The sequence below is a fragment of the Carcharhinus amblyrhynchos genome, chromosome 11 (genome assembly GCF_965287045.1).
Source record: "Carcharhinus amblyrhynchos chromosome 11, sCarAmb.v2.hapA, whole genome shotgun sequence".
NCBI classification, from domain to species: domain Eukaryota; kingdom Metazoa; phylum Chordata; class Chondrichthyes; order Carcharhiniformes; family Carcharhinidae; genus Carcharhinus; species Carcharhinus amblyrhynchos.
In genome coordinates this window covers 3,116,146-3,182,707 of record NC_137334.1, presented here as the reverse complement: position 1 = coordinate 3,182,707, position 66,562 = coordinate 3,116,146, and the positions used below count along the sequence as shown (strand labels likewise).

General features: G+C 43.2%; 6 protein-coding genes across 10 annotated transcripts; all 6 read right to left on the bottom strand.

Moving 5' to 3' along the window:
• Window positions 1-7,200: 7,200 nt before the first annotated feature.
• LOC145349845 (gamma-crystallin S-1-like) lies at window positions 7,201-8,926 on the bottom strand. 2 transcript variants are annotated; one of them, XM_080198434.1, is made up of 3 exons: window positions 8,918-8,926; window positions 8,573-8,819; window positions 7,201-7,469 (listed from the first exon to the last, which is right to left on the bottom strand). In XM_080198434.1, exons 1-3 carry the CDS (start codon window positions 8,924-8,926, stop codon window positions 7,201-7,203), a joined length of 525 nt encoding a protein of 174 aa, XP_080054560.1. The 2 variants fall into 2 exon arrangements, with proteins under 2 accessions (XP_080054560.1, XP_080054559.1); XM_080198433.1 differs by having other exon boundaries at window positions 7,201-7,476; window positions 8,577-8,819.
• A 5,898-nt stretch (window positions 8,927-14,824) lies between these two features.
• Window positions 14,825-17,539, bottom strand: LOC145349844 (gamma-crystallin S-1-like). Of its 2 annotated transcripts, none has more exons than XM_080198432.1 (3): window positions 17,531-17,539; window positions 17,199-17,445; window positions 14,825-15,093 (listed from the first exon to the last, which is right to left on the bottom strand). In XM_080198432.1, the coding sequence occupies exons 1-3, from the start codon at window positions 17,537-17,539 to the stop codon at window positions 14,825-14,827; spliced, it is 525 nt and encodes a 174-aa protein (XP_080054558.1). The 2 variants fall into 2 exon arrangements, with proteins under 2 accessions (XP_080054558.1, XP_080054556.1); XM_080198430.1 differs by having other exon boundaries at window positions 14,825-15,100; window positions 17,203-17,445.
• Window positions 17,540-26,988: 9,449 nt separating this feature from the next.
• Window positions 26,989-29,141, bottom strand: LOC145349847 (gamma-crystallin S-1-like). 2 transcript variants are annotated; one of them, XM_080198438.1, is made up of 3 exons: window positions 29,133-29,141; window positions 28,803-29,049; window positions 26,989-27,257 (listed from the first exon to the last, which is right to left on the bottom strand). In XM_080198438.1, exons 1-3 carry the CDS (start codon window positions 29,139-29,141, stop codon window positions 26,989-26,991), a joined length of 525 nt encoding a protein of 174 aa, XP_080054564.1. The 2 variants fall into 2 exon arrangements, with proteins under 2 accessions (XP_080054564.1, XP_080054563.1); XM_080198437.1 differs by having other exon boundaries at window positions 26,989-27,264; window positions 28,807-29,049.
• A 6,590-nt stretch (window positions 29,142-35,731) lies between these two features.
• On the bottom strand, window positions 35,732-37,999 carry LOC145349852 (gamma-crystallin M2-like). The gene is made up of 2 exons (XM_080198443.1): window positions 37,880-37,999; window positions 35,732-36,007 (listed from the first exon to the last, which is right to left on the bottom strand). The coding sequence occupies exons 1-2, from the start codon at window positions 37,997-37,999 to the stop codon at window positions 35,732-35,734; spliced, it is 396 nt and encodes a 131-aa protein (XP_080054569.1).
• Window positions 38,000-46,771: 8,772 nt separating this feature from the next.
• Window positions 46,772-55,381, bottom strand: LOC145349772 (gamma-crystallin M2-like). Its single transcript, XM_080198312.1, has 4 exons — window positions 55,366-55,381; window positions 51,163-51,203; window positions 48,520-48,762; window positions 46,772-47,047 (listed from the first exon to the last, which is right to left on the bottom strand). The coding sequence occupies exons 1-4, from the start codon at window positions 55,379-55,381 to the stop codon at window positions 46,772-46,774; spliced, it is 576 nt and encodes a 191-aa protein (XP_080054438.1).
• A 462-nt stretch (window positions 55,382-55,843) lies between these two features.
• On the bottom strand, window positions 55,844-57,797 carry LOC145349846 (gamma-crystallin M2-like). 2 transcript variants are annotated; one of them, XM_080198436.1, is made up of 3 exons: window positions 57,789-57,797; window positions 57,457-57,703; window positions 55,844-56,112 (listed from the first exon to the last, which is right to left on the bottom strand). In XM_080198436.1, exons 1-3 carry the CDS (start codon window positions 57,795-57,797, stop codon window positions 55,844-55,846), a joined length of 525 nt encoding a protein of 174 aa, XP_080054562.1. The 2 variants fall into 2 exon arrangements, with proteins under 2 accessions (XP_080054562.1, XP_080054561.1); XM_080198435.1 differs by having other exon boundaries at window positions 55,844-56,119; window positions 57,461-57,703.
• Between the last annotated feature and the right edge of the window lie 8,765 nt (window positions 57,798-66,562).

Genomic DNA, 66,562 nt, shown 5'->3' with positions numbered 1-66,562 from the left:
TTTATTTGTTCACGAGCTGTTGGCTGGGCCAACATTCATTGCCCATCCCTGAGGGCATTTCCGAGTCAACCATACTGCTGTGGGCCTGGAGTGGTGTGTAGGCCAGACCAGGTAAGGATGGCAGATTTCCTTCCCTGAAGATCATTAATGAACCGGATGGGTTTTTACAACAATTGACAATGGTCATCATCGGACTTTTAATTCCACACTTTTGTTGAATTCAATTTTCGTCATCTGCCATAGTGGGATTTGAATCCGGGACCCCAGAACATCACCCTGGATCTCTAGGTTACTAGTCCAGCAACAGTACCATTACTCCATCACCACTAGACATCCAATAGACCACGCTAGCTGAAGCAAAGATTCCACAGGAAGCAGGAAACCCCTTGGAGTTGCTGCTCAGGACTCGGCTGAAGTAGGTCTCAAGACTTGTGGTGGTCTCTTATCTGCTGCACAACATTGTCGAAAGGGAGTAGCCCTTCTGTTGCCTATCAGGCAAGAAGCTGAAGATCAGGAGGCGAACGAGGAGGAGGCGGTTCAAAAATTGAGGAAAAGGATGATGAGGAGGTGAAAAGGCTGTATATGGAAAACTAATTAACATTTGATACCTATGACTGCAGCTCCAGTGCCCTGGTTCCCAGGAATCCTACACTCCTTACTGTGATAAACCTCCAGGACTTGCTTGGGGAACCACTGATTGATCTCTCTGTAGGACTCATTGAATATGAGCTCCTTGGGGATTGATAATTAACTGACCAGGTGGAGCTTGTACAGTAAGCCCTTTATAAAGCAGGCCTCTGAGTGGGTCCATTGTTGTATTATCGTAATTAAGGCCTGTTGTGTTCACCATTTCTGGTTTTGCTTTACATTGTGCAATAAAGCACTGTTCCTTTACAGCTGACTCCTCGAGTTATTATACTTACCAACTGTCTGCCACTGGCCATCGTAGTATCCTCCTGGCAAAAGTGAAAGTTGCCACAGCGTACACATTTCCAAAACAAATTTCTAGATCAAATTATGTCATATTGCATACAAAATTAACCAAATCACCCAAGTGTATTCACAGAGTGCCTCTCTTTCAGCGTCTTTTCTGTTGTAGATAATGTTACTCCGATGATAGCAGTTACTGCTAATGTTCGGTGATAGGTATCTCTGCAGGGTAACATACTTTGGAACTCTCTGCATCAGAAGGCAGTGGAGGCCACCGAGGGTAAATCGATTCTTGTTGAGCAAAGGAATCAGAGATTATCAGGAGTAGATGGGGAAGTGGGGCTCAATGCGCACAGATCAGGCAAATTACCGTGCATGCTGGAATCTAAAACCAAATTAGAAAATGGTGGACATACTCAGCAAGTCTGACAGCATCTGTGGAGCGAGAATACAGCAAAACAGAGAAGTAAAGCTAGTCTCTAGAAGCTTCCAGTGTTCATATTACAAAGACGGGAAAGGATACCTCTCTTTCTGCAGCTTTCAAAATAGCAATACTCAGACAGCAGAATCTTCAACCCCAGACGGGTGAAACAAGAGACTCTCTCTCTGAACTCCAAAACAGAATCTGAAACAGCTAAGCTGGAATCCACTGTAAAAGCCTAGCTGTCCCCAGTCATATGACTTGACCTGTCAACTATCCCAATCAAGCTCTGCTCTCCAATAGCAGGGGGACTCCAAAACAACAGAACACTGCATTAGTTTAGACCAAAACAAACAGGACTTCAATCATACTACTTCAGCAATAGTAGAGGATGCCTCCGGCAGACAAAATAGCACCGACAAAATGCCCGGGACTGCTAGAAAAATGCTGCAGAGAAACAAGATTTAAATACATTTCTTAAAGGCACAGTATTATCACACGCCCTTGGAAGTTGCTTTGAATACTGGCATCTACCATCATAAGAGCTGAGCAGTGACAACAGCACTTTAACAGTTGCTGGCTGCTTCTTCTGCGTCAACGGAAGCTAAAACATCTCCCATCAGCTGCTCCATCTGAGTTAATTCCCCAAATGTGTTGATAGTATTGGCCACCAGTTTCATATTGAAAGGATGGCTGTCAAGATCTTCACAAAGGTACATAGTATCCCTACAGTGCAGAAGGAGGCCATTTGGCCCATCAAGTCTTCACCGACCACAATCCTACCCAGGCCCTATTCCTGTAACCGCTCATATTTACCTCGCTGACACTTGGGTTAATTTAGCATAGCCAATCAATCTAATACACACATCGTTGGAGTGTGAGAGGAAACTGGAGCATCTGGAGGAAACCCATGCAGACATGGGGAGAATGTGCAAACTCCATACACACCGTGACCCAAGGCCAGGATTGAACCCGGGTCATGGCCCTGTGAGGCAGCGGTGCTAACCACTGTGTCGGCGTAACACCTCATGGAATAAGTGAGTGTGGTATTCCTTCTTGATCCTTGTCATTGACCAAAAACTTACTGGAAGGCACTACACAGTTTGCAGTGTACCCCTATTTATCTCCAGCTTAGTCTATTCAATTACTCAACTGAGATCTTTGCAGCAGAAACCACGTCAATCTCACCCTCCAGCAAACTGGTATCTGTACATCGGAATGTTGAAAATCGTTGATTATATTTTTGTTTTAAAGTTGGCAGGCCATTAATAAATGTGGAAAAGCTACAAGATCTGTACACGATGCTTAGAATCACTAGAAATCTCTCACCAATTTGAAATTGTTACTAATTAGATTAACTGTTCCAGGAACTATTAGAAGACATTTCATTTGTAATTTGCTTTCATTTTTTATAGGTCAGACCACAGGCAATATTGAGATGCTACAAAACACATATCGAGGTCAGTTCACAGCAGAATGGAAATGACACCCTGTTCAAAAGAGTCTGAAGTTTGGAAGAAGCTCGGAGAAAAGAACCAGTTTCTTAATTAGGAGAAAAAAAGAATTGAGAGGCAGAACGATCCACATTTTATTCAAAGGAAAAAAACTGCCCACGCTGGAAATCTCAAAAAAATCAAAATAAAACAGAAAATTCCCCCCCCAGCTCGATTTTTCAAGTTGCTGACGACACCACCACAGTGGGTCAGATCTCAAACAGAGAACAGGAATGGGATGGAGAATCTGGTGAACTAATGGGGCAGCAATAATCTCTCCCTCAATGTCAACAAAACGAAAGAGATAGTCATTGACTTCAGGAAGTGTAGTGGAAGACATGCCCCTGTCTACATCAACGGGATCAAAGTAGAAATGACCGAGAGCTTCAAGTTTTTCGGTGTTCAGATCACCAACAATCTGTCCTGGCTCCCCCCCCCTTACTGACAGTATATTTAAAAAAGCCCACCAATGCCTCTACTTTCTCAGGAGACGAAGGAAATTTGGAATGTCAGCTACGACTCTCACCAACTGTTACAGATGCACCATAGAAAGCATTCTTTCTGGTTGTATCACAGCTTGGTATGGGATCCTGCTCTACCCAAGACTGAAAGGAACTACAAAAGGTCATGAATGTGGCCCAATCCATCACGCAAACCAGCCTTGATTCTGTCCGCACTTCCTGCTGCTTCGGCAAAGCAGCCGGCATAATTAAGGTCCCCACACACCCCGGACATTCTTTCCTCCTCCTTCTGTTCGGAAAAAGATGCAAAAGTTTGAAGTCCATGTGCCAACCGACTCAAGAACGGCTTCTTCCCTGCTGCTATCAGACTTTTGAATGGACTTACCTCGTATTAAAGTGATAGATATCTTTCTACACCCTAGCTATGACTGTAACACTACATTCTGCATTCTCTCCTTTCCTTCTGTATGAACGATATGCTTTGCCTGTCTAGGGTGCAAGAAACAATATAAGAACATAAGAAATAGGAGCAGGAGTAGGCCATCTAGCCCTTCGAGCCTGCCCCGCCATTCAATAAGATCGTGGCTGATCTGAAGTGGATCAGTTCCACTTTCCCGCCCTCTCCCCATAACCCTTAATCCCCCTGTCTATCAGAAATCTATCTACCCGTGACTTAAATATATTTAGCGAGGCAGCCTCCACCACTTCAACGGGCAGAGAATTCCAGAGATTCACCACCCTTTGAGTGAAGAAGTTCCTCCTCAACTCCGATCTAAACTGCACCCCCCCCCCTTGTCTTGAGGCTGTGCCCTCTAGTCCTGCTGTCCTTTCTGAGCAGGAAGAATCTCTCTACCTCTACCCTATCCATCCCCTTCATTATCTTATATGTCTCTATAAGATCCCCCCTCTAATAGAGAATACTTTTCACTGCATACTAATACAAGTTATAATAATAAATCGAATCAAATCACGCAAATCAAAACAGAAGTGAAACGTGGAAAGCCAGGAAACCCAGGGCATGATCTTATGACTTTGTCCCATCTGACTTTCAGTGAGGTGAGGTGATAAGATTAGGTGAGAGGTGAAAAACTAGATTTGAGTCCAGTTTCTCATCTCCTGCGATCATACCGGCTCGGTTTGCTGGCAAAATTGGTCGCCTGCCCAGAAATTAATATTAATGAAGGTCATTCGAATATCATTAGTGCCCCCCGGATGCTACCATCTGGGCTCAGTTGATCTTACCAGCTTGGTGGTCACTTTTCACCAGTGAGAATCACAACTGCTCTCCATCAGCCGGGGACCAGACATGGTGGCCTCACCATGGGGACCAGAAGCCATCAGGTGATCGGGGAATGGCCGGGCAGTGCCCATGGGGCACCATAATTGTGCCAGGACTGTGCCAAGGGGGTGAGGCCTGAGTGGGACTGGAGCCTGTGAGGGTGGAGCAATGATAGGGGATGGAATAGGAACCCTGCAGGGGTGGGAGGGAATGGGGAAACTTATCGAAAGGAAGGAATTCTGCAGGGGAGATGCGGGTGGGAGGGAGGGAACTCTGCAGATAGGGGTGATTGACAGGGATCTGGGGTGAGTGGGGGATGGACTGTATAGGGGGCGAGGGGTGGTGATGTCAATGAGGATGTGGGAGTGGAGAGGGTGTGGGGTCCAATGACTGTGAGGGGGGAGGGTGGCACAATGGCAACCATAGACCTCTGCATCCAGCTTCCTCAGCGGGTTCAGGCTCCCCAACCCCCATCCCTCCACCTGTGGGCGAGAATCACATCCTGAGAAAACTGGTGTGATTCTCTCCCATTTTCCAGCTCATTCAGCTCTCTGAATTTTTTTATTGGCAAGATCGTGCCAACAGTGTATGTTCAGGCAGTGAGCCTAATGGTCATCAAAGACCAAGGAAAAGATCACACATTTATGGAACAAAGTCTATAAAAGCTGGAAAGCTGGAGACTTCCAAAATAAAATGGGTTACCAGTTATCAGACTGTTTCACAAAAAAAGAACTGCTTGTCCAAATAAATTGCTGGATATCTTTGAAGAATTATGAGAACACGAACATTTTCATGTTGTAAATTTATCAATTTTATTTTTTATTTTCTAGACAGGGGACAGGGTGAATACAGAATATGTTAACTGTTGGTTGAATAATAAGATAATGCATTATCATTTTGTATTTCTTATTAATAGATTAATTTGCATATCGATTTAATTTAGTGAAAAGTGGGTGTCTGTTAGTATTCTGTCCATGGATGTTAAATAGCTAGCATTTTAAGGTAATAAGTTTTTATTAATTTGTAAGTGTTACAAGTAGGTTTACATTAACACTGCAATGAAGTTACTGTGAAAATCCCCTAGTCGTCACACTGTGGCACCTGTTCAGGAACACACAGGGAGAATTTAGCATGGCCAATGCACCAAAGCAGCATGTCTTTCGGACTGTGGGATAATACCGGAGTACCCCGAGGAAACCCACACAGACACAGGGAGAATGTACAGACTCTGCACAGATAGTGACCCAAGCCTGGAATTGAACCCGGGTCCCTGGCTCTGTGAGGCAGCAATGCTAACCACTCTGCATCATGCCGCTGGTTATCGCTCATTGGGTATTTATTAGTTAATCATGCTCAGTTGTGTGTATAGTCAGTCAACACTGGGGAGATTGTGATAACCATAAACTCTGCAGTGAACAGTCTCTATCAGAGCATCCTAGTCTCCGTGTCTCCTTCGCAATCAGGCTTGGGAATTTCTCCAACAATAGCACCCTGAATTCCGAAACCTGGAGGACGACCCCCTTTCTACCAATGTTGTTGGTACTGACACAGACCACAATGGCCAATCATCCTCCCTGCCTAAGGATGCTCTGCAGCCGTTCCATGGCAACCTTGATCCTCGCATCAGGAAGACAGCAGAATCCGCAGAAACACCTGCCTCTTCCGCTAACTATTGAATCACTATTGCTCTTCTGGCCCCCTTAGATTTCAGGGATATATACAGGTCCAGGCTGTGGAATGCTTTGTTGAATGTGTCACTTCCTGAGCTAGTTGCTCTGTGGCACAATGGCACAGGGGTTAGCACTGCTGCCTCGCAGCACCAGGAACCCGGGTTCAATTCCCAGCTTGGGTCACTGTCTGGGTGGAGTTTGCACATTCTCCCCGTGTCTGCGTGGGTTTCCTCCTGGTGCTCTGGTTTCCTCTCACGCTCCAAAGATGTGCGGGTTAAGTTGATTGGCCATGCTAAATTGGCCCTAGTTTCAGGGGGATTAGCAGGGTAAATGTGTGAAGTTACAGGGATAGGGTGGGATTGTGATTGGTGCTGGCCCCATAGCCTCCTTGTGTACTGTAGGGGTCCTATGAGTTGCCAGTACTGCATAAGGCACAGCTAATGCTCAATTGTTACCTCAAACCCCCAATTAGTCCAAACCAAGGTCCCTGGATTTTACTTTAATTGGTTCAGATATCAATGTTTTTTTACTGTTAATCATTTCTTATATGTAATGGAATTTAATGGCCTAGAGAAACAAATGAGTTCTATTAATTTGATTATATTTGCTTCGTTAGTGATCTTAAACTAAATTTGTGTTGTGCTTTCATAGTAAGCCTGGATAATTTGCTTAAAACATAGTGGGGGAGCCAGTAGTCTCAACGGTGTGAGTTACTGGTATAGATAATGGTTCCATGGCAGAATCTTACGTCACTATATATTTTCATATTGTTAATTCTATGACTCAAATGCATTTCCCAGTGGTAATTGTAATCTCGAAATCATAAAACGTCAGTGGCGCAGGAACATAAAAATACAATCCAGATAAAGAAACCAGTTCTGCTGATAACAACTTTATTATGTTTCGGAATATTTCAGCATGACAAAACCTCGTTTCTAACAAGCGATTAGAAATCCCTCATGCGTCTGAAAGATCCGACAGTTGCGTTGTAGCCGCCCCAGTCGCTGTATCTCCTGTATTCTCCGGGTCTCAGGAAGTACTGTCGGCCTCTGTAGTTGGGATGTTCATAGAAGATCCAGTAACCGTCTATCACATGGCAGGAGTGAATGTCACGGTAACGGAAACGATCGTAGACAGAGGGACAGTCATCTACGAATTCCATCATCTGTCCCCCAAAGTCAGGCCTCTCGTAAATCCTTATTTTGTAGTTTCCACCTCGGTACTGGAATAAAGAGCATAAAACATTCATGATGTAGCAGGATATATGTTTGTATATATGTTGACAAGTCTTCCAGAATTAGAGTTCTTTAGAATAAGGAACATGGAATATGTATGGATGCATCTATTTCCAAAGGTGGGAGTAAAAATCAATTCTGAAATTGATTACTGAATATTTATTAAATATTTCTAATTAATGTGAAGCTCTTAGAAATAATATTATAAAACTGAAGCACTAGACATTGGAATATAATGTAGATCACGACATGTTATTCCATCCTTGTATAGACAAACTGATGAGAATCCATTGCTCTTGCTACAGCTGGTTCTTTGCATTGGTTAGAAATGACACAAATTTCACCTTGGAACTGATGTTTCTCCATTATGAAGAAAGACGTACAAAAGTGAAATAAGTGCTAACAGATAGATAGCTACTCCCTTTAAGACTATGAACACCTCCATCTGACTATCTTGGGGTTAAAGGGAAACTGCTGAACCCTAGACTTGGAGATTGATCAGGTGTGGTCAAGTTCCCAACAAGATGAAGACTATTGTGAGGATCTGGACTAAGTCATGAACACTGGACAGCTTTCCAATAAGTTTAACGTTTATTTATTAGTGTCACAAGTAGGCTTACGCTGTAGTGAAGTTACTGTGAAAATCCCCTAGTCGCCACACTCCAGCGCCTGTTCAGGGATACTGAGGGAGAATTTAGCATGGCCAATTTACCGAACCAGCACGTCTTTCCGATTGTGGGAGGAAACTGGAGCACCCGGTGGAAACCCACACAGACATGGGGAGAAAGTGCAAACTCCACACAGGCAGTGACCGGAGGCTGGACGTGGTCCTGAGTCTATGGTGCTGTAAGGCAGCAGTGCTAATCACTATGCCACCATTGTTGCAGCAACACGAAACAGAATAACTAAAATATGGATATGTCTCTATTGACAGGAAAAGAGAACGAGGAGAACAATCATTCAATCATCAAAGATTATGACACTATTAACGAAGGGGCTGGGAATAAATTGCATATAATAAAATTACTGGTTGGTTTTAACATATATTACATCAGAAAGTCATTTGAAACTGATAATTAATACATACGTGAGGGAATCTACGGCATGACCTGACACAGTCATTGTATCCCATCCAGCGCTGGTAGTCAGGATATTCTCCCCTGCTCAGAACATACTGGTATCCCATGTAATTGGGTTTCTCATACAGCACCCACCAGTCATCCTCAACACGGATGGAGTTACAGCGACTGAAGTAAGGGGACAGGTCGGGACAGTCACTGCTGCACTCATAGTGCCGACCCTGGAAATTCCTGTCCTCGTAAAAGATAATCTGTGGAGAAAGAACATGATAGAATTGATAGTTTTCTGAATTTGATGTATTTTGCACAATATATTAACAATGATGAAATATATGAAAGTTCACCTTACCTTGCCCATTTTGAGCGACACAGTCAGTTAGACAACTACCTGCACCTTGCACTGTTTCACACAGCTGGGTATTTATACGCTGGACTGAAACGCCACTGTAGGGAATACTTTTGTTATTCTAATCGATTCAACAGCGTATATCAGCAAAAATCAAATTAGAAAAAAAGCTATAGTCATTGCAGACAAAATCCCCTTATTCAGGTTTCTGGATAGGACACTGATTCTATCCATTCTGCTTTGATGCTGTTTTAATTGTTTGTGAAAAAATTCAAATGGCAAGGAGCCAAATTTCTTGTATGTTTAGACCAGTAAAGCTATTGTCTTTTTGTTGATCTGTTTTTTTAACTTTGTTTCCGCATTATAGGAAGGATGTGGAAGCATTGGGAAGGGTGCAGAGGAGATTTACCAGGATGTGGCCTGGTGTGGTCAGAAGGTCTTATGAGGAAAGGCTCAGGGTCTTGAGGCTGTTTTCATTAGAGAGAAGAAGGTTAAGAGGTGACTTAATAGAGGCATGTAAGATCAGAGGATTAGATAGGGTGAACAGAGAGACCCTTTATCCTCAGATGGAGATGGCTAGCACGAGGGGTATTAGATGTAGGACGGACGTCAGGGGTAGGTTCTTTACTCAGAGAGTAGTAAGAGTGTGGAATGCCCTGCTTGCAACAGTAGTGGACTTGCCAAGACTAAGGGCATTTAAATGGTTATTGGATAAACATATGGATGATATTGGAATATTGTAGGTTAGATGGGCTTTAGATTGGTTTCACAGGTTGGCACAACATCGAGGGCCAAAGGGTTCGTATTGTGCTGTAATTTTCAATGTTCTGTGCAAAAAACGTCCACCGCGCATGTCCGATGAACCTTACCCCCTTAAGAGTTTAAGTGTAAGAGTGCAAACAGCGTGAAGCACAACAGATTTTTGATTTTGATCTTTTTTGGATTCCAGGCTACACGGAGTAAAGTTTGGGTCATGAATACAGTCATGAATCATAATTGTAAACACATCATAGCCACTGGGGAACTGGTTGAAAATAACCTATTACACGGTTCATTGGTTGGCAGAAATCCCTGGATGCTGCTGATTTGTTTAGTTTTAAATACACTCGATGGTCCAGTTGTAGAGATGAAAGGGGCAAACAGTTACCTAACACAAGAAAACAGAGCAAAAATGCTGAATGTTCTGCGACATTACCAAGTTCAGGCAGTATTTAATCACATAAATAATCATATTAAAAATGTAGGAAAATGGAGTATAGTTTGAACACTGTGTGTATCATTGAGTCTGCTAAGTCTTACCAGTGTTGTGTCCAATTGGGATTGCTAGGTCGTTTCATTTGCACAGGACCCTGTGTCAAGTGACCCCGACATGAAGGAACACACTGCAATAGATATTTGCAGCAGCATTTGGTAATAACAAGAGCTCCATCGGGCACATGCATTTGGCAGGCCCAGGGGTGGACGTGTGATTCTCTTTTGGCCTCAGTCAGCCCTGAATAACACACTGGCTGGGCAATGAACTGGGCACCGCCTGGCCAGCTTTAATGCACACTGAAAAATGACCTGTTCTCACCACTGTGGCATGGTGTCAGAGCGGAGGGTGGCCCGGTGCCACAGTGGGTTAGCACTGCTGCCTCACAGCGCCAGGGGCCTGGGCTCGATTCCCAGCTCGGGTCACTGTCTGCGTGGAGTTTGCACATTCTTCTTGCGTCTGGGTGTGCTTCCCCCGGGTGCTCCAGTTTCCATTCACAGTCTAAAGATGTAGGTGGATTGGCCATCCTAAATTGCACCTTATGGGGCAAGGGTCTGGGTGGCATGTGCTCGTGCAGACTTAATGGGCCGAGGGTCTTCCTTCTGCACTGTGGGATTCTACGTTCGGCACTGCGGGAGGGTGGGTAGTGGGGAAGAGGGCAAGTGCCAAGAAAAGAAAGGTGGCACACTAAATGGCTCTCTCAAGGCAGTCACCTACTGTAGAGCTGACTCAGGGAGCTGCTGACCTCTACAAATTAAACACGCCAAAAATATTCAGCAAGCTGTGTCAATGCAACACTTGCGGCAGAACTATTGAGATCGCGATATTTATCCTTTCATGGGATGTGGATGGCGCTGGCGAGGCTAGTATTGGTTGTCCATCTCTACGTGCCCTTGAGAAGGTGGTGGTGAGCTGTCTTCTTGGACTGCTGCAGTCCCTGAGGTGTAGGTACACCCTCAGTGCTGTTAGGGAAGGAGGGAGTTCAAGGATTCTGACCCAGTGACTGTGAAGGAACGATGATACGGTTTCAAGTCAGAATGTTGTGGGGCTTGGGGAGAAACTTGCAGATGGTGCTGTTTTCATCTGCTCCCTTGATATTCCGAAGTGATAAAGATCATGAGTTGGGAAGGTGTTAAGCAAGGAGTCTCTGTCAGCATCTTTTATATGGTGCTCACTGCTGCCACTGCTGTCAGTGGTGGAGGAAGTAAATGTTGAAAGTGATGGATGTGGCGTTGGATAATGGGCTGCTTTGTTTTGGACGGCTTCGAGCTTCTTGGGTGTTGATGGAGCCGCACTCATCCAGGCAAGCGAAGAGAATTCCATCAAACTCCAGATCTGTGCCTGGTAGATGGTGGGTAAAATCTGGTGAGTCAGGAGGTGAGTTACTCTCTGTAGAATTCCCACCCTGTGATTCTGCTCTTGTAGTCACAGCACTTATGTGGCTAGTCCAGCTTAGCTTCTGATTAATGGTGATCCCCCCCCCCAGTATGTTGATAGTGGGGGACTCAGCAATAGAATGCTGACAAAGGGAGTTGGCTAGATTCTCTCTTGTGGAAGATGGTCATTGCTTAGCACTTGTGTGGTGTGAACATTACTGGTTAGCTCAAGTTGCAAAAATTTATCCAGGCCTTTTTGCAAAGTGGGCACGGACTGTTTCAGCATCTGAGGAGCTGCAAATAGTGTTGAACACTGTGCAATCATCAGCGAACATCCTCGCTCTGACATTACGGTTGAGGGAAGGTCATCGGTGAAGCAGCTGAAGATGGTTAGGCCAAAGATGCTGTCCTGAGGAACTCCTACAGCGACAGCCTTAGACTTTGGTGATAGGATTTCAACAGCCATAGTTATGTTCCTTTATGCCGTATGATTCCAACCAGTGGAGAATTTTCCCTCTGCTTCCCATTGATGGTGCTACACTCAATCAAATGCTGCTGTCTCACTGCAAAGGGTATTCATTCTCACCTCAGCCATTTTTGGACCAAGGCTGGAATAAAGTCAGGAGCCACGTGGTGCTGGTGGAATTCAAGCTGAGCACCATTTAGCTGGACAATTGCTGTGTACAGATAGCTTTAGCAGTGACGACACTTTCCAACACTTCTCTGATAGTGGAGAGTCGACTGTTGGGGGTGGGAAATGGCTGGTTTGGGCTCATGTAGATCTTTGTGGTTGAAATGTTCCACATTGTTAGCAAAATGCCAAAGTCATGGCTGTACTGAGACAGCTTGGCTAAGGAGCTTTAGTTGTGGAGCCCAAATTTTCATACTGTTGCTCGGATATTATTAAGGCCCACAGCCTTTACAATATCCAGTTCCTTCGTCCGTTCCTGTATATCACATGGTGAGAATTGAATTAACTGAAAACTGGCATCTTTGATGTTTGGATTCTCAGGAGGAGACTGAGATGAGTGACTCAATTTGCAACTCTGGCTGCCTTGCCTTTCTCACTCATGGGCTGGGCTCCCCCAGCATTGGTGATGGGATAGAACCTTCTTCTCCAGTTAGTTGTTAAATTGTCAACCGCCATCCAAGAACGGTGGTCTAATTAGTCAGTTTGCGGATGACACGAGGATTGGTGGAGTTGCTGATTGTGGCAGGGATTATCAGAGGATATAACAGGATTTAGACAGATTGGAGACTTGGACACATAAATGGCACGTGGAGTTTAATCTGGACGATGCGAGGTGATGTACTTTGGAGGATCAAATTTAGATTTGAATTATACTGTAAATGGCAGAACCCTTAGGAACATTAACATGCAGAGGGATCTGGGCGTGCAAGCCCATAATTCCCTAAAAGCGGCAACATAGGCAGCCAAGGTATTAAGAAGGCATATGGCATGCTTTCCTACATCAGCTGGGGCACTGAGTGCAAGAGTTGGGAAATCATGATGCAGCTATATAAAACCTTGGTTAGGTTACATTTGGAATATTGCATGCAATTCTGGGCACTTTCAGAATGACAAGGAAGCTTTGGAGACAGTGCAAAAAAGGTTCACCAGGATGTTGCCCGGTTTCGAGGGCATTGGCAATGAGGAGAGGTTGAATAAACTAGGATTTTTTACTGGAAAGACAGAGGCTGAGGGGAGACCTGATAGAGGTCTACAAAATTATGAAAAGAATAGACAGGATGGATAGTCAGAGGCTTTTTTCCAAGGGTTGAGTGTCAGTTACAAGGGGGCACAGGTTCAAGATGAGAGGGGGAAAGTTTAAGTGAGATATAAAGGCTAAGTTTTTCATACAGAGAGTGGTGGGTGCCTGGAACACACTGCCAGAGGAGGTGGTGGAAGCTGGCACATCAGCAACATTTAAGGGGCATCTGGATGGGTACATGAACAGGGAGGGAACAGAGGGATACGGACCGGGTAAGGCCAGAAGATTTTGTTTTAGTTTAGTTAGGGCATCGTGATCACCACATGTTTGGAGGGCCGAAGGGCCTGTCCCAGTGATGTAATTTACTTGGTTCTTTGTAATAGATGAGGCAGGACCGCAGAGCTCTGATCTGATCCATTGGTTCTGGGATCAATTAGCTCTGTCTTCCTCGTTGCTGCCTGCGCTCTTTTGAATGAAGGTGGTCCTGTGTTGGATCTTCACTGGGTTTACATCTCATTTCCACATACGTTCCTGGCATGACCTCCCTCACTCTTTATTGATCCCTCAGCTTGAAGGTAATGGTAGGGTGAGAGATTATGCTGTGGTTGAATACAGTTCTGCAGGTGCTGATGACCAAGAGTGCCTAATGTGTGCTTCGTTTGAGTTGTTAGATCTTCATTGAATCTACCACATTAGTGATGCAGCACAATCGATTTGAAAACAGGACATGGTGTCTGTATTAACCTCAGAGAGAGGTTGGCCTCGTGGAGTATGAGCTCCCTGATTGAGGTAATGATTCTGACTTTGTACCTGACGCACTTTTCAAAGTGGAATTGAGTTTGTAAATAAAGGGAATCTGGTGAAGGCACATTGGCTTCTGAAGAGTTATTTAGGTCTGCACAAGGACTGTGCAGTGTTAGTTGTTATTCTTACCAATACTGACATGGTACATTCCCCTGTGTCACCTATCAATCACTCGATAGGTATGTTTTCCCCAGGTTTTGGTTTCTTCACCACCTGTCACAGATAAATTCTTCAGGCGTTGGTCAGCAAGTTCACTCAGTGTTGGTGTTATTAGTTAAAAATCAGAAATTGAAACTATGCAAAAGAATGGAATGTGACTGAAGGGTCGTTTTTTTTAAAAAATGGGATCTTATTATTTCTTGTTGCTTTGATAACAAGTCACGACATCTTGCATGAAATTAGTGGGACTCATCCACCTGAATAAATAATTTGAATAATGAAAATTAACGTCTGGCGCCGTATATATTCTTATTTTTCATGTGGTCGGAATTTATCATGACTTATCTTCATCTTGGCCAGAATTTTACTGCCCTGCCTGACACAGAAATCGGAATGGGAGCGGGATGGTGCCTGGGAACGCCCGGTGACCTCAGGTGGGATTTTATTGTTTTGCTACAAGCAAGGCTGTAAAATACTGCCCCTCATGAGCATAAAATATCCGTAATAGCAGACATACAAAACCACAATCAAATCAGTTGTGCTGATAGCATATTTATTATGTTTCAGAATATTTTAGCATGGGCAAAATTCTGTTTACAACAAGCGATTAGAAATCCCTCATGCGTCTGAAAGACCCAATAGTTGAACAAGGTGCACCCCAGTCGCTGAATCTCCTGTATTCTCCGGGTCTCAGGAAGTACTGTCGGCCTCTGTAGCTGGGATGTTCATAGAAGATCCAGTAACCGTCCATCACTTGGCAGGAGTGAATGTCACGGTAACGGAAACGATCGTAGACAGAGGGACAGTCATCCATGAATTCCATCATCTGTCCCCCAAAGTCAGGCCTCTCGTAAATCCTCATCCTGTAGTCTCCACCTCGGTACTGGAATCAGATAGATCAGTGGGTTACGAGAGAGGATCTTAGATTGGGTGATGACCATGTCAATCCAGTTTGGGTGGAGTTAAGGAAAAGCAAGGGGCAATGGTGGGAGTTATTTTTACACCGCCAAACAGTAATATAGGGCACTGTATAAATCAGGAAATTATAGGTGCACGGAATCATAGAATCACTAAAGTGCAAAAGGAGGCCATTCGGCCCATCAAGTCTGTACCGACAACAATGCCACCTAGTCCCTATACCCACATATCTATCCCACAACCCTGTTAACTTATGCATCCCGGACACTAAGGGGCAATTTAGCAATGGAACAAATGTCATACAGTAATCATACGGTATTTCATCTACTTACAGACCATAAATCTAATTAGCACTTATGCTGTGGAGGACAAATCCTGGAATTTTTGCAAGATAGTTTTCTAGAACAGTCTGTTGAGGACGTTTAATTAATAATCTTGTTGTGAAGGAGTCTTTAAGGAAGAGTGATCAGTACATGAGGGAATTTTACAGTTTATTTATTAGTCACAAGTTGGCTTATATTAACACTGCAATGAAGTTACCGTGAAAATCCCCTGGTCGCATGACTTCCAGACTGTGGAAGGAACTCCACGCAGACAGTTACCCAAGTCTGGAATTGAACGCAGGTCCCTGGTGCTGTGAGGCAGCAGTACGAACCACTGTGCCACCGTGCTGCCCACAGTGATGTGGTTCAACCTGAAACTCGGGGACAAATCTAAACAAAGGAAACTACGAAGGGATGGGGGGCAAGTTGACTGTGGTACATAGTGAAGCTGCATTTAAAAGGTCTGGTGGTAGACAGGGAATTAATACATGCTTTACAAATTTACACAAAAACCCAATAGTGATCTAACCATGGCTAAATAGGGAAAGTTAAAGATCTTGATAGAACAAAGAAAGAGGTTTGTGAAGTTACTAAAATAGAATAGTAAGCCTGATGATTTGGAGCATTTTAGAATCCGGTTTGTGAAAGGCAATCATATTTGACAAACCCACTGGAGTTCTTTGAGGATGTCACGAGCAGAATAGATAAGGGAGAATGAGAAGATGTGATGAACTTGGATTTTCCAAAGACTTGATAGGTTCCCACAAGAGATAAAGCAAACAAAATTAGAGCAGATGTGATTGTGCGTAATGTATGGCATGGATTGAGACTAGATTAACTGACAGAAAACAGAGAACAGGAAGGAACATTCCCCTTCTCATGTTGGCAGCCTGTGACAGTGGGGTACTGCAACAATCGGTGCTTGGGTCCCAGCTACTCACAATCTAATCAATGATTTGGATGTGGGGACCTAATGTAATATTTTCAAATTTGCCAATGACACCAAACTCAATAGAAACATGAATTCTGAGGAGGATGCAAAGATGCTTCAAGGGGATTTGGACACTGGCCCATTATGTGAGGGGGCAAGAACATTGCAGATGGAATACAAAGTGAAAAAAATATGAAGTTGTTCATTTTGGCAGGAAAATGCGGAACATTTTTAAACGGTGAGAGATTGAGAAGTGTTCGTGAATCACTGAAAGCAAGTATGCAGTGCAGCAAGCAATAGAAAAGGAAATGGTATGTTGGTCTTCATTGGAAGGGGATCGAATACAGGGGTCAATATGTTCTTTACCCAGTGTGTAGACCCTTGATGAGACCCCACCTGAGGCATTGTGCATAGCTTTGGTCTCCTTACTAAGGGAGGGTTCGATTGTCATAGAGGGAGTGCGATGATTCACCGGGATGGCAGGATTGTCCGGCGAGGAGGGATTGAGGAAACACTACCTGTATTCTCTAACATTTGGAAGAATGGGAGGTGACCACATTGAAACATTCAACTCTCTCTGCAAAGGGCAAATAGGAATACCTGAGGAAAACCCAGACGGTTACATCATAGACCAAAAATTGCAGTTTGCCATTTAGATTTCGGATAAAAATTTGGATTAATCATTAAGGAAATAGATTAAAGGAAAGTGGGAATGGGTTTTTTTGATTTATTAAATAAATGATAAATAAACGGGGAATTTCAATATAGACCAGTTGATGAGTGCCTCCCAGGGCCTACAAATTTATTACTCACGTGTGGATAGGAGCGACATGACCTGATGTTGTCATTGAATCCCATCCAGCGCTGGTACTCAGGATATTCTCCCCTGCTCAGAACATACTGGAATCCCATGTAATTGGGTTTCTCGTACAGCACCCACCAGTCACTGTCCACACGGATGGAGTTACAGCGACTGAAGTAAGGGGACAGGTCAGGACAGTCAGTGCTGCACTCATAGTGCCGTCCCTGGAAGTTCCTGTCCTCGTAAAAGATAATCTGTATGGAACATGGATAAAATGAAATTCTTGTATTTTCCAATGAATTATTAATAAAACATGAAAAGTATGAGAGTTGGCCTTACCTTTCCCATGTTGAGCTGACAGTTGGAAAAGCAAGAGACTGACCATATCACCGCTCTGGACGTTCAGTATTTATATGTTTGAGAGGCTATTGCAGAGACAACCTTTTGTTATTTGAAACAATCTCAAGCACAAATCAGCAAAAACAGACCAAGAATTAAAATGTATCAGAGAATACACCATTATTCCGAGCAGCGGGTTGCTATTGGTTCCTCTTGTTTTGCTTTCATTTCGTTTTGATTGTCCTGTGGTTAAAAAAAGCAAACAAAGAACGAGAGACCATAGCTATTCTCAAAGTGCAATACAAAAACTTTCAACTGTGAACTCTGCTGAGCTGTCCGAACACAGATGTTACCGCTTTGTGTATCAGTTATTTTGCACACAGGTATAAAACAGGTGAATGCTTGTCGCTTTGATAAGCTTTACATTTATACAATTGCTTTGCTGTGTTGGAGCTGTATACTCAGCAGTCTATTTTACTGGAACTGATCATCACCTCTTACACTCGCTCTGATTTTTTTCCGCTGTTTAACTGCTCCAATGGGCTCATGCCTTCCCATCCATTCTAAACTTCAACTCTTCTGAAATCCTGCTTCCTATTTCCTGACTCACAGCAAGTTCTGCTCACCCAACGATGGGCTGAATGGCCTACTTCCGCTCCTATGCCTCATAGTCTTTCAATCAGTAAGGAAATCAAGGATTATGGGAATAAGGTGGGAGAGAGGAGTTGAAGATTAACACATCAGACCAATCATGATCTCATTGAATAGCAGAGCATCGATGGGCCGAATGGTCTACTTTGCTCCTACGTCTTATGGTCCCATCATCCGTTAGCAGCACTGGCTTCTGCTCTGAGCAATAATTCTATTCCAAACTTTATAGAATTCCTATAAGGAGACCATTCAGCCCATCGAATCCACACCGACCACAATCCCACCCAGGCCTATTCCTGTAACGCCACACATTTACCCTGTTAATTCCTTGACACTAAGGTCAATTTAGCATGGCCAATCAACCTAACCCGCACATCTTTGGATTGTGGGAGGAAACTGGAGCACCCGGAGGAAACCCACACAGACACAGGAAGAATGTGCAAACTCCACACAGACAGTCACCCAAGGCTGGAATTGAACCCGGGTCCCTGGCACCGTGTGGCAGCAGTGCTAACCACTGTGCCATCTCTGTTTTCCTATTGTTCCATATGAGAACAGAGATGGGAATAATTATTTTTCTCTCAGAGGGCTGTGAGAAGTGTTTGGAAATGTCTTCCTCAAAAAGTGGTGAAAGCAGACTTTTTAACTTATTTTTAAGGCAGATGTAGATAATTTCTTGATAAGCAAGGGGGTGAAAGTTTGTCAGTGGTAAATAGGAATGTGTGAAGTCACAAGTAGGAAAGCCATGGTTTTATTGAATAGTGGAGTAGGCTTGAAGATAAGTAGCCTACGCCCGCTTTTAATTTATATGCTCATATGTTACAACTCAGGTAGTTAGGCAGTGATTAATATAACTGGAGATCAGCCTTCAAACATTTCCAAGGCTTTATTTGAAGAGACACATTGATTGAGATCTTACTGCCTGTTCATGCCACATTCCCACTGCAGTGAGGTCTGAGAATTGGGTGAGGGTGGCCTTCAGTTGCGGGCAGGAGGGTGGGGGGAAGGGGGGGGAGGGTGCAGTTTGGCGGGGGAAGGAATGGGGGCGGCGATCAGCTGGGAGATGTGAACAGGGGTGGTGATTGTCCAGGGGGACCTCGATTGTGGGAGGGGGAGCGACTGGGGGTAAGGAGATGATTTCTGGAGAAGTGGGGGAGTAACAATCTCCCAACACATTATGTACTCTTGTATATACTTCATTGGGAAATCAGGCAATAGCAATCTGCAGCTAACCTCTCGGTGTGAATAGACTCTATCCACTCCCTCTACTGGTGAGAATCACACTTTGCCTCTCTAAGTAGCATAATATTTGCATTTTCCTCTTGCCAAAAATATGGGTCTGAAACTCTCCCATTTTCACACTTGTTTGGCACTTAGAATTTTTTTTTTGGTAAGATCGCCCCTCGCCCATTGCTGCTGAAATACTCAACTGGTAGATCAAAGTCTTTGCACGCTTTGGAGAACCCAATCAAAATGAATTGTTTGACCTAACGAAGATGATTTGCTGCAGGCCTGCACAGGAGTGGAAGCATTTACTATCATCTTAAGGACACTGACAGATCATCACTTGGAATGGAAACTTCACTTCTACCCCATGAGTTTTGAAAGAAGTTCAAAATCAGTGATCACCCGAATATATTCAGAAACCAAAAGAGGCTTTTGTAAAAATACTTTGTCAGTGCTGTTGAGAAAGGTTTAGACTGGTTGCCAGAGGGATGGGAAGCTGAGAGAGAGCTCAGATTCGAGGGAAGCAAAACTGTTAAAAGCCATTAGGAAAGTAGAAAACAAAAATAGAAGAATGACAAAGCATAGGCAAGCATTGAAAAGAGAGTAATTTCCAAAAGCAGGACAGCGCCTATCTGAGAGAGGTTGAAGATTTGAATGCACACATTGAGGAAAATGGATATGACTTACTTGCTTCTCTGTCTATATATGGCGTGTGTGTGAACCCATCTCTCCACTCAGCTGATGATCAGCTGGGCTCCAAAAACTCGTAATTCTGAATAAAACTGTTGGACTTTAACCTGGTGTTGTGAGACTTCTTACCGTATGATGGTGGGTAGTACAGAATGACACCCTTCATTTTAGTTTCAATATAATAAGTAGACTAGGTTAAGGTAATTATAAAATGCCTTATATATATAGTGAGAATTCACAATTTGTCTGGAAATATGCAAAGGTATTATAAACTGTATAACCACAAATTAATCGAGTGTTATAAGCTTAAACTGTATTTTCAATAAATGTATATTGTGCGCCTTGGCCAACTTCATTCTGAATGCAGCATGATGGGAAACATGGTGGTAGCCAGACCAAATTCTGTTTAATACAATGGAGCACAGAAAGGCAGCTTCTCTTATCTGTATATGGATATCTGAAAGGCAAACGTAATCATAGGTCTGCTGTTTAAGGGAGTAAATTCGTTCATGGATAGCAAGGCTGGAGCAGTCTCTCAAGCTGATAAAGGAGGTGACTCCTTTCACCAATTAAAAATCACAGATGTTAATAGTGGCCTTGGCCACTGGTAATGACGTGGATTGGTATTCTAGGTAAAGGGGAAGGAACTCACCCCTAATGATCTCCTATTCTTGTTGACAGGTGAAGGATTATTGGCTAAGGTAATAATATTGTGATTGGACCCTCCAGTCTGATTGACAAGACTGAGTGGGATATTGCAATGTTCAGAATAATATAATAATTTTATCTAGCAATATTAGCTCAGAGGACAGTCAACCTCATTGACTGTGTCTCTGTCCTGATGCATGCATTAGCAAATAAATTCCTTTTTGTTCTTTAACTGTATACTGTCTTTCACAGTCTATGTATTGGTTAAGTGAGGTTAAACAAATACAGAGCACTCCAGGGGATACCGGAGAAAATTCCTCTTATAATTTGCATTTAAGACATGAAGTCAAGAAATCCAACAGAAAGGAGAGTTGCATTAGGTAGAATGGGTGTGCGTGTTTAAAGATGGGAATTTTTACACTGCCGTCATGCATTTTAGTTAAAATGTGTGACATGGATGTGCAAAGTAGTGAACCAACAACAAAGCTGGAGGAGTAGTTCTGAACACAAAGCACATCCTGTTGTAAATTTTGACAATAGGAAGGTTGAAAACGGTATTAGATGCCAGATGGGCTAAAAGGGAGATCCTGCCTATAACGCCAAATTAATATACTTAGAGATGAGGGAAATAATTCAGTGGAATAAATTATAGAGCATCGTAGAAACCCTACAGTGCAGGGAGAGGCCCTTCAGCCCATTGTGTCTGCACTGAACACAATCCCACCCAGGCCCTACCCCCATATCCCCACTAATCTACACATCTCAGGAAACTAAGGGGCAATTTTTTAGCATGGTCAATCAACCTAACCTGTACATCTTTGGACTGTGGGAGGAAACCCATGCAGACACAAGGAGAATGTGCAAACTCCACACAGACAGTGACCCGAGCCAGGAATTGAACCCAGGTCCCTGGAGCTGTGAAGCAGCAGTGCTAACCACTGTGCTACCATGCCATGCTGAAGATTTGCCACAGAATAGCACAAACAAGCAGGGATAGAATGGTTGATTTATTGAAGAAATGAGAAAGGAAAATGAACAGGGTAATAAAAGATACATTATAGATGAGCTGATAGTAAAGAGGAGGACAGAATAAAAAGTGGGATTCACTGGATACAAGAGGGCATCTAAAGGAATTCTAGGAAGTAGATTGCAGTTTAGGTGATTGCTACAGATGAAGAAACAAAGTTTTCTTAAAGGAGTTGAGGGGGTTGAGCTATGAGGAGAGGCTGAATAAACTAGGCTTGTACTCGTTAGAGTTTAGAAGAATGAGGGGAGATCTCATTGAGACGTATAAGATGATGAATGGGATGGATAGGATAGAGGTGGAGAGACTCTTCCCACTCAAAAAAGGCAGTAGGACTAGGGGGCACAGCCTCAAGATAAAGGGGGGGCGGTTTAGAAAGGAGTTGAGGAGGAACTTCTTCACTCAAAGGGTGGTGAATCTCTGGAATTCTCTGCCCGTTGAAGTGGTGGAGGCTGCCTCGCTAAATATTTTTAAGAAGCGGGTTGATGGGTTTTTGATAAGCGAGGGGATTAAGGGTTATGGCGAGAGGGCGGGAAAGTGGAACTGAGCCACGACAGATCAGCCATGATCTTATTGAATGGCGGGGCAGGCTCGAAGGGCTAGATGGCCTACTCCTGCTCCTATTTCTTATGTTCTTATGTTCTTATGAGAGATAAGATTGACACTCTGGCATTATTCTTTCCATTTATCTTTTCATGGGCAGTTGAAAGCCCAAAACACTGTTTTCTGGTTTGAGATGATTCCGACTTAAGAAAATAATCTGTAAGCAAATGACCTTAAGAAAATAATGTTACCTAAGTTAAGAACAAACAATTAAAATAAGTGATGGCCTGGGATCAAACTGAAAGGTTTGGTTTCTGAGATGTTATGAGGTTATAGAATTTGGGGAAAGGAAAATAGTTTCCAGAGGACCGGGGGAAGGTTGTTTGTGTATAAAGGCTTTTCACGGGAAAATGGTAAGGCAAGTATTGAAGACTTTTAACTATTGTAGGAATCATGTGGAAGATTATGCCCCAGTGGTAAAGCCCTTACAGGACTTGATAAAGGGATGAAGGGGTAGTTAGGAAAAGATAGAGCGGGGAGATGCAGACGTAGAGGCATTTTTAGATTTGAAGCAGGCTTTGGTAACAGCCCCAGTTTTGGTCACCAAACCGTTACTTAATTTCTGTGAGAAAAATGATGGAATACAGGCAGCTGTAATTGCAGGGGGACAGATCGAGACTGATGGGATGTTATCCCGCTCAGTTACTCAGTTGCCAGAGGGATGTATCGGTTTGTGAAGGGCACTAGCTTGTGCCTCGTAGCGGCCAAGGAGCCCCCTCCCCTTGATGGGGAAAAGGGATCCTCCACAGCTTGCACACTCAGGAAGTTACTCCAGGCAGCCACCGTTCCTTTAGAAGCAGCAGTAATAAAAGTTCAAGCTCACAGGACAATTGAGGATAATGTACAGCAAGGAAATCATTCTGCTGACCAGGCAGTAAAGACCTTATTAAAACGGGATTGGGAATGGACACGGCCTGTGGCAGCTGTCTCAGTTGAGGATAGTCCAGATGTTCATGTAAAACAACCGGCAGATGAAGAGGAAAAGGAGCAATGGAAAAAAGAGGGAGAACGGAAAAGTCATGATGGAATATGGAGGGGAGAAGAGAAAATAATAGTTCCTAAAGTTACACAGCATTCGCTGCTGAAGATTTACCACAAAATAGCACATAACAAGCTGGGATAGAATGGTTGATTATTGGAGAAATGTTAGTATTGTCAGAGATGCCTCTAGTGCACCCTAGTGGTACCAGGGCATCCCTGCAAGATTAAAATGGGGAGTCAACCCAGACCCAAAGGACCCTGGGGTTATTTATCGAGGGATTTTACAGAGCTGTTATCACGGGTACAGGGAAAATGTACCATTTAGTCATTGCTTACACGATGGGTTGAAGCACTCCCATGTAAAGATGCCACAGCTACAACAATAGCCGTGATATTAGCAAACGAGATAATTCCCAAGGTGGGGAATGTCTCTTCAGCTGGATTCTGATCAGGGAACTCATTTTACAGGGAGAGTTTTGAAAGAGATCTGTAGTACGTTGGGAATACAGCAGAAGTTTCACATAGTATATCACCCTCAGAGTTGAGGGATGGTGGAGAGAATGAATTGAATATGTCCGCAGATTGGAAAGTAGAAATGTGACCCCACTATTTAGGAAGTACTTCCTAACCTCTCTCCTGAACTGCCTGGCGCTAACATTTAAACTATGCCCTCCAGTTCCAGAATCTCCAACCAGTGGAAATCGTTTATCTCTATCTAGCCTTTCTTTTCCTGTTAAGGCTTTGATCAGATCATCCCTTAACATTTTAAATTCTAGTGAAAACAGTCCTAATTTTAATGATCTCTCCTCATAACTTAACCCCCGAAGTCCAGGCATCATTCCAGCAAACCGACACTACCCTCCCTCCAAGGCCAATATATCTTCCCTAAGGTGTGGTGCCCAAATCTGCTTACAGTGCTCTAGAAGTCTCACAACACCAGGTTAAAGTCCAACAGGTTTATTTGGTAGTAAACACCACTAGCTTTCGGGGTTTGCCCCTTTGTCAGGTCACTCACACTTAAGTACCTAACCATTATGCCTACTTTCTGTCGCTTGTCACTTGACCAATTTCCCAGACATGTCAATAATTCGCCCTCAGTTCCACATGCTTCTACCTTTGTTAACAGTCAAGCGAGACTGGAAATTCCTGCCCCAGGTTAATGGAGATTTCCATTGTCGGACCCTCGCCCACTCCAATTCCGAGGAGGGTGGGGCGGTTGAGTTCCAGCCAATGTCTTCAGGATAAATTTCTTCGCTTCAACAAGATTTGATTTTGTGTGTTATCGCATACCAGATTGATAGCGTTACTTCTTATTAATTGATATTTCTTAATTTTAATGAATATGAGTTTTGTGAAAGGGCTTTGCCCTCCTCAGCACTGGGGTGGGTGTGAGAGGGAAGTGGGGAGGGGAATCGCCACTGCTCCCCTCAATGACCGGTGCCTCATACCCCACCTCACCCGATGACTTTGCCTTGCAGTTGGTTGCCTGGCTCTCGCCTTTTCAGGCCTGTGCTGGGTGTTGAATCGCCTCGTTGCTTCCCTCGGTGACCAGTGTCTCGCACCTCACCTCAACGATGACCATGCTTCAGTGCTGTCTCAGGCTGCCTGGAATCACCATGATGTGGAGATGCCAGTGTTGGACTGGGGTAAACACAGTAAGAAGTCTCACAACACCAGGTTCAAGTCCAACAGGTTTATTTGGTAGCAAACATCACTAGCTTTCGGGGCTTTACCCCTTCGTCAGGTGAGTGGGGAGTTCTGATCACTAGCAGAGCATATAAAGACACAGTTTAGAGAATACTGATTAGAATGTGAGTCTTTACAGCTAATCAAGTCTTAAAGGTGCAGACAATGTAAGTGGAGATAGCATTAAGCACAGGTTAAAGAGATGTGTGTTGTCTCCAGACAGTACAGTAAGTGAGGTTTTGCAAGCCCAGGCAAGTCGTGGGGGTTACAGATAGTGCGACATGAACCCAAGATCCCGGTTGAGGCCGTCCTCATGTGTGCAGAACTTGGCTATCAGTCTCTGCTCAGCAACTCTGCGCTGTCGTGTGTCGTGAAGGCCGCCTTGGAGAATGCTTACCCGAAGGTCAGAGGCCAAATGCCCGTGACCACTGAAGTGTTCGCCAACAGGAAGGGAACAGTCTTGCCTGGTGATTGTCGAGCGGTGTTCATTCATCCGTTGTTGTAGCGTCTGCATGGTCTCCCCAACGTACCATGCTTCGGGACATCCTTTCTTGCAACGTATCAGGTAGACAATGTTGGCCGAGTTGCAAGAGACGAGTGGGCAGCCATTTCTGTGTATGGAGGGAGATGGCGGGGGCGGGGCAGCGATGAGACCAACAATGTCTCTGTGGGAGAATTGTGGGGGGGTCAGTGATGAGGCCAGTGATGTTTGTGAGGAATGGATGGCAGTGATTTGGGTGCTGGGATGTCTTTTCAGCGAACTCCCAGCAATGTGCGCATGCGCGGGTTCCTGCTCTTCCTGCTAATTTCAGGCTCTTTGGCATAAATAGGCCCCGCCCCAAGTGATATTCACGATTGGGATCTCTGCACTGCACAGAGTCGGGTCAGAAGCTGAACTGACAGAACTGTGGGGATTTAGAACAGTTCTCCCACCAATTCAGCACTTTTGGGAGAATCGCGCCTGTATTCCAGAACAGAACAAGATATCGTTCAAACCTTATTGTTTCATTTAGACTGAAAAGCTGACTCAAGCAATGAAGGTTTATTAATTCAGCTCTCTTAAAAGTCCAGAGTTTATCATTCATCCCAGAGTTGGTTGCTTTCTTGGAGTTATTCATTTTATCTTTGGCTGTGAAAAATACTGCAATGTGAGTATCGATATCTCCAAGACTTTCCCAATCTCGCCACTTTCATTCAGTGTCTTCCTCTTGATATATACAAGTAGTGGGACTGATTTGGAAAGGGAATGTTAGATCATAGATCATCTCAGCAATTCATAATGGGATAAAAATGCAAGAGGTAAGAGTCCTGTCAAACCAATGCTGTGTATGTATTCCAGGATGAAGGTAGAACCAGTTTGTATTAGGACAGCACAGTGGCACAGTTGTTAACACTGCTTCCTCACAGCTCCAGGGACCTGGGTTCAATTCTGGCTTTGGGTCACTGTCTGTGTGGAGTTTGCACATTCTCCCCATATCTGTGTGGGTTTTCTCCAAGTGCTCCGGTTTCCTTCCATAGTGCAAAGATATGCAGGTTAGGTTGATTGGCCATGCTAAATTGCCTCTTAGTGTCAGGAGAATTAGTAGGATAAATGTGTGGGTGAATATATGTTAACAAAGTGCTCCAGAAATTCTAAAATCACAACAGGAGATGCTAGAAATACTCAGCATGACCTTTTTCACAAAGTATGGTTCGTTCCATCCCTCAGGATAGCTGCCTGGATAAATAAACAAGATTTTAAAAAATTAAGTATCTGTTGCTATGTATTTTCTTGTTTCCAATGCTATGGTCAAAATGTGTTTCGCCATGATTATAATTGTCTCAAGGTCATAAAATGTCTGTAGGAGCAGAGGAATAGAACCACACCACAAGGAAATGTTTAGGATAGCACATTTATTATGTTTAAATGTATTTTAACATGATCAAATGTTAGTTTTCAACAAGAAATCTAGAAATCCCTCATGCGTCTGAAAGATCCGATAGTTGAGTTGTAGCCGCCCCAGTCACTGTATCTCCTGTATTCTCCGGGTCTCAGGAAGTACTGTCGGCCTCTGTAGCTGGGATGTTCATAGAAGATCCAGTAACCGTCCATCACGTGGCAGGAGTGAATGTCACGGTAACGGAAACGATCGTAGACAGAGGGACAGTCATCCATGAATTCCATCATCTGTCCCCCAAAGTCAGGCCTCTCGTAAATCCTCATCCTGTAGTTTCCACCTCGATACTGGAATAGAAAGAAATAAATCATTTCTAAGGCAGGTATAAATATATTTACACAACGCTCATGAACATTATTGCAACAGTTTGTAACGTTGTCTTGTAATGCTGTAATATTATCAGGTAATGCATTGATAGCTTTGGTGAAACATCTCCAGCTAAAACATTAACCTACCTTCCCTGTTTTTGGATGTTCTCTGACCTGTTGCACGTTTCTAGGACTTTTTTGTTTGGTTATCCGAAATTCAACAATCACAATTATATGAATTTATCAATATGATCAAATCTTCAATCAAGATTATTACTATTCCAAATTGTGAGATGGACACTTTGAGGTTAAAGACCCATTCCAGATAACGCTGGGGAATGCCAACAAGAATTTAGCCTTTGAATACCGTTATGGGATTCGGCTGAACACTTGCATTTGATGGGAAATGAGTCATGTATAAAGAGGAAGGGTCCAGTTAGTCCCTTCAACCTGTTCCACCATTATTCAAACTCATATTTGATCCTAACTCCATATACTTGTGTGGACCCCATATCACTTTCATACCTTTGGTTAATAGACTTGTAATTGATTTGAACTTGATTTTTATTTTCAGAAGAGAATTCCAAACACCTATCACTCTTTGCATGTAGAAATGTTTCCTAAGTTTACTCCTGAAAGTTCCAGCTCTAATTGGTATAATATGTTTGTTAAGCTCCTCAACCAGCAGCAAATAGATTCTCTCTATCCATCTTCTCGTTTCTCTAGAGTCATAAAATGTCAAACCCCACCATCGCCTGTAACCAGCCTCCCAGGTCCAGTCAACCTAATGATGCAATCTTCATTACAGAAAAACAATCCAATGTGCCTTCAGCTGGATAAAAACCACAGTTGAAGACATGGGTTACACCTTGTCTGAAAGGACATGGAAGATGGGAAGACGGTTACTTATCATGGCTTTGTTTCTGTAACTATAATTCCAACATTTAAATTTAACTCTTAGTTTGGAAACACTTTGTAATTTCATCTGTTATTTGTATAGCAGTTTCACAAAGAGGGTTAATTTGACTACTCTTGGATACATCAACTGAGAGAGAAATGAAAGAAAGCCAGGGCAGGGAGAACTTTAATCCTACATTTTTGGTGAGGTACTCAACAAGAGGTATCAGCCATATTAATAAATATATTGATAGCTGAATGAATTTGAGCCAGTTTGCATTAGTCTTTTTAGCATTTGCTATATAGAGTGCTCAGGCAGTTGTTACTCTTTCCTTTCCGAAGTGCTATTTCATGGGAGAGGCAGTGACAGGTCTCTGTGCTCTCAGAGATCTGCACAAGCACAGTGCGTCCTCTGCTGCCATCAGCTGGCTTTTGGGTGATTTAGGCTCCGCCCAGTCCCCCAACAGGCAGGAAACAGATCGAGGTTTTTTTGATTGCACAGAGCGTCATAAGATTCAACTGGTGGCCTCGCTGAAATAACAGATCTGAGACTCTCCCCTTTTCACGCTCATTCTGGATTTTAAATTTTTTTGTAAGATTGTCCCCAATAAATTTATTACTCACGTATGGATAGGAGCGACATGACCTGATGCAGTCATTGAACCCCATCCAGCGCTGGTAGTCAGGATATTCTCCCCTGCTCAGAACATACTGGTATCCCATGTAATTGGGTTTCTCGTACAGCACCCACCAGTCACTCTCCACACGGATGGAGTTACAGCGACTGAAGTAAGGGGACAGGTCGGGACAGTCACTGCTGTACTCATAGTGCCGACCCTGGAAGTTCCTGTCCTCGTAAAAGATGACCTGTGTGGAACATGGATAAAATGAAATTCTTGCATTTTCCAATGAATTATTAATGATGTGAAAAGTATGAGAGTTGGCCTTACCTTTCCCATGTTGAGCCAACAGTTGGAAAAGCAAGAGACTGAACATATCATCGCTCTGGACCTTCAGTATTTATATGTTCGAGAGGCCATTGCAGAGACAACATTTTGTTATATTAAACAATCTCGAGCACACATCAGCAGAAAAAAAGAATTAAAATTGCGCACAGATTTTAAATCAAAACACCTTTATTCAGAGCAGCGGATTGGCTGTTTTTCATTTTGCTTTCATGTCATTTTGATTGTGCTGTGCGAATAAAGAAACAAAGAACGATTAGCCAAAGCTATTCTCAAAGTAAAATACACTTTGAACTGTGATCTCTGCTGAATTGATATAAGCCATACTTTATTCTTTTGTGTATTAGTTATTTTAAATACAAGTATAAAAAATAGTGAGTGGCAGTCACATTGTCCGAACATAAATTTTTACACTGATTTTATGCTTTTGGCTGTAGAATTAGCAGACAATTACATTATGATACACCATCATCTCTTTCAATCCCTCCACTGCTTTGGATATTTCACACAGTTTAACTATTCTAATACACTCCCAGCTGACATTCCACCAAAATCCACCTGCTCGCTTGTTAACTCACACCAAGTTCTGCTCACCCATCACCCCTGTGTTTGAAAGCCTGCATTGTCTCCTTTTTTTAATTCATTTTAATTCATTCATTGCACACTGGCTGGCCAGCATTTATTGCCCATCTCTAGTTGCCCAGTTGAAAGTCAGCCACATGGCTGTGACTCTGGAGTCACACGCAGGCCAGAATTTGGAGTAGTCCAAACGTGCTGAATTGGAAAGGAAACACATGTCCAGAAGTTGTTATGAAAAGATCCACCACAACTGAACAAACTATTGAAAATCGTGTCAAAATATTTTCCTAGGTTTGGTGAAAGAGAAAGCCAAAGTCTGAAATGTTCACATATCTTTCCAAAAGCTTCCTGATAACATTAGTTGTGCATTTTTTAAAAGTTGTTTTCTTTTGTTCCACTTAGTGTTTATCCATCGATGTCGTACATAGATCAGTGAGCTTGATTATATGATCCAACAGCACACAGAAAGATTAGGCAGTTATGTTCGCACTATCTTTAGATGATTTCTCTTTGGCTTTCAATACTGTACAACCAGCCAAGCTTATTGGAAAACTGAAAAACTGTGATGTCAATCCTACTGATTTCCTTTACAATAGGGTCTCTTGGGCAGTCTCTGCGATTTACTTGGAGCCACATGTTAACAAATACTAGATTGATAAGGTGGCTAGATACTCCTACGCTGGAGATAGTCATTACCCAGCACTTGTGTGGCACAAATGTTAATTTTGGATGTTGTCCAGGTCTTACTGTGTGCGAGCACAGAGTGGCTCAATATCTGATGAATATAAATGATAATGAATACTTTGCAATCATCAGCAAACGTGCCTATTTCTGACCTAATGTTGGAGAGAAGGTCATAGATAAAGCATTAAAGATGGTTGGGCCTGAGGAACGCCTGCCGTGAGATCCTGGGGCTGAGATAATTGACTTTCCACAATCACAGTCACGTCGCTTTGTACGATGTATGAATCAAGTCAGGGGAGAATTTCCTGCCAATACCCATTGATTCCAGTTTTACTCGGGTTTCTTGATGCCGCACTCGATCAGATGCTGCTTTGATGCCTAAGGCAGTCATTCTCACCTCAGCTCTGGTTTTAGTTCTTTGGTCCATGTTTGGACCAAGACTGGAATGAGTTCAGGATCTGTGCGGTTCTGGTGGAATCCAAACTGAGCATTAGTGAGCAGATTATCACTTGTGTAGGTGCTGCTTGATAGCATTGTCACTGATACCTTCCATCCATTTGATTAAAAATGGAATGACAGGGTGGAAATTGCACAGATTAGATTTCCTCTGCTTTCGCTGGACAGAAACAGGCATGGAAAATTTCCCACATTGTCAGGGAGATACCAATTTCTAATTTGTACTGGAATGGCACAGCTAGGCTTCAGCTAGTTCTAGAGAACATTTTTTCAGCATTACAGCTGGGCCCGTGAGATTTGCTGTGTTTTTCTGCACTCAGTCATTTCTTAATATCATGTGGAATGAATTGAATTGTGGAGTGAAGCTTGATATCTATGGTGCTGGGAGCCTTTTTTAAATTTGTTCATGGAATGCAGGCATTACTGGGCTGGTATTTATTGCCCATCTCTGGGGACATTTAAGATTCAACCACATTGCTGGAGTCACATGTAGGCCAGACCACGTAAGGACAACAGTTTCCCTTCCCTAAAGGGCATCAGATGGGTTTTTGCGATAATCGACAATGGTTTCACGGTCATCAGCAGATTCTTAATTCTAGATTTTTTATTGATTTCACCATCTATCCCTGTGTCTCTGGATTACTAGTCCAGTGACAACACCACACCACTGCAGACCAGGCCAAGGTGGATCATCCACTTGTCACTTCTGGCTGAAGATAATTGCAAATGTTTCAGCCTTGTCTCTTGCTCTCATGTTTTGGACTCCTCCGTCATTCAGAATGTGATGTTCATGGAACCTTCCCCTTTCATTGGTTGTTTAATTGTCCACCACCATTCATAACTGGATGTGGCAGGACAGCAGAACTTTGAACTGATCTGAGATGTTGATTGTGGAATCACTTAACTCTTCTGAAGATGTTCTATGTAGTGCATACATTTTCTTTTGTGGTTTGAGAAAGATTGTTCTCGACCCGCTGTCCTACATGCTGCTTTGAAATCATGAAACAATAAGGCTATAAAATACGGGAGCAGAATGAGGCCCTTCGCCCATCGGATCTGCTCCACCACTCAATCATGGCTGATAAGTTTCTCAACACCATTCCCCCACCTTTACCCCGCAATGTTTGATCCCCTTACCAAATCAATCTCCTATCTATCTCTGGTCTCTTTAATCCTAGCAAAAATCTTCATCAACACTATGCATGGGAAACAATAGAGCCTTGCTACCCCTGTCACTAAACTCTCTTTTCTCTTTCTCTCTCTTTTGCAGATCCTCGCAGATTGTCCGTTTTGTGAAGTTTAGTGATATTTCAGGAAAACTTGCCCCTCAATCCTATAATAGCTTCCTTAGGACTCTTCCATTCTCAAAATCCATCTCCAACATGAATCACAAGGACCTTGTATCCAGATCTAAATGCTAATAAGCAATCCTCTGGATCCCCCAACTTCATTCTATCTTGGAATTGACTATACAATTTGACGGAATGCAATTCCCACGTGGTATTATCACTTGACTATTAACCCAGACACTCAACTAATGTTTTGGGGTTCTCAGTTCAAATCTAGCCCCAGGACCTGGTGGAATTTGAATTCAATTAAAGAAATCTGGATTAAGAATCTACTGATGACCATGAAACCATTGTTGATTGTCAGAAAAAAAACAGAAAAACTGGTTCACGAATGTGCTTTAGGGAAGGAGGTTTGTCCCGTTTATCTCGTCTGGCTTACATGTGACTCCAGAACCACTTGCAATGTGGTTGACTCTAAACTGACCTCTGAAATGACCTAGCAACCCATCCAGTGTCATAGGCATCAGAAACATAGAAATTAGAAGCAGGAGTAGACCACTTAGCCCTTCAAGCCTGCTCTGCCATTCGTTATGATCATGGTAAACCTTCTCTGTGCTCCCTCTATAGAAAGAACACCCTTCCTCACATAAGGACACCAAAACTGCACACAATACTCCAGGTGTGGCCTCACTAATCCCTATACAACTGTAGCAAAACATCCCTATCCCTAAATACTGATCAGCCAAGCGATGCCCATGTCCCCTGAATGAATTTTTTAAAAATGAGAAAAACCTGACTTTTCTCACATCCCTGTGACTTGTAAACTAACGGTCTGTCCACCTTCAGCACAGCTTATCGTTGTATACAGAAGTTGTTGAAAAGGGAGGCGTGTTGTCAAAGTTTTCCATCTCACACCCATCAGGACAAATGCAAGAATGCCAAATTTCAAACAATCACAACAATTTATACTGCAGGAGAAATGAGTGCTGATTGGCTCTGAACGTGTATGAGAAGCCAGCTACATTAGCAACAAGTTTAAGATAAACTCGGGTCTCATTTATGCTTGTTAGGTGTGACATGCATTCATACTCAGGGACCTATATTCTGTAAAGGGATATATTCAAGCCATGTGCTTTTATAAATTACCGTGGAGCTGGGAAGCTGTTGCTTTCCTTTGGTTTCTCCATGGCAACACCTTGGCCAATCAGAGTCGACTTGCCAACCAATCAGCAGCACTTTTTCCTGCATTATAAATTGTTGCGATACTTTGAAATTTGCAATTTTTGCATTTGTCCTGAATAGGACAAAACAAAAAGCTTTGACAACATTTGTCTTTTCAGCACTATTCATGATCCGTGCTTTCAAGCGATTGTCCCTTTGCAGTTATTTTCCATCTTTTTCCCAGTATAACCTTTAACCTTTAAATAACAAACCATCTAGGATTGTTGTTGGGTAGAATTCAGAATAGGCCACATGGCCTCCTTCTTCTGTTACACCTCAAATTAAGGAGACAGCCTCAAAACATAACAACTGTACAAAGGGCATATTTGTAATAATACACTTTATACCCTTAACACTCTCAGTATCTCTCCCAAGAGGTATCTAATATAGAGGAGCACTTATTCATCAGCTGAGGGGGATTATAGCTACTTGGTTGGAATTGATGCTAAAGAAAGAATGATTGCATTCACCAAGCATCATTCACAATCTCAGCACATCCCAAAGCTCCTCAATTATTCCAATATTGAGAAATAGGCACATAAACTAATGGTAGGAATAGATCTTTTTACAAGACTCCTTGAGATATTTTTATCAAGTGAGGTGTGTTCTTAAAGTGTTTTCAATTTAATGCATAGACATTCCCCTGGAGTATTCTCTGCCTCACTTCCTCAAACTCACGAGGTCAAAGCTGCTCTGAACATCCCCCCCACCCTAATCCTGATCTTATATCATTCTTGAGCATCCCCCCCCATTTCCTCTCATGGCCTCTCCAAAAACATCTTGCTTGTAAAACCATTTCCTGACCATCTCCTGTGGGTGGGACAGTGGTACTCTGGTTAGCACTGCTGGCTCGCAGTGCCAAGGTCTTGGGTTCAATTCCAGGCTTGGGTCAATATCTGTGTGGAGTCTGCACTTTCTCTCCACTTTCCTGGGTGCTCTGATTTCCTCCCACAGTCTGAAAGATGTGCTGGTTAGGTGCATTGGCCGTGCTAAATTCTCCCTCATTGAACCAAACAGGCACTGGTCTGTGATAACCAGGGATTTTCACAGTAGCTTTTTGAGTTGATTTATTATTGACACATATATTAGCATACAGTGAAAAGGATTGTTTCTTGAGCGCTACACAGACAGAGCATACTATTCATAGAGAAGGAAACGAGAGACTGCAAAATGTGGTCTTACAGTCATTGTTAGTGTGTAGAGAAAGATCAACTTAGTGCAATGTAGGTCCATTCAAAACTCTGATAGCTGCGAGGAAGAAGCTATTAATGAGTTGGTTGGTACGTGACTTCAGACATTTGTATCTTTTTCCCAACGGACAAAGGTGGAAGAGAGAATGTCTGTGGGGTGCGTGGGGTCCTTAATTATGCTGGCTGCTTTGCGGAGGTAGCAAGAAGTGTAGACAGAGTCAATGGATAGGAGGCTGGTTTGCCTGATGGATTGGGCTACGTTCATGACATTTTGTAGTTTCTTGCTCTCTTGGGCAGAGTGGGAGCTACACCAAGCTGTGATACAGCCAGCAAGAATGGTTTCTGTGGTGCATCTGTAAAAGTTGGTGAAAATTGTAGCTGACGTACCAAATTTCCATAATCTTCTGAGAAAGTCGAGGCACTGGTGGGCTTTCTTCACTATAGTGTCAGCATGAGGGGACCAGGACAGGTTGTTGATGGCTCTAGTTCCTTTCTACATCATCCCCATTGATGTAATGTTAATGTAAGCCTACTTGTGATACTAATAAACTTGATACTACACCCATCCATTAAATTTATGATTATCCAACATTGCCTCCTTTTCACCAGGAATGAATTTACAAAAATTATAAAACCTGACATTTCTACGTCCCCCTGTGACTTATAGACCAGTAGCTGACTTTTCATTAATTAAGCTTCATCTGTTATTATCCCCTTCCTTTCAAACCTGCCTTCATCAGTCCTGTGCTCATTGCGACAGGTGGAGTACCGAGGCTGTCGGTCCCAGTGAGCTGAAGCATTGCAGCCCAATTAAAGTATCCCTTGGCAGGGGACATTATAGCCAGGGAAAAGGTGCCTATAGATGCCACAGAAATGAACGGTTTCCTATTGACCGCACAAACCTCAATAAGATCTACAGCCCATTGTAATACTGACCTGTTTACAGGTTTACTAGCAGTTTCTTGGTCCAACATTTTTCTGCTTCTTAAAATTTATTAATTTTAATGAGAATTCTGAGGTCATTGTGGTAAAATATTTGCCCTGAGTTGAGCAAATGTCCGTGCTGCGTGGGACAATTTCTACGAGGATTCAAAAATAAGGGAGTTAACCACGATGGAAGCGATAGAATATTTTATTATGTTCACAAATGTTTTATAATAACAGATTAGAAATCCTGCATGCGTCTGAAAGATCCGATAGTTGAACAAGGTGCACCCCAGTCGCTGAATCTCCTGTATTCTCCAGGTCTCATGAAGTACTGTCGGCCTCTGTAGTTGGGATGTTCATAGAAGATCCAGTAACCGTCCATCACTTGGCAGGAGTGAATGTCACGGTAACGGAAACGATCGTAGACAGAGGGACAGTCATCCATGAATTCCATCATCTGTCCCCCAAATTCAGGCCTCTCGTAAATCCTCATCCTGTAGTTTCCACCTCGGTACTGGAATAGAGATAAAATGAAATTATAAATCTCCGTTTGGTATATATAAGACACTTAGAGCGCATTTGATGATATCAAAAATGAGAACAAAACTGAGATAATTCACTAACATCAATTCAATAGGTTGGTTATGTTTGCGACTGTTACTCTGAGTGGAAGAAATTTTCTCTTTCCTATAATACATTTAAAACTTACAACAAGAAAACTAGGTGAATACAAAAAGATATAAAAGTCTGAGGTCATGTACCAACCAACACAATAACAGCTTCTTCCCTGCTGCCGTCAGACTGTTGAATGGACTTACCTCATATTAAGTCGATCTTTTTCTACAGCTTAGCTATGACTATAACACTTCATTCTCCACCTTCTCCTTTCCTTCTCTATGAATCGCATGTTTTGTTTGTGTGGCATGCAAGAGCAATATTTTTCACTGTATACGAATACATGTGGCAATAATAAATCAAATCAAGTATATCTAAATATAGCCAGTCATATTTTGAATTATTCATTGATGTATTTCACAATTAATTAATTTCTGCACTGTGCCAACTTGGTGTTCACGGGGCAATTTTCTGACCGATTACAAATAAATGTTAACAATTACATCCTGGATATTCATGAGTTTTGCAACAAGTTGTCATCATAAGACACTTAGAGCAAAAAGTTCTGGAAAGGAGTCATGTATGACCCAAAAACTTAATTCTGTTTCTCTCTTCACAGACGCTGTCAAATCTGCAAAATATTTCCAGCTCTTCAGCTTTCATTTCAGATTTCCAGCATCCAGAAGTTTGTGTTTTTATTTAATACCCAAAACTAACTTCCCAGTTTGTGCAACTATTGCTTTACAGCCAATCCGTGTAGCTTAACAACAGCTACAAAGTTACAAGGGCTGTTACTAACCTCAGTCATGATGTGGGTATGCCGGCATTGGACTGGTGTAAACACAGTAAAAAGTCTGACAACACCAGGTTTTAGTCCAACCGATTTATTTGATAATACTCACAAGCTTTCGAGGTTTCCCTCTTCGTCAGGTGAATGGAGAGTTCTGGCCTCAGACAGAGCATATAAAGCACAGACAGTTTAGAGATTACTGATTAGAATGCGAATCCTTACACCTAACCTGCTGTTCAAGACCTGAAGTGGCTGACAATGTGAGTGGAAGGAGCACTGATCACAGGTTACAGAGATGTGTATTGTCTCCAGACAGTACAGTAAGTGAGGAACGTACAGGAAGTACTAAAACCTGGTGTTGTCAGACTTTTTACTGTGTTTACGCCAGTCCAACGCCGGCATACCCACATCATGTGTTTCCTCCCACAGTCCAGAGGCTTGCGGGTTAGATGGATTGGCCAAGCTAAAATTGCCCCTTATCTCAAGAGACTAGCTAGGGTAAATGCGTGGGGTTATGGGGATCGGGCCTGGATAGGATTGTGGTCAATGCACATTCAATAGGCTGAATGGCCTCTTTCCGTGCTGTAGGATTCTATGAATCTATGAAAACTCCCTGATTCGCATTCTAATCAGTAATCTCTAAACTGTCTGTGCTTTATATGCTCTGTCTGAGGCCAGAACTCTCCATTCACCTGACGAAGAGGGAAACCTCGAAAGCTTGTGAGTATTATCAAATAAATCGGTTGGACTAAAACCTGGTGTTGTCAGACTTTTTACTAACTTCAGTGTCCAGAAGACCTGTGAGCGGATTGGTAAATCAGGCTGGATGTGTGACAGGCAGACAATCCACTACCTGTTAACCACCACCGGCTAAAGTTAAAATCAGACCCACATAATATATACAAACCCAACTGCTGAGCCCACTCATCATTTCCTCTGAGTCAGTTTGATTAGAACATACAAATCACCAAGTTAACTTACGTAGGGGTAGGTGCGACATGACCTGATGTTGTCATTGAATCCCATCCAGCGCTGGTAGTCAGGATATTCTCCCTTGGTCAGAACATACTGGTATCCCATGTAATTGGGTCTCTCGTACATCACCCACCAGTCACCCTCCACACGGACAGAGTTACAGCGACTGAAGTAAGGGGACAGGTCGGGACAGTCAGTGCTGCACTCATAGTGCCGACCCTGGAAGTTCCTGTCCTCGTAAAAGATAATCTGTGGAAAGAGATAGATTTTAAAATTAAGAAATTTTCACATCTTCGATACCTAATGAAGAATTCTAATGGAATACATAAACTCGGGTTTATCCTTGCCTTTCCCATTTTGAGCTCAGAGTTAGCTGACTAACTGACTGAATGTTTCACCGCTCCACACAGCTTGGTATTTATACGTTGGACAGAATTGCCTCCCTGGGCTGTACTTTTGTTATTATAATGATTGCAATAGTTTCAACTCAGCACAAAAGCAGCGAAACACATGTCCTATACACGAAAGGAAGCCACTTTAAAGCACCTATGTACCATAGTCTTTTTTTTGTCTCTCTGTCATTTTAATTGTTGAGTGAAAAAGGCAACAATACGTTGGATTCCACCGTGTTCTGGGTATTATGCATCCACTGAAATTGCTGACCAGTTGTCATTGTCCATTCAACCAGGTATCTTTCCAATAATTCACCATAAAGACCAAAGACAAATGCAAAACTGGTCAAGGCACAGATATACATTTCCAGAACAAGTTACTTCAATTAGAGTGGAATTATTGCCTATATAATTGGATTCCAGCTTATGCTCCAAAGCCCAAGATATTTCATCACTGTGTGTATCTATTTCATGAGATTACAACTGCAGGGTTGAGGGGTGGTGTTTATTAACCATGATCGGATCTCACACACAGAGTGGGATTTTCCAGCTGCACTCACCCAAGACTGGAAAATCCCCTCAAGAGGTCAACAGACCCTCGTGTGGTCCACCTCCACCCACTACGATTCCCATGTCGGATGGGACGGAAACATTCCGTTCTCAGTTTCATATTTGAACGAGTGAGCTTTCGTTATGTTCCAAGTTCAACGTTAGCAAAGATGTATTGGAACGGTAAACAGAGCAATAGAAAGACAGGTGGCAGTGGGATCAAAGAACGTCTGCAGCTGAGCAGCAATAAACCTCTCCCCACCCTGCCTAAATGCCCCCTTGCCACTCCCGATAAGAGCAATTCATCGCAAAGTCATGCTGGTTTATTGACTTGGAGTAGAAGACCAATGAGTGTTTGAGCAGCTCACATGGGCCTGATCCTTCTGAATAGCGCAGCGGGTCCGGAGATATCAGCGGGGAGGCCAGTGGAGGAGCTCGTCATCAGCATTAGGCAAATCACAAGTCTCCCAGGACATTTTATTAACATATTAACAGCCTTACGCCAGGAATCAGCGTGAGGTTGATTTCCATATGGAAATATCAATTTCCATATTGTTAGTGAGCCTGGGTAGCATCCTCTGGGCTCACTAATACCTCCCGCCCTGCCCTGCCAGAAGAGGTATCGACCAGTGGGGATTGAAGCTGGTGCCCATCAACAGGAACTAGGCGTGACCACCCCGCTGTTGGGGTCAGAAGCCATTGTGGGCCCCCCCTTACCCTCTTCCCAAGAAGGCTGGGGATAAGAGGTTGCCCGTTGGGAAGTGCCAGCCTGACAGATTGGTGATGGTGGGGGTTCCACAGTGCTCTCTGCGTTAACAGTTGGTGGAGTTGGAAGGGAGGGGAGATTGGGGCTGGTCAGGGGGAGAGAGGGTCTGGATGGCAACGGAGATGGAGGGGTCGAGCCGGCCATGGGGAGGGGGTCGGGCTAGCCATGTGGTAGACAAGGGGGTGGGGTGGGCGATGCTAGCCATGAGGAGGGCACCAAGCTGGCCATGAGGAGGGGGCCAGGACTCGCCCTGAGGTGCAGGCGATCGGGACTAGGGGGGAAGGTCGAGAAAAAAGATAATGGGGGATTAGGGAAAATGACGAGTGGGAGGGGGGTGAGGAAGGTGGGGATTCAGGGAAGCTGGGAATCAGGGGACAAGGGGCTGAACCATTCGGCCCATCGAGTCTATACTGACCGCAATCCTATTCCCATAATGCCACACATTTACCCTGCTAGTCTCTCTGATACTAAGGGGCATCTTATGATGGTCAATCGATGTATCTTTGGATTGTGGAAGGAAACCGGAGCACCTGGAGGAAACCCACACAGACTCAGGGAGAATGTGTAAGCTCCACACAGTGACCGAGGCGGGAGTTGAACCCGGGTCCCTGGCACTATGAAGTAGCAGTACTAACCATTGTGCCACTATGCCACGCACCATGCTGGGTGGTGGATTTGGGGAGGCTGGCAATGGGATGGACCTGGGAAACAATCAGGAGGCCGGCAATCGGGAGGTCAGTGATGGGAAGGGTCAGTGCACATGTGCCAACCTCCCCACTGAAAGATCAGCGCGTGCGCAATGGCCCACACAGCGCTGTGTTGCTGGTCTCTTGGGCTGGATTAGGCACCACCTCCCATTACTGGTATGAACCCTCTGATGGACTCTGTGATGCATACAGTCCAGAGATTCATTCCCCTCAGTTTGCCCAAAAGATGGGTGGAAAAATCTCCCATTTTCCACTGGGTAGTTAGGTTTTTTTTGGGAGGATTGCTCCACAAATGTTCATATTTGATACATCAATAAGTGCTCATGAAAATAGCTGTGGGCCAAAGAAGAGTACAATGTCTGAACTATATACGGGGAAACTGTGAGACCATTAAACCATATGTGGCAGTGTTGTGACAATTGGATTCAATGTGCAAGTTTGGTGCATTAACAAATGAATTAAATTAAAATTAATGAATTGAAAATGCTTAAATTCCATGAATTAGGAAGATCTCCTCATGGAAGTTGATGATTTCAGCTTCGAATAAGGCAGAATTTTGTCTTTCTGAATCAAACCTGCCATAGAAATCATAGAAACAAAGAACCAATGGCACAGAGACTGGCCTTCAGCCAAAACTGCTCCATGCTGACAAAACGCCCATTTAAACTAACCCCACTTGCCTGAATTTAGCCCATATTCCTCTAAACCTTTCCTATCCATCTATCTGTCCAAATGTCTTTTAAGTGTTGTCAATGTCCCTGCTTCCATCACTTCCTCTGGTAGCTTGCTCCACACACGCACCACCCTCTGTGTAAAAAAATTTGCTCCTCAGGTTCTCATTAATTCTTTCCCCTCTTAACTGAAACCTACGCCCTCTAGTTCTCGACTCCCCAACTCTGGGAATAAGACTGAGCGTATTCATCTTATCTGTGCCTCTCATGATTTTTACACCTCTATAAGATCACTCCTCTGTCTCCTACACTCCAAAGAAAAGAGTCCGAGCCACTCCAATCTCTCCCTATAACTCAGTCCATTGATTCCTGGCAACATCCTTGTAAATCGCTTCTGCACTCTTTCCAGTTCAATAACATCTTTCTTATAGCAACACGAGTAAAACTGAACACAATACTCCAGATGCAGCCTCACCAAGGTGTGTTACAACTGCAACAAAACTTCCCAACTTCTATACTCGACACTCTGTCTGATGAAGGCCAGCGTGCTAAAAGCCTTCTTCAAATCCCTACCTACCTGTGACTCCTTCTTTCGAGAAATTTGCACCTGAACTCCAGGGTCCCTCTACCCCACAATACTCCCTAAAGTCCTATCATTCACTGTGAAAGCCCTACTTTGATTTGACTTCCCAAAATGCAACACCTCACACTTATCTGTATTGAACTCCATTTGCCATTTCTTGGCCCACTTCCCCAGCTGACCAAGATCCTGTTGCAACTTTCGATAACCTTCCTCACTGTCTATAATACTACCTATTTGCAAGCTTACTGATCATGCCTCGTGTATCCTCATCCAAATTGGTGATATAGATAACAAACAGCAATGCAGTCAGCACTGACCCCTGAGGCACAGCTCCAGTCCCAAGCCTCCAGTCTAACAAATATCCTTCCACTATTACCCTCTGCTTCCTACCATCAAGCCAATTGCACACCCAATTTGCCAGCTCATCTGCGATTCCATGTGATGCAACCTTCCAGAGCAGCCTATCATTTGGAACTTTATCAAAGCCTTACTGAAGTCTACATAAACTACAAATGGTGCCCTGGCCTCATGAATCATCAAGGTCCCTTCAACAAAGAACTCCGACAAGTTTGTATGGCATGATCTCCCATACACTAAACTGTGCTGGCTACTGCCAATCAAACCCTGTCTTTCCAAATGTCTGTATATCTTATCCCTCAGAATCCTGTCTAGTAACTTACCCACCGCAGGTTTACCAGCTTATAATTTCCAGAGTTTTCATTGCAACCCTTCTTAAATAAGGGCACAAAATTTGCTACCCTCTAGTCTTCTGATACCTCACCCCTGGCTAACAATGATGCAAATAGCTCATGATGTGGAGATGCCGGCGTTGGACTGGGGTAAGCACAGTGAGAAGTCTCACAACACCAGGTTAAAGTCCAACAGGTTTATTCGATAGCATGTCGGAACTGTCGATCGATGCACCACAGTGAAAAACCGAGCTCCCCAAAAGACAGACACAAGACATGGTGGACAGAGTATCCTTTGTCATCCAGTACTTCCCGGAGTGGAGAACCTACAACGTCTTCTCCGGAGCCTTCAACGTGTCATTGATGAAGACGAACGTCTCGCCAAGGCCATCCCCACACCCTCATTTCTTGCCTTCAAACAACCGCACAACCTCAAACAGACCATTGTTCGCAGCAAACTACCCAGCCTTCAGGAGAACAGTGACCACAACACCACACAACCCTGCCACAGCAACCCCTGCAAGTCATACCGGATCATCGACATGGATGCCATCATCTCACGTGAGACGTCTTCTGAGACGTTCTACTGTCGTCTGTTTTTTGTCATGCAGTTTTTTGTTGTGGTCTGAGAAGGATTGCCCTGGTGCTGCTTTTGACCTGCTGTCCGACATGCTGCTTTGAAACCAAAGGACAATAAGATATAGGAGCAGAATTAGGCCATTCAGCCCATTGAGTCTGTTCTGCCATTCAATTATGGTTGGTAGGTTTCTCTATCCCATCCCCTCACCTCAACCCCGTAACATTTGATTCCCTTACCAAATCAAGAACCTGTCTAATTCATCTTAAATATACTCAGTGCACTGGTCTCCACAGCTGCCTGAGAATGGTGAATTCCATAGATTCACCACCCTCTGGCTGAACAAATTCCTCCTCATTTTGGTTCTAAAATGTTATCTTTTTACTCTGAAGCTGCATCCTCAATTCTAATCTCTCCTACTAATGGAAAATCCTTCCCACGTCCACTCTATCCTTCCTTCGCTTGAATAGTGAAGGAAATCTGTTGCCCTTACCTAGTCTGGCCTACGTGTGACTCCAGAGTGACAATACTGTGAGGTTGACTCTCAGCTGCCCTCTGAAATGGCAGAGCACCACATCGTTTCAAGGGCAGCTAGGGTTGGGCGACAGAAACATAGCAATCAAAAGCTGGAGTAGGCAGAATTGAACCTGCTCCACATTCATTTTGATCAAGGCTGTTCATCAAATTTAATATCCTGATCCCTTCTTCCCAGCATATCCTTCTTGGTCCCTTTAGCCCCAAGAGCTATATCTAATTTCTCCTTGAAATCACACAACATTTTGGCCTCGGCCACTTCCTCCACCCTTTGGGTGAAGAAATTACTCCCCGTCTCAGTTCTAAAAGGTTTACCCTTTATCCTCAAACTATGACCCCCTAGTTCTGGAGTCCCCCACCATTGAGGTTGTTCTTTCTGAATCCCCTGTCTGACCCTGCCAGAATTGCTTAAATCTCCGTGAGACCCCCCCACCCCTCACTTTTCAAAGCACCAATCAATATTATCCTAACTGAATTAATCCCTCCATATATGACAGAACTGCCATCCCAGGAATCAGCCTGGTAAACCTTCACTCTATTCCCTCTATAGTAAGGATATCCTCCCTTAGAAAGGGACAACAAAACTTCCCACAGTACTCCAGGTGTGGCCTCACCAACTCTCTATACAATTGCAGCAAAACATCCCTATCCCTAAATACTGGTCAGCCAGTGGTGGATATGTCCCATGAATGAATTGCATCGAGATGTTGCTGAAAAGAGAAGTGTGTTGTCAAAGTTTTCCATCTCGCATGTATCAGGACAAATGCAAGAATGCCAAATTTCAAAAATCACAACAATTTATACTGAGAAACAAATGCTGATTAGTTGACAAGTTGACTCTGAATGTATATTAGAATCCAGCTACTTTAGCATTTAAGATAATCAGTCAAACTCATTTACACTTGTTGGATGCGACATGCATTCGTAATGTGGAGATGCCGGCATTGGACTGGGGTAAACACAGTAAGAAGTCTCACAACACCAGGTTAAAGTCCAACAGGTTTATTTAGTAGCAAAAGCCACTAGCTTTCAGAGTGCTGCCCCTTCATCAGGTGAGTGGAGAGTTCTGATCACAAACAGGGTTTATAAAGACACACACTCAGTTTAGAGAATACTGATTAGAAGGCGAGTCTTTACAGCTAATCAAGTCCTAAAGATACAGACAATGTGAGTGGAGATAGCATTAAGCACAGGTTAAAGAGATGGGTATTGTCTCCAGACACAATAGTGAGATATTGCAAGCACAGGCAAGTCATGGGGGTTACAGATAGTGTGACATGAACCCAAGATCCTGTTTAAGGCCATCCTCATGTGTGCGGAACTTGGCTATCAGTATCTGCTCAGTGAGTCTGCACTGTTGTATGTCGTGAAGGCCGCCTTGGGGAACATTTACCCAAAGATCAGAAGCCAAATGCCCATGACCGCTGAAGTGTTCCCCAACAGGAAGAGAACAGTCTTAACTAGTGATTGTCGAGCGGTGTTCATTCATCCATTGTCATAGCATCTGCATGGCACCTCACCTCAACTCACCTCAACTTACTTGATGAAGGAGCAGCGCTTCAAAAGCTAGTGGCGTTTGCTATCAAATAAGCCTGTTGGACTTTAACCTGGTGTTGTGAGACTTCTTATTGTACATACTCAGGGATCTATATTCTTCGAAGGGATATATTCTTTATAAATGTGCCTTTATAAATTACCACGGAGCTGGGAAGCTGCTGCTTTCCTTTGTATTCTCCTTGGCAACACGTTGGCCAATCAGAGTCCACTTGCAAACCAATCAGCAGCACTTTTTTCCTGCAATATGAATTGTTGTGATTGTTTGAAATTTGCAATTTTTGCATTTGTCCTGAATAGGACGAAACAGAAAGCTTTGGCCACATGTCTGTCTTTTCAGCAATATTCATGATCCGTGCTGTCAAGGGATTATCTTTTTACAGTTCGGAATATTTTCCGTCTCCTTCCCAGCGCAACCTTTGACCTTTGCAAAGCAAACCACCCAGGCTTGTTGTTGGGCAGAATTCCGAATATGTCACACCTCCCCTTCATTCCTCTGTTCCACCCTAAACTAAAAAGACAACCCCAAAACATAACAATTGTACAAAGGGCATATTTGTAATAATACATTCCGTACCCTTGACACTCTCAGTGTCTCTTCCAAGTAGTGTTGAATATGGAGGAGCACTTATTCATCAACTATGGGTGAGTACTAGGTATTAGATTGGAATTGATGCTAAAGAAAGAAACATTTGCACTTCCTGAGCATCATTCACAATCTCAGCACTTCCCAAAGCTCTTCAATTATTCCAATGTTGAGAAATAGGCATATAAACAAATGGTACAAATAGATCTTTTTACAGCAAGATTCCTTGAGATATTTTTATCAAATGAAGTGTGTTCCTAACGTGTTTTCAATTTAATGCATCACATTCCCCTGGAGTATTCTCTGCCTCACTTCCTCAAACCCATCGGGCCAAATCTGCTCTGAACATCTCCACAAGCTAACCCTGATCTTGTATCATTCTCGAGCTTCTCCCCCATCGCCTCTCATGACCCCTGCATAACCATCTTGCTTGAAAAACCATCTCCTGAATCCTTGGGTGGTACAGTGGCACAGTGGTTAGTATTGCTGAGGGACCTGGGTTCGATTCCCGGCTTGGGTCACTGCCTGTGCGGAATCTGTATGCTCTCCCCGTGTCCCCATGGTTTTCTCTACGTGCTCTTTTTCCCTCCCACATTCAAAAAGACATGATGGTTAGGTGCATTAGCCTTGCTAAATTCTTCCTTAGTGTACTGAACAGGCGCAGGACCATGGCAACTAGGAGATTGTCACAGTAACTTAATTGTAGCGTTAATATAAACTTACTTGTGATACTAATAAATATGGTACTATTCCCATTAAATTGCTTCCTGTTCACCAGGTTAGCTGACATTCTTAATAATTAGGCTTCATCTGTTATTATCCCCTTCCTTTCAAACCTGCCTTCCATCAGTCCTGTGCTCATTGCGACAGATGCCCTGGTGGAGTACCGAGGCTGTCGGTCCCAGTGAGCTGAAGCATTGCAGCCCAATTAAAGTATCCCTTGGCAGAGGACATTATGGCCAGGGAAAAGGTGCCCACAGGTGCCATACAGATGGAATAGCTTCCTATTGGCCGCACGAACCTCAATAAGATCTGCAGCCCATTGTAATACTGACCTGTTTACAGGTTTACCAGCAGTTTCTTGGTCCAACATTCTTCTGCTTCTTAAAATTTATTCATTTTAATGAGAATTCTACAACTAAGGTCATTGTGGTAAAATATTTGCCCTGAGTTGAACAAATGTCCGTGCTGCGTGGGACAATTTCTACGAGGATCCAAAAATAAGGGAGTAAACCACGATGGAAGTGATAGAATATTTTATTACGTTCACAAATGTTTTATAATAACAGATTAGAAATCCCGCATGCGTCTGAAAGATCCGATAGTTGAACAAGGTGCACCCCAGTCACTGAATCTCCTGTATTCTCCGGGTCTCATGAAGTACTGTCGGCCTCTGTAGTTGGGATGTTCATAGAAGATCCAGTAACCGTCCATCACTTGGCAGGAGTGAATGTCACGGTAACGGAAACGATCGTAGACAGAGGGACAATCATCCATGAATTCCATCATCTGTCCCCCAAAGTCAGGCCTCTCGTAAATCCTCATCCTGTAGTTTCCATCTCGGTACTGGAATAGAAATTAGATGAAATTATAAATATACATTTTGTAGATAAGAAGAAACATTATAAAAGAAGGAATTTAGTGGAAACCATTTGATGATATCAACAATGAGAGCAAAACTGAGGTAACTCATTAAAGGCAAATTATAATTCACTAAAGGCAAATTATCTCAGTTTTTCAATAGATCGGACCTGTTTGTGACTGTTTTTCAGAGTGGAAACAGTTTTCTGTTTTCCATAATGTATTTAATACTTACAATAAGGTAAATGAAGTGAGTACAAAAAGATGCAAAAGTCTGAGGTCACGTACCCACCGAATCAAGAACAGTTTCTTTCCTGCTGCCATCAGACTTTTGAATGGACATATCTCAAAATAAGCTGATCTTTCCCTACACTCTAACTGTAACACTCCATTCTGCACCCCCGATTTTCCTTCTCTATATACAGTATGCTTTGTCTGTATAGTGTGCAAAAAACAATAATTTTCATGTATACTAGCGAATACATTTGACAATAATAAATCAAATCAAATATATCTGTAAACGTTTTGTAGTCAGTCATATTTTGACTTATTTATAGATGGTTTTCTTAATTATGGCACGGTGGTTAGCACTGCTGCCTCAAAACGCCAGGGACCTGGGTTCGATTCCCGGCTTGGGTCACTGTCTGTGTGGGGTTTGCACACTCTCCTCGTGTTTGCATGGGTTTCTTCCAGCTGCTCCAGTTTCTTCCCACACTCCAAAGATGTGTGGATTAGGTGGATTGGCCATGCTAAATTGCCCCTTAGTGTCAGGGGGACACAGTAGGGTAAATTCATAGGGTAATGGGGATTGGGCCTGGGTGGGATTGTGATCGGTGCAGACTCGATGGGCCAAATTGCCTCATTCTGCACTGTCGTATTCAGTGATTAATTGAATAATTTCTACACTGTGTGAATTTGGTGTTCAGTGGCAACTATCTGATCAATTGCAAATCAATGTTAACAATTATATCCTGAATATTCATGAGTTTTGCAGCAAGTTGTCATTATAAGATCTCTGGAGCTATAACTTTTGAAAAAAGGTCGTGTATGGCTCAAAAACTTAATTCTGTTTCTCTCTTCACAGATGCTGTCAAATCTGCAAAATATTTCCAGCTCTTCAGTTTTCATTTCCAGCGTCCAGAACTGAGTGTTATTATTTAATACCCATAACTAACTTCCCAGTTTGTGCAACTATCGATTCACAGCCAATCCGTGTAGCTTAACAACAGCTACAAAGTTACAAGGGCTGTTACTAACCTCAGTGTCCAGAAGACCTGTGAGCAGATTGGTAAATCAGGCTGGATGTGTGACAGGCAGACAATCCACTACCTGTTAACCACCACCGGCTAAAGTTAAAATCAGACCCACATAATATATACAAACCCAACTGCTGAGCCCACTCATCATTTCCTCTGAGTCAGTTTGATTAGAACATACAAATCACCAAGATAACTTACGTAGGGGTAGGTGCGACATGACCTGATGTTGTCATTGAATCCCATCCAGCGCTGGTAGTCAGGATATTCTCCCTTGGTCAGAACATACTGGTATCCCATGTAATTGGGCCTCTCGTACAGCACCCACCAGTCACCCTCCACACGGACAGAGTTACAGCGACTGAAGTAAGGGGACAGGTCGGGACAGTCAGTGCTGCACTCATAGTGCCGACCCTGGAAGTTCCTGTCCTCGTAAAAGATAATCTGTGGAAAGAGATAGATTTTAAAATTAAGAATTTTTCACATCTTCAATACCTAATGAAGAATTCTAATGGAATACAAAAACTCAGGTTTATCCTTGCCTTTCCCATTTTGAGCTCAGAGTTAGCTGACTAACTGACTGAATGTTTCACTGCTTCACACAGCTTGGTATTTATACGTTGGACAGAATTGCCACCCTGGGCTGTACTTTTGTTATTGAATAGTTTGAACTCAGCACAAAAGCAGCGAAACACATGTCGCATAGACTAAAGAAAACCACTTTACCTACATACCATTCAATTTTTTTTTGCCCCTCTGTCATTTTAATTGTTGAGGATAAAAGGACAACAATATATTGGGTTCCATTGTGTTCTGGATATTATTCATCTGCTAAAATTGCTGACCAGTTGTCATTCTGCATTCAACCAAGTATGTTTCCAATAATTCACCGTAAAGACCAAAGACAAATGCAAAACTGATCGAGGTACAGATGTACATTTCCAGAACAAGTTACTTCAATTACAGTGGAATTATTGTCAGCATAATTGGATTCCAGTTTGTGCTCCAAAGCCCATGATATTTCGTCACTGGGTGTATCTATTTCATTACAATTATTTTTTCTCTAGGGGAGAAAAAATCTAGGGGGCATGGGTTAAGGGTGAAAGGGGGAAAAGTTTAAAGGGAATATTAGGGGGGACTTCTTCACACAGAGTGGTGGGAATGTGGAATGAGCTGCCGGATAAAGTGGTAAACGCGGGGTCACTTTTAACATTTAAGAAAAACTTGGATGGGTTCATGGATGAGAGGGGTGTGGAGGGATATGGTCCAAGTGCAGGTCAGTGGGACTGGGCAAAAAATGGTTCGGCACAGACAAGAAGGGCCAAAAGGCCTATTTCTGAGCTGTAATTTTCTATGGTTCTATGCTACAACTGCAATGTTGAGGGGTGGTATTTATTAACCATGATTGTAGCTCACACACACAGTGGGATTTTCCAGCTGTGCTCACCCAAGACTGGAAAGCGAACCTTTGTGTGGTCCATCTCCGCTCACTACGACTCCCAGGTCCAGAGGGACAGAAAGATTCAGTCCTCAGTTTCATATCTGAGTGAGTGTGTTTTTATTCCGCGCTATCTTTCATTATGTTCTAAGTTTCACGTTAGCTGAAGACGTATTGTAGCAGTAAACAGAGCAATAGGAAGGCAGATGGCAGTGGGATCAAAGAGTGCCTACAGCTGAGCAGCAATAAACCTCTCCCCACCCCATCAGTGAGGCCTCTCCCCAACCTCAATTGGAGCAAAATGTTACTAGTTATTATCTTGGAGGAGAACGCCAATGAATGTTTGAGCAGCTCACAGTTGATAGGCCCCCTTCTCCTGGCCTGTTGTGCTGTTTGAATAACGCAGTGGGCCGTTGGGGGGGAGGGTATCAGCGAGGGGGCCTGTAGCAGGATTCGCAGCCAGTGTCCAGCTAATTACAAGTCTCCCAGGCCATTTTAATTGACGTAATCAGCCTGGCGCTGGAAATCAGTGTGAGGCTAACTACCACATTGAAGTATCAATTTCCATATCATTGGTGAGCCCATAATGGTATCTACGCCAACCAAAATGCCTATCTAAACTATTCCCATTTGCCTGCATATCTCTCTAAACTTTTCTTGTCCATGTTTCAGTCCAAATTGCATTTTCTATACCCTTCTCTGATCAGAACCTTCCACACACCTGACGAAGGGACACCGTTTCCGAAAGCTTGTGAGATTACTATCAAATAATCTGGTTGGACTCTAACCTGGTGTTGTGAGACTTCTTACTGACTCTCCTAACACATGAATCACATTCAGTCCTCATGTATAAAGAGTCTCAGTGTCACTGCCCAGCTGTGTGTTTACCATCGGGCTATGTGAACGTCCTCTTCTGAATGTTTCACTCAATGGGTCATTGGGAGCAAGTTTCTCTCAGATCATAATATCGGCCTGGTGACCTTCTAAGTCTGTTGTTCTTCATAGAGTTGGTCGAGGTTTAATTTGTCTGCAGCGTAACGCTGCTGCTAGTTTTAATAGAGCATTTTAACGTTGGTACCTCCACCAGACACTCCTTGGATCACATTCAAATTTATTTTGTTGGGCCACTGCCACAAACTCCTGGTGGCTTTGTTCATTGAATGATCGTCTTGGATTAGGTTATTAAATTAATACAAATCATTCCAGTTTCATTACACAGTTTTAACTAAATAAGGCACCTACCAGGAGAAATGGCAGGGAGAAATGCAGGAAAACTCTAGCCACTGGAGAACTGGTACTATTGGAATTTTAGAATCCAAGTGCTCAGATGCTGATGGATTTCACCCTCAGCTCTTAACACAAGTGACTAATGAGATTGTTGATACATTGGTTTTAATTTTCCAAACTTTTCCCTGTAGGTGGCACGGTGACACAGTGGTGAGCACTGCTGTCTCACAGCGCCAGGGACCCGGGTTCAATTCCCAGCTTGGCTCACTGACCATGTGCGCATTCTCCCCATGTCTGTTTGGGTTTCCTCCGTAAAAAGTCTGACAACACCAGGTTTTAGTCCAACCGATTTATTTGATAATACTCACAAGCTTTCGAGGTTTCCCTCTTCGTCAGGTGAATGGAGAGTTCTGGCCTCAGACAGAGCATATAAAGCACAGACAGTTTAGAGATTACTGATTAGAATGCGAATCCTTACACCTAACCTGCTGTTCAAGACCTGAAGTGGCTGACAATGTGAGTGGAAGGAGCACTGATCACAGGTTACAGAGATGTGTATTGTGTCCAGACAGTACAGTAAGTGAGGAACGTACAGGAAGTACTAAAACCTGGTGTTGTCAGACTTTTTACTGTGTTTACGCCAGTCCAACGCCGGCATACCCACATCATGGGTTTCCTCCCACAGTCCAGAGGCTTGTGGGTTAGATGGATTGGCCAAGCTAAAATTGTCCCTTATCGTCAAGAGACTAGCTAGGGTAAATGCGTGGGGTTATGGGGATCGGGCCTGGATAGGATTGTGGTCAATGCACATTCAATAGGCTGAATGGCCTCTTCCCGTGCTGTAGGATTCTATGAATCTATGAAAACTCCCTGATTCGGGGAACGTCCCATTGGTTTGAAAGATCGCAAATGTAACTCCATTGTTCAAAAAGGGAGGAAGACAAGTATCAGGAAGCCACAGACCAGTTAGCTTAACATCTGCCACAGGGAAAATATTAGAAGCTTTGATCTTTGACAAGATATCGCACGGTAGGTTGTTGCATAAGTTAAACCTCACAGGATCCAGGGTGAGGTATCTAAATGGATACAAAATTGGCTTCTTGATAGGAGCCAGAGGGTGGTTGTAGAGAGTTGTTTTTCAAACTGGAGGCCTGTGACCAGTGGTGTGCCTCAGAGATCAGTGCTGGGTTCACTGTTATTTGTCATTTATATTAATGATTTGGATGAGAATATAGGGGAATCGTTAGTAAGTTTGCAGATGACACCAAGATTGGTGGCATAGTGAACAGTGAAGAGAGCTATCTCCAATTGCAATGGGATCTTGATCAATTGGGCCAGTGGGCTGACGAATGGCAGATGGAGTTTAATTTAGACAAATGCAAGGTGATGCATTTTGGTAGACTGAACCAGGGTAGGACTTATTCAGTTAATGGTAGGACACTGGGGAGAGTTACAGAACAAAGAGATCTCGGGGTACATGTTCATAGCTCCTTGAAGGTGGAGTCACAGGTGGACAGAGTGGTGAAGAAGGCATTCGGCATGCTTGGTTTCATTGGTCAGAATACAGGACGTCTTGTTGAAGTTGTACAAGACATTGGTAAGGCCACACTTGGAATACTGTGTGCAATTCTGGCCACCCTACAATAGAAAGGCTATTACTAAACTAGAAAGAGTGCAGAAAAGATTTACTAGGATGCTACCAGGACTTGATGGATTGAGTTATAAGGAGAGGCTGAATAGACTGGAACATTTTTTTCTGGAGCGTAGGAGGCTGAGGGGTGACCTTATAGAGGTCTATAAAATAATGAGGGGCACAGGAAAGGTAGATAGTCAATATCTTTTCCCAAAGGTAGGGGAGTCTAAAACTAGAGCGCGTAGGTTTAAGGTGAGAGGGGAGAGATACAAAAGTGTCCAGAGGGGCAATTTTTTCACACAGAGGGTGGAACAAGCTGCCAGAGGTAGTAATAGGGGCGGGTACAATTTTATCTTTTAAAAAGCATTTAGATAGTTACATGCGTACGATGGGTATTGAGGGATATGGGCCAAATGTGGGCAATTGGGATTAGCTTAGGTGTTTTAAACAAAAAAGGGCAGCATGGACAAGTTGGGCTGAAGGGCCTGTTTCCATACTGTAAACATCTATGACTCGAAGCTATTATTAAAGATTTTATAACAGGGCACTTGGGGTGGCAGAGTGGAACTGGTGCCGCATAATGGCAGGGACCTGGGTTCGATTCCCAGCTTGGGTCACTATCTGTGCAGATTCTGTGCATTCTCCCCGTGTCTGCATGGGTTTCATCTGGTTGCTCCAGTTTCGTCCCACAGTCCAAAGGATGTGCTGGTTAGGTGCATTGACAATGTTAAATTCTCCCTCAGTGTACTCAAACAGGCACCGGAGTGTGGCGACTAGGGTATTTTCACAGTAACTTCATCGCAGTGTTAATGTAAGCCTACTTGGGTCACTAATAAGTAAACTTTAAATTTAAGAAAAAGCTCTGGATAAGCTCAAGTGCGAGGTGGTCCACTTTGGTAGGAAGAATGGTAGGAAGGATTATCACTTACGTGGCGAAAAACTGCAGCAGGCGACGGTGCAGAGGGACCTCGGGGTCCTTGTGCATGAGTTGCAAAAACCCAGCTTGCAGGTGCAGCAGGTGGTCAGGAAGGCGAATGGGATGCTGGCCTTCATAGCGAGGGGGATTGAATATAAAAGTAGAGAGGTCTTGCTGCGGCCGTATAGGGCATTGGTGAGGCCGCAGCTGGAGTACTGTGTGCAGTTTTGGGTGCCGTACTTACGCAAGGAAATTTTGGCCTTGGAGGGAGTGCAGAGGAGGTTTACTAGGCTGATACCAGAGTTGAGGGGGTTGAGCTATGAGGAGAGGCTGAATAAACTAGGCTTGTACTCGTTAAAGTTTAGAAGAATGAGGGGAGATCTCATTGAGACGTATAAGATGATGAATGGGATGGATAGGATAGAGGTGGAGAGACTCTTCCCGCTCAGAAAGGATAATAGGACTAGGGGGCATAGCCTCAAGATAAAGGGGGGGCGGTTTAGAACGGAGTTGAGGAGGAACTTCTTCACTCAAAGGGTAGTGAATCTCTGGAATTCTCTGCCCGTTGAAGTGGTGGAGGCTGCCTCGCTAAATATTTTTAAGACGCGGGTTGATGGGTTTTTGATAAGAGAGGGGATTAAGGGTTATGGGGAGAGGGCAGGAATGTGGAACTGAGCCACGACAGATCAGCCATGATCTTATTGAATGGCGGGGCAGACTCAAAGGGCTAGATGGCCTACCCCTGCTCCTATTTCTTGTGTTCTTGTGTTCTTGTGAATCAAACAGGTTTTGTGAAAGGGAATCCTGTTTGACTAATTTATTGGAATTCTTTGAAGAAGTAACATGTGGTATAGTTGAAGAGGAACAAATGGATGTATTACACTGAGATTTCCTAAAGATATTTATTAAGGTGCTGTATCAAAAGTTATTGTGGAAAATAAAATCCCATGTTATGAAGGTAACACACGTATAGAAGATTGAGTGGTTGTCTGGGGGCAGAGAGTAGGCATAAAAATGGGCTTTTTTACAGTTTGGCGAGATGTAACGAGTGGTGTGAGACAAAGATCAGTGCTCGAGAACAACTATTTACGATATGTACAAATGGCCTGGATTAAGGGATTGCCGGATTGGTTACCAAATTTGCTGATGGCAAAGATAGATAGGGAATTAAGTTGTGAAGAGGACATAAGGAGGCTACAAAATGATAGAGATAAGTTAAGTGAATGGGCAAAGCTCTGGCAAATGCATTATAATGTGGGAAAATGTGGAATTGTCCATTTTGACTGGAATAATAAAATGAAGCTTATTGTCTTACCAGGTTGATTCCGGGGATGGCAGGACTGATGTATGAGGAGAGATTGACTAGGTTAGGATCGTTTTCGCTGGAGTTCAGACAAGTAAGGGGGGATCTCATAGAATCTTACAAAAGTCTAACAGGACTGGACAGAGTAGATGCAGGGAGGATGTTCCTGATGGTGGGGGTAGTCCAGAACCAGGGGTCACAGTCTGAGGATTCGGGGTAGTCCATTTAGGATGGAGATGAGGAGACATTTCTTCACCCAAAGAGAGCTAAGCTGTGGAATTCATTGCCAATGGAAGTAGTTGATTGCAAAATGTAGTCAAGAGGCGGCTGAAGGAGAATTTAGCAAGGCCAATGCACCTAACCAGCACGTCTTTCAGAACGTGGGAGGAAACCAGAGCACCAGAGGAAGCCCACACAGACATGGGGAGAATGTGCAAACTCCAGACAGACAGTGACCCAAGTCGGGAATTGACCCTGGGTCCATGGCGCTGTGAAGCAGCACTGCTAACCACTGTGCCACCGTGTCGTACTTCTCAATGTTAGCATTAGGAGCCTGATGTGTTTTTCTGAATCCTAGACCAGTTAGAGAGAAACTGAACAAAATGCCCATGAACAGGCATTTCCTTTCTCCTGGTGACTCCCTCAAAAGGCATCCAATAAGGTGAAATGGCACAAGACTGTAACCTTTTAGGTGAAAACATCAGTGAATATATGGAACAAACATCGCTGGAATGTTGATGAAATTTTGACAAAGTGCCCCAGAAGTTGGCGGACTCTGTCCATTTACTTATCTGTCTGAATGGATAAACGAAATCTTCTTTTTTAAATGTGTTGCTGCGAATTTTCTTATTTTCAGTGTTAGGGTTAAAATTTAATTCTCCATATGTATCGTCTTCCCCAGATTTTAAAATAACGAATGGCAGAGCCAAAGGAAAACACTCCAAAAAAAAAGGAAATCAGTTCTGAAGATTTATTATGTTTCAGAATATTTCAGTTTTTAACAAGGAATTAGAAATCTCTCATGCGCCTGAAAGATCCAATAGTTGGACAAGGTGCACCCCAGTCGCTGAATCTCCTGTATTCTCCAGGTTTCAGGAAGTACTGTCGGCCTCTGTAGTTGGGATGTTCATAGAAGATCCAGTAACCGTCTATCACATGGCAGGAGTGAATGTCACGGTAACGGAAACGATCGTAGACAGAGGGACAGTCATCCGTGAATTCCATCATCTGTCCCCCAAAGTCAGGCCTCTCGTAAATCCTCATCCTGTAGTTTCCACCTCGGTACTGGAATAGAAAAAAATTAAGCGTTTGAGAGTCAGGTATAAATATATCTACACAACGCTCAAGAAAATTATTGCAATTTTTAAAATCATTATGAATTTTGATGAAAGTTCTCCACCCATGACCTTATGCAGTCTTTTTGTGTATTTCTAGCATTTTCTGTTTGGCTATCAGATAGCCATCAAACACAATTTTATCAATCTTATCAAACAGTCAGTTAGAGTTATTGCTGCTAAAATCTATGAGACGAAATGTTTTGGATTGAAATTTGAATCATAGAATCCCTATAGTGCATAAAGAGGCCATTTGACCCATCAAGCCTGTGCTGACAACAATCCCACCCAAGCTCTATCCCCATAAATTTAGCCTGCAATCCCTCTGACACTAAGGGGTAATTTAGCATGGCCAATCTACCTAACCTGCACATCTTTGGAGTGGGGGATGAAACTGGAGCACCCTTAAGAAACCCACGCAGATACGGGGAGAACGTACAAACTCCACACAGACATTCACCAAGGCCAGAATCGAACCCAGGTTCCTGGCACTGTGAGGCAGCAGTGCTAACCACCGTGTCACCATGCCACCCAACAACAGTCACCACTTCATCAAATGTTGGATCATTATCTAGCTCATGTGCCACTGTGCCGCCTGTTCAATATAGTGGGAAATGAAAACAAGAATCCAGTCTCTGAATACTAACATTGCATTTGACAGAACAAGGGTGGGCTATTTAGCCCTTGGTGTCCGTTTTAACACTCAGTAGGATCATGACTGATCTGTGACCTAAACTTGCCAAGACCGAATGCATCAACTAGGAGAGGGATGGAAGAAGATCTAGAGATGACTTCTGTGTCATGTTTCCTCATGACTCACCCAATACATAGCATCTGCTGTACCTATGAATATGTTGGTTGGCTGAATAATTTCAAGACTGATTTCTTTCACCTTCCTGGGACCTGATTTATTACATATTTCACTTGGTGCTTGCTCAGAGATTGTCCTGACTGGTCACTGTAACCGGACTGATATCTCTCTATAATCGAATGAAGGTTAATGGAAATCCATCCTTGCCCCCACTGACAAGGCGAATCCAGCATCTTAATCGATTTCCCTTACAGGTTACAGAGATCAATCAAGGCAGCCCTCAGGAATATCCTGATTGTTACAGAGCAACAATCACAACTTACATTTCAACTTAAAATATGGATGAATTATTCGGGAAATCCATCAGAGGAAATGAGGAACATTTGTAATTTTTCATTTATTAAGTAAACAAACCATTACAAATATAAATCAGTTTACGTGTTCCTTAACACCTAACTGGATCATGCATTTGTTACTCACATATGGATAGGAGCGACATGAGCCAATACTGTCATTGAATCCCATCCAGTGCTGGTAGTCAGGATATTCTCCCCTGCTCAGAACATACTGGTATCCCATGTAATTGGGTCTCTCGTACAGCACCCACCAGTCACTCTCCACACGGATGGAGTTACAGCGACTGAAGTAAGGGGACAGGTCGGGACAGTCAGTGCTGCGCTCATAGCGCCGACCCTGGAAGTTCCTGTCCTCGTAAAAGATGATCTGCGGGGAAAGAAAATGTAGCAAAATGTATGCATTTTCCAATGAATTATTAATAAAACGTGAAAAGTATGAGAGTTGGCCTTACCTTTCCCATGTTGAGCTGACAGTTGGAAAAGCAAGAGACTGAACATATCACCGCTCTGGATGTTCAGTATTTATATGTTCGAGAGGCTATTGCAGAGACAACCTTTTATTATTTGAAACAATCTCAAGCACAAATCAGCAAAAACAGACCAAGAATTAAAATGTATCAGAGAATACACCATTATTCCGAGCAGCGGGTTGCTATTGGTTCCTCTTGTTTTGCTTTCATTTCGTTTTGATTGTCCTGTGGTTAAAAAAAGCAAACAAAGAACGAGAGACCATAGCTATTCTCAAAGTGCAATACAAAAACTTTCAACTGTGAACTCTGCTGAGCTGTCCGAACACAGATGTTACCGCTTTGTGTATCAGTTATTTTGTTTTCAAACAGGTGACTACAAGTTAGGAGCAGGCGTAAAATATTTGGTCCTCCGAGCCTGCTCTGGCATTCAATAAGATCATGACTGATCAGATTGTAATTCCATTCCTGTCCATCGAGATTCTATCTACCTCTGTCTTATAATTATCCAGAGTTTGCTTCCACTGAGTTGCTCAAAAGACTGCGACCCTTTGAGAGAATGAAAAGGTGGCACAGGGGCACAGTGGTTAGAACTGCTGCCCCACAGCTCTGGGGGTCTGGGTTCAATTCCTGGCTTGGGTCGCTTACTGTGTAGAGTTTGCGTGGGTTTCCCCGGGTGCTCCAGTTTCCTCCCACAGTCCAACGATGTGCGGCTTGGGTGCATTGGCCATACTAAATTGCCCCAAGTATCCCAAGATGCGTAGATTAGAGGGATTAGCAGGGTAAATATGTGGGGTGACAGGGATAGGGCCTAAGTGGGATTGTTGTCAGTGCAGACTTGATTGGCTGAATGGCCTCATTCTGCACTGTAGGGATTCTATGAAGTTCTCCTTATCTCTGTCTAAAATGAGAGAGCTCTTATTTTTAAAAGTGGTTCCACATCCTGGATTCTCCCAGATGTGAAAACATTGACCAAAATTCTCCCGTCTCACCTCGCATGGGAATCATAGCAAGCCAAACTGAAAATTTGGTGCACCATACAAAGGTCCGATCAGCTCAGGTGGGAATGTCGACTCTTGGAGCATGTGCGGCCAGAGAATCCTCTCCACATCCACCCAATCCAGGCCCTTCAGGGTCTCATATGTTTAGCTCAAGTCAACCCTTACTCTGCTAAACTCCAGTGGATGCCTATCCAACCTTCCCTCATAAGACAACCTATCTATTCCAGGTATTAGTTTAGTAAACCTTCCCTAAACTGCTTTCAATAAATTTACATCCTTCCTGACTTAAGAAGACTAGTAATGTACACAGTGCTCCAGATGTAGTCTCACCATTCCCTGTATAACTGAAGCCTAGCTTCTCTCAATTCCCTTCACAATAAATGATAACATTCTATTAGCTTATCTAATTACTTGCTGCAACTCATGCATTTCAATATCCAGATCTCTCTGCATCAGAGCTCTGCAATCTCTCACCAGTAAGATAATATTTTGATTTTCTTGCCAAAATAGAGAATTTCACACTTCCCCACATTATATTCCATTTGCTGTGTCTTTGCCCACTCACTTAACCTCTCTATGTTCCTCCTTATGGCTCCTTCACATCTTACTTTCCTACCCATCTTTATACCATCAGCAAATTTAGCAACTATTCCTTTGGTTCCTTCTTCCAAGTCACTTATATACATTGTAAACATTTGAGACCTCAACACTGATCCGCGTGACATACAATGTATTCCATTTTGCCATCAAGAAAATGATTTATTTATACCTACTCTCTGTTTTACCTTAGCTCACCAATCTTTAATCCATGCCGATACATTATGCCCTACATCATGAGCTTTTATTTTATACAATAATGTTCGATGTGGCTGGCACCTTATCAAATCCTTTCTGGAAATCTATGTAAAGTACATCCACTGGTTCCCCTTTATCCACAACATCTCTTATTTCTTAAACTCCACTAAACTAGTTAATTATGATTTCTCCTGCAAGAAACCATGTTGACTCTGTCTGAGTAACCTGAATTTTTCCGAGTGCCCTGCTATAATGTCTTTAATAACAGCCTCGAACACTTTCCCTATGGTAAATGTTAACTGGCCTCTTGTTTCCTGCTTTCTACCTCCTTCCCTTTTTGAACAAAGTTATTTACTATTCAATCGAATGGAAACTTTCCCAAATGCAGCAAATTTTGGCCAGTTGAAACCAATGCATCAACTAACTTGCTATACACTTCTCTTAGGATCCAAGGATGAAGCCCATCAAGAACTGGGGACGTGTAGCCCCAAAACTCTGACAATTTGCTCACAAAAGCTTCTCGGGTGATTGTAATTTCCCTGGGCTTCTGTCTTCCTTTAATTTCCTGATTTCCAGCTATTTCTGGAATGTTACTTGTATCCTCCATAGGGAAGACTGACCATAGAATCATAGAATCCCTACAGTGCAGAAAAGACCATTCAGCCCATCAAGTCAGCACCAACACGTACCCAGCCCCTGCCTCATCCTGTAACCCATGCATTGATCATGGCTAATCCATTTAATCTCCACATCTTTGGACACTAAGGGGCAATTTAGCATGGCCAATCCACCTAACCCGCACACCTTTGGTGTGTGGGAGGACTACCCAGAGGAAACCCATGCCAACACAGAGACAATGTGCAAACTCCACACAGACAGTCACCCAAGGACAGTTGTCAAAGGTAAAGCTTCTGCATACCTGGGTCCCCTATACCTCCTTCACTCTTAGTGACACCCTCTAAATACTGACTAGGTCAAAAGGCACTACAGGTGTGACTGCCTGCATCCAGGTAACTTTCCCAGTCCCTGATGGATCACAGTGTCTGCAGCTCAGCCTCCAGCTTAATGACTCTGAGCTACCTCTCCTCAAGCAGCATACACTGTAGACACAGTTACCCTGGATCACACCGGCATTCAGGAGATTCCATATGCTGTAACCTTGACATATTATCTGTCTCCCCATCCTTAATGTGTTTTAAGTAATTGCTGGATTATATTATTCACTTATTTATTTTTCCTTATATATTTTATTAGCTTTACTGCCAGTTTGTACATTGTGTTCAACCTTAGGACTGGATTTGAGATGGATGGCACGGTGATACAGTTGTTAGCAGTGCTGCCTCACAGCACCAGGGACCTGGGTTCGATTCCCAGCTTGGGTCACTGTCTGTGTGGAGTCTGCACGTCCTCCCCATGTCTGTGTGGGTTTCCTCTGGGCATTCTGGTTTCTTCCTGAAGACTGAAAGACATGCTGGTTAGATGTATTGGCTATGCTAAATTCTCCCTCTGTGTACCTGAACAGGCACTGGAATGTGGCAGTAACCTCATTGCAGTGTTAATGTAAGCCTAGTTGTGACACTAATGAATAATCTTGACCACTAACCAGATACTTGGCAAATAATTAGCTTCTTTCCCTGTAGTAGAGTGAGAACTAATATCTATGGGTGAAAAAATTAGAAAAAAGGAAAGGAACTCCACTTCACCTAATTCCCCCAGCGCCACTTTGACTAAGCTTTATTGCTATGTAACTATTTTGATGTTTTAGCAGCAGACTTAACATTGGAGGGGTACAGAGGAGATTCACCAGGATGTTGCCTGGGGTGGAGCTTTAAGGAGGGACTGGATAGTCTTAGATTTCTTTCGAGCAGGAGAAGGCTGAGGGGAGACATGGTTGAGGTTTATAAAATGATGAGGGATATGGACAGGATGAATAGGAAGCAACTGTTCTCCTTGGTCGAAGGGTCAATCACTAGGGGGCATAGTTTTAGGGTAAGCGGGCAGGAGATTTAGAGCAGATTTGAGAAAAAAGCTTTGCCACACAGAGGATGGTGGGAATCTGGAATGCACTGGCTAGGAAGGTAGTCGAGGCTGGAAACCTTACAAGCTGTAAAAAATATTTGGATGAGCACTTGCAACATCATAACATTCAAGATTACGGGGCAAGTTCAGGAAAATGGGATTAGTGCGCTTTTAGTGATTGTTATTGTTGGTTCAGACTCGATGGGCCAAAATTCTGCACTGTGTGACTCTATGACTTGTTATACTGATCATCACCTCTTACCAACTGTCCAACCATTCTGATTTTTCATGCTTTTTTTTATTCCAATGGTCTTAAGGTTGGACTCAGATATTCCAACCTTGATAAACTGCATCTCCTCTTACACACTTCTTCTCCTTTTCTAACTCACAACTTCACCCAGTTCCCCTTTTCTTTGTCTGAGCTACACCTCCGTTTCAAATTTTTCACCTTTGTTGTTGTATTCCTCCACATCTTTATCCCTCGGGTCATCCCTCTCCAATGTGCCGATATCATCATTAATTAACAGAGCCAAGGCTGACCTCAGATCAGGAAACCAGGATGTAGAAACAGCTTAGATAAAGGTGAGAAATGATAAAAACAAGAAGACAAGGGGAGGCAATGGCTTCGTGGTATTAACGCTCGACTATTAATCCAGAAACTCAGCTAATGTTCTGGGGAACTGCGTTCAAATCCCACCACAGCAGATGGTGGAATTTGAATTCAATAAAAAATATCTGGAATTAAGAATCTACTGATGATCATGAAACCATTGTCAGGGAAACCCACCTGGATTACGAATGTTCTTTAGGGAAGGAAATCTGCTGTTTTTACCTGATCTGGTCTATACGTGACTTCAGAGCCACAGCAGTTTGGTTGACCCTTAACTGCCCCCTGAAATGGCCCAGCAAGCCAAGGGCAACTAGGGATGGGCAATAAATGCTGGCCAGCCAGTGACGCCCATGTCCCGGGGATGAATAAAAAAAAATTGCAGTGCAAAAATAGAAAATGTTGGAAAATCTCAGCAGGTCTGACAGCATCTGTGGAGAGAGCCAACGCCTTGAGGTGACCCTTCGTATCTAGGCTTGAAACATCGGCTTTATTCTCTCTCCACAGACGCTGTCAGACCTGCTGAGACTTTCCAGCATTTTCTGTTTTTGTTTCACATGCCAGCATCCGCAGTATTTTGCCTTTAAGTTAACAGTGGGAGTGGTGTAGAGGCTCCCTAATAGTTAGCGTATGGTAGATGGAGTATAAAGGAAGACTGAGTAATGACACAGTTGGGAACATGAGCAGGAAGAAAACAATGTGGGAAGGGTCAGAAGAGTTCAGAATCACATTTCCAGGCTGCATGGAAGGGAACTCCATTAATTCTTTGCTCAAGCCATGGAGAACAAGGCCCAGCTGAGTACTGGTTTCGTGGGTCATTGAAAGGGCATTGATTCCCGGATAATGGAGCTCATTGATATGAGGATCTATTAAGAATTGGGTCTACATTTGTGTTGGTGTCATCTGTTCCTGGCAGAGCGATGTAAAATGGTTTGGAGAATGAGTCGTGTGAGAGCCATCACTGCTGGACAGAAGCAACACACCAAATCTCAATATTTCCAGTAAATGGTGCAATCCTAAAATCATGACATTATTACAAAGCTACGGTATCTAATGTGGATGTCTAGGCTCATCGAGGCAAGCTGACAGTTGACTGAAGATGGGTTCTTTTACATGGCTGTATGCACCTTGATCATGAACCTCTCTGTGAATGCGCAGTCATCTCTGAGGGGGGAGATCAGCCTCCTATGGCCCTGCAGGATGTGCTTCACCTGCTATTCATGGTCTGGGGATGCCACGTGTAGACAGAAGCCAGGCCAATGGCTTTGCGCTGCCTTCAGAGATGGAGTGAGCCAGTCAAGGGAAAGCTAAGACAAATTCTCAAATGTGTTCATCGACAGATACAAAGAATAGCAGAGAATGTCGGCTGCAGGAGAAGTTTCATGGATTGGCATAGGTCCAGGAGGAGCAACAGCCTGCTGGGACCCCAAAAAGTCCAAGCTTCTTCTGAAGAGGAACAAATACAATGAATATCAGGGGTCCGAACACACTGCTCATTGACGGAGATGAGTACAAAGCAACACTGCCGGTACGTTTGTTTGTCCAGGGATGTGGTTGCTCACATTTGCCACCTCCTCCATGAAGAATTGACGGGGAAAGGGCAAACTGTGCTGGTTGCTTTGAACTCGCTTTATTTTTTTTGCCTATGGATTCTATCAGGCCTCCACTGGGGACTTTTGTGGAATCTCACAATCGATGACATTCAAATACAGAATGAAGGTGGCAGGTGTTCTTTTCACTAGAGGTCTCCAGTATGCCCAGGTCTGCATGGATACTGAAAACCAGGTTGCCAGAGCTGTTGGATTTGCAGCAATATGTGCTATCGACTGCAAACGTGTGGCCTTGAGAGCTCCCTGATAGCAACAAGTGAGATGCATCACTCAAAAGGGATTCCATGTACTGAGCCCATTGTTCCAAATGTTTAATTGATATATGGACACTGATACATTACATGACCAGGTCCTTGTTAGCAGTCACATCCACACTTGAGAAATGCCACATGACCCCAAGGGGTGGTGCCCACATTTTAAGTTGATTTTTTTGTTTGAGTTTCCTTTGTACTTTGTTTTTGTTCGGGCTGTTCCCCTTCCTTTTGGGGAGCTGCCCCTTTGACTTTGTCCTAATTTACTTTGAGTTTGTTTATTTGGTTTGACCCGAAAGAGCCCCCAAGGACTGGTGCAAGATCATCAAGGCTAAACAGTCTGGGACCATTGTATTCCAGAGCAATTAAACCTTATCAGTTTAAGTGCCTTTTGATTGAGAAGGCCTTCAATGTAAAAAAAATGTTAAAAACATACAACCATGTGTCTTAAATGAATGTAGTTTGACTTGTGATGTTCTGAGAGAAGACGCTGTCACTTTCCTTCACAATTTTTAACCATCGTTGTCTCTGTAAGTTTAGAATTAATTGGCTTTTTTTAACTGTGTGGTTCTCTTGGCTTTCTTGACTTATGTATTAGTTGAATGAGTCATACTGTATTTTTAAGTGAATCTTGTTACCTTTAACATGCCAAACATCTTTATGTACTGATTTTATACATAGAAATTTTATGTATTTTCCGTAACTTCTTAATTAATGTAAGGTAACGCAACACTGCAGCCGGTACTATTTTTAGTTAACTTATACAAAGCGCTGACAAATGCTACAAAAACATATCACGGCAATGCAGTTTTCTCAACCAAAATACACTGATGCCTGTATGAAAGTTGTCCAGTACTTTTGATATTGATATCGATTAAACATTTGGAACAATGAGTTCCAGATTATTAATCATTCGAGCCACACATCGCACACTCTCTTTAAATAAGTAGCCATTGAAACTATTGTGAGATCCTGTTATTTTCTAAGAAAGTTTCATGAAATAATTGAAAAAGCTAAAAGGAGTGGTAGGGTCCCCTGAGCAATTAACACATTAGATGGCCAATCAGGAGACAACAGGAAATTGCATCATAGATGACCATCAGCCTCGAGAAGCCAATCAGAAGGAAATGGCACCCCACTAATTAGGAAGGGAGGGAGAGAGCAAACAGGAAACTATAGATCTGTTATCCTACATCAGTAGTAAGGAAAATGTTGGAACCTATTGTAAAGGATGAGTTAAATGGAGGTTTAGTTACCTGATTGGATATACTCAATTTGAATTAATGAATGGGAAATCATATTTGACAAAATTGTTGGAGTTTCTTGAGTGTGTAACTAACAGAATTAATAAATTGGAGTTGGTAAGATGTATTATATTTGGATTTTCAGAAGGTTTTTGATAAAGCCTGCTACAGGAGGTTAGTTCACAAAGTAACAGCAGGAGGCAATATACTATCATGGATTACGACCAATGTACTTATCCAAATGCATTTTTAACTGTTGTTATTGTACTTGCCTCAACCACTTCCTCTGGCAGCTCATGCAATGTACACACTACCCTCCCCATGAGGAAGTTGCCCCTGGCATCCCTTTTAAATCTTTCCCCTCTCAACTTAAACCTATGCCCTTTAGTTTTCAATTCCTCTACTCTTGGGTGAAGAAGGCTATGTGTGTTGATTCTATCTATGCCCCTCATGATTTTATACCCCTCAGTAAGTTCACCCCCTCATTCTCCTTCATTTCAAGGAATAAAGCCCTAGCCTGGCAAACTGCTCCCTATAATTCAAGCCTGCTAGTCTTGGCAAAATCCTTGTAAATTTTTGCATTCTTTCCAGTTTCTCGATGTCTTTCCTATAACAGGGTGACCAAAACTGTACACAAAACTTCAAGTGCGGTCTCACTAACGATTTATACAACTGTAATATAATGTTCCAATTCCTATACTCAGTGTGCTGACTGATAAAGGCCAGTGTGCTAAAATGCCTACTTCACCACTCTGACTACCTGTGACTCTCTTTCAATGAACTGTGTGCTTGTGCTCCTAGGTCCTCCCTGTTCCTCAACACTCCCCAAGGCCCTACCATTCACTGTACTAATCCTACCCTGGTTTCCAAAATGCAACACCTCACACTTATCTGTATTGAAATCCATTTGTCTAAGAGGGCTGCGGAAGTCCAGACACTGAATATGTTTAAAGTAGAGCTTCACAGATTTTTAAATGCCAATGACGTAAGTGACTGATTATGGGAGATAATGTGGGAAGAAGTGGATGATCAGCCACGATCATATTGAATGGCAAACAGGCCCTAATGGGCTGAATGGCCTAATCCTGTTCCAATTTCCACAAATCCAGGTTGGCTTCTTGGTTGGATGGTAATGTTAGGGGTTGAGGTACGCCAGTCCATGAGACTACAGATTTTAGAGAAATGTATTTCTCCTGCTATTAATGACCCACATCACCTCTTGATGCCTGGTT

Bases quoted from the DNA above. Each gene is read 5' to 3' on its own strand.
- LOC145349847 (XM_080198437.1), bottom strand. The intron at 27,265-28,806 runs GTGAGTAATAAA...TTTCTATTCCAG, and splicing joins CATGTCGCTCCTATCCATAC to TATCGAGGTGGAAACTACAG.
- LOC145349846 (XM_080198435.1), bottom strand. The intron at 56,120-57,460 runs GTGAGTAACAAA...TTTCTATTCCAG, and splicing joins CATGTCGCTCCTATCCATAT to TACCGAGGTGGAAACTACAG.
- LOC145349845 (XM_080198433.1), bottom strand. The intron at 7,477-8,576 runs GTATGTATTAAT...TCTTTATTCCAG, and splicing joins CATGCCGTAGATTCCCTCAC to TACCGAGGTGGAAACTACAA.
- LOC145349844 (XM_080198430.1), bottom strand. The intron at 15,101-17,202 runs GTGAGTAATAAA...ATCTGATTCCAG, and splicing joins CATGTCGCTCCTATCCACAC to TACCGAGGTGGAGACTACAG.
- LOC145349772 (XM_080198312.1), bottom strand. The intron at 48,763-51,162 runs GTTTGGAAAATT...CTCTTTCCACAG, and splicing joins CGTGCCACCTACAGGGAAAA to ATTATCTTTTACGAGGACAG. The intron at 47,048-48,519 runs GTAAGTTATCTT...TTTCTATTCCAG, and splicing joins CATGTCGCACCTACCCCTAC to TACCGAGATGGAAACTACAG.
- LOC145349852 (XM_080198443.1), bottom strand. From the start codon at position 37,999: ATGTACGAGAGACCCAATTACATGGGATACCAGTATGTTCTGACCAAG. The intron at 36,008-37,879 runs GTAAGTTAACTT...TCTCTATTCCAG, and splicing joins CATGTCGCACCTACCCCTAC to TACCGAGGTGGAAACTACAG.